The sequence below is a fragment of the Vidua macroura genome, chromosome 6 (genome assembly GCF_024509145.1).
Source record: "Vidua macroura isolate BioBank_ID:100142 chromosome 6, ASM2450914v1, whole genome shotgun sequence".
Lineage (NCBI taxonomy): Eukaryota > Metazoa > Chordata > Aves > Passeriformes > Viduidae > Vidua > Vidua macroura.
The window spans coordinates 8,824,355-8,895,818 of NC_071576.1; the positions used below are offsets into that span (position 1 = coordinate 8,824,355).

The window sequence follows — 71,464 nt, forward strand, 5'->3', positions numbered from 1 at the left end:
GGGTGATAAGAACCTTCTTTGTTTTGAGTTAGGTCTACACTCAAGTGCTTTGGAAGCAGCTTGGAGGAAATTTGGGACCATCCTTGAGTTTCTCTGTTGTTGGTTGTGTGGTGTTACAGTAGAAGAAGAGTAGATGGAGTGGGACTTCTCTGTCCATCTGGCAGCTAAGCTGTAAGTTACACTCTGAGGCAAAGAAGACTTCTTGACTCTTCCACCGTGAGGAAAAGATTAAGCTGAAATCACTGAGGAGGGGAACAAGGAAAACAGTCACCAAACCTGATCTTTTGGCCACTACAGCACTCCAGAAATCAAGAAAACCAACTGACTTTAGGATGAAGGTGCAGTTCCCTCTGTGCATCATCTATGCAAAACCAGGCCCTAAACAGCAAAAGAATTTACTGTAATCCCATCTTTGCCAATTAAGTGTCTTCTGCTTCTAAATAGAAAGAAACGTCAATGTTAATTTTAAAATATTGCTGGCATTTATCATAGTAATTACTTTAGCCATGTAAAACTCCAGACACCATAAATACTGTTGATACTATAGATTAAATGCTCCCAAGGCACATGTTACTGATGCTACAAAATGCACAAGGAGACAAGGATATTCTCCAAGCTCAGCATTTGTTGGGCTCATGCAAAGCCATTTGAGCCCACAGTTGCCTCATCAGATTTCTGAAAATGACTGATTTTCCTTGTCAAAAGCCATCTGTCTTTATCAGTGACTGTATTTTGGAGGAGCACACCTGGGCAAACAAACTCATGAGCTCTGATATGAACACATGCTTCACTGCAATTACATTTTCCAATCAGTAACTTTTAAAGATGGGAAAAGTTTATTTCAGGGACACTGAATTGCCATGATCTTCACTTTCCAAATTCTCAGACTCTAAAAATCAGATCTCTTTGATGTCTTATAGATATCGTGGGTATATAACCCATAAATGAATCATTCTGAATTACAAATCAGCTTGGAAAATGTCCATCCTAATCTACTGCTGTGGTCTTCTGCACCCAAAAGCAATGAATGGTGTCTGTGTAGGTAGGAAAAAACAGAGTCTTTATCAGACACTTTTCTCCAGTGGACAGGCTTGGAAAGCTGGAGAGGGTGAGAATTTAGGGATATCAGCAATCAGCTGGAATCTTGTACCAAATCAAACTGCAGGGTTCTTGAAACCAGATATTGGCCAAGTTTACCAGGTAAAGTGTGACCATTTTTGTAATAATCTGATGTGAATATTATTTATAACACTACTGATTATAGGCACACCTGACAGGGAAATATATGCTGCCTTTCTGTGAATTTTACTAAAGAGTAATGTCTCCAGAGAAGTGAAAGAGGTCTCTGATCATTTGGCTGTGGTCTCTCCTTGCAGAGAACCTGCCCCTTCACCTGCTGATGGCACTGACAAAGGGGTTTTGGGGTTATGCTTTCAGCAGGTTGTCCTGCTGACAGGAGGAGGCTGAGTAGAGCCTGCATGAAGCAGGAGCCCTTGGAAGCAGCAAGATACAGGCACAGTGATGTGCATTGAGTAAAGTACACATTTATCACTCCATTGCTTTTTATTAATAGGAGGAAAGATACTAAAAAATAACTCAACCCCAAGACACAGAATGGAGATAAAGCTGTTTTATAGCAGCTGAAAGCATGTGGAAAAATTGTTGCATAGCTGGAACTTATTTGGCACTAGGGAAAATATTTGTTGAGCTGCCAGTAAAACTGTAGAAGAGGAAATGCTTATAAGAAGACATCCAAACAAGCACTGAGCTTCCTTCCCGTGAAAATCAAGGTCAACTAGAGCATTTGAAATCATTAGATACATGTGAAAAAACAGCTCATATTGTCACTGGGAATGACTCAGACAACAGTTGGAAATACAATGTGTTTGTGAGGACCCGAAAAGCTTTCTGCCACCCATGGAACTGCCCAGGATTTATTTCTTGAGCATTCTGACTGGCATAGCTTGGGCAGAGTTCTCAAAATTCAGCTTGTGTCATCTGAAGGGCGAGCTCTGCCTGCAGTACTGTCACTCTTGCTCGTGTTTAGCCCAAGGGGAGATTTCCTTGCCCATCACCTTCCATCCAGGAGATGTGGCAGCATGCTCTGGCACAAACCTGGCCAGCTGCTGCAATGAAAGACTGTATGGCTAACCTGACTTCTTTAAAGGATTCATCTTCTGCTGAAGAAAACTGCATCCAATTTGCTTTCATATGGAAGCATTGGCTCAGCTTCAGTACTTGTGTCCTGTGGCTGCAGTGTTTTTTTCCTAAATATGACATACAAACCTAGCTGCTTATAACATTGATATAGAAAGTATTCAGTGGCAGTAAGAAATCCCAGGCATTCAGTGTAGGCTGCTTTTGATTTTCACTGGAGTTACATTGGGGTTTTTTCAGATGACAAGCTGGCTTCAGGAACAGAAAAAAAGCTCTGTATATTTTGGCATTATTTGAAACCTTCTTTTACTTTGTATTGCATTTCATACAAGGGAAACAGGGGGTTTCTTTGTTGTTTTTAAAGCAAAATATGCATTTTGCTCTGTTTCCATGGGCTCTAACTAAGAGTCTTCTGTGATCATCTTTTGCAGCCAGTGTGTTGCTGGTTTTTTAAGAACTTGTGGTCATTATGGAAGATAAATGACAGTCCTTGGAGCCCATGGCTGAAGCACACATTAGTCACTAGTAAATGATGTATAAAAAATATTCAGCTTGCAAAAAGATAATGGTGATTCCTATTTGAAAATGCAGAAAAATGCATATATCTGGAGCACAAAAGTGTCTCATCAATATCTCTGTGGGTAGAAAACTAACCTGTCAAGAAGAAAATGTTGAAGAGATGGGGATATTTATGCACTTGCAGCACTGATCATAATGATCTAAAGGACTATTAAAGCAAACTTAAAACATTAGATACTGTAAGCAGACCATATAATTGTTTTTTTTCCATGCAGCCTAGGAATGCTCTAAAAAATTTCAGTAAGGAATTGCTAATTCCACATCTTTGACCTCCAGTGATCCTGCCTCTCTCCATTTCATTGTTATCTGTAAATTTAATAGCCATTCCTGCTCTGACCTTTCACTAACAGCAAAGTCCTTCACCCCCTCCAGCACTGGAGCTAAGGGCTGGGACAGGGAGGGAGCCCAGATGTCAGAATCCTGTCTTGGTGACTCTGGCCCCTGGCCAGGGCTGTAGCAGCAGCCACAGTGAGGGCTGTGATGGCCTCATGGCTGCACGGTTCTCTGGCCCTCTTCCCCCAGATGGCAACTCCCAGATGAGACATCAGCCCTGCATTACACAGAAAATCTCATTGCCTTCCCAGAAGAGGGCAATTCTGCCTTTTCCCCTGGTGGGGAAATTTGGTGCAGTTGTCCCACTGCAGGGCTCCAGCCCCCAGGCTGGGCTTGGCACCAGGCTTTGTTGAGTGAGTCACATCACAGGGCCAGGGTGTGGTGTGTGGTGGAAGAGGGAGCTGCCTTCCAAGAGGGAGGAATCCACTTTTAGCCAGTGGCTTAAATCCTTGTGGACCTGTTTTCCTCCCCTTCCACTCCTGTCTCTGTAATCCAACCTAAGGGAGAACCTTTTCTGTGTGGGCTGAACTGGCTTGCTGTTGTTGTTGCTGCTGGCTGACCCAGAGGCTACTTGATCCACTCATCTAGAAACCCCCAAATATTGATGTATATCTATAAATTAACCAGCTTGATAATCTGCTGGTCGTGTGAGATCCTTCCTGGAGCAGGGCAGTTCAGGCAGCAGGAGAATGGGAGGAAAGGAGTCATGGTGTGGATACTGCAGGACCCCCCACTTCCCAAGTCAGTGAACCACTGAAGCAGCCCATCTGTGCTTTTGAACTATTGTTTACCCACTTGGAGGGCTCAGACCTAGATGGAAAAGTCAATAAATCAGCTTAATTTTAATTTTCTTTTTTATTAGTAACTACAGAATCTGCAGAAAAGGAGAAAAATGGCAATATAAACTCTTTCACAAGAGGCCTTTCTGCATGTGCAATGCTCTCTTGTCACTCTGTGCCTCTACTGACTGATCTCAGAGATAAATATTCATCTTTAGTTCCTTCCTGGCACTCTCTGCTGTGAAGGGGGTGATACAACAGCACAACCTGAAGGGTTATATATTCCTTCTTTTACAGGAAAAGCCTGTAAGGTGCAAAAGAGAAATCATTCTGTTGCTCTGGACAGCAGTAAATGATGTATGTCAGTCAGTTGGGCACTGCCCAGCTACTCAAAACAGGACCTGGGGTCTTCAGCTGCTCTCAGCTATGCTTGAAGAGCCTGTCACAGCTGTCCTGTTGCAGCAGAGATAACACTGACTCTGAGTGCTTCTCTTCATCCTTTGCAGCTGTAAAGGCTCCTAGAGGCTCCTACATGTTTTGATCTTCAGTCCTTTTTTCCAACTTTTCTAACCCATGGGAATGAGGAGCTATTTTGTGTGAAGGGAGGCTTGGAGAATTCATCTGCCTCCTGCCAAAGCTGGCACGTGTGGTCTGCACTCGTGGAGGCTGAAGGTTTAACTCTCAGCAGAGCAGGAAGAAGCTTTTTGGCATCACACAGCAAAACAACAAATTGAACCTGCCCACCCTCTGACCTGTTCAGCTCTGCTGTAATGAGAAGCAGTCAAATCCAGCATGCTGCAACTTTATTATCAGAAAATAGAAAAAAATCTCTTTAGCAACACGTTATTTACTTCAGAAATAACCTTGAGTTGTCAGCTGGAGAGAAATATGCTCCTTTTCTGTATCCACTTCACATTTCTCTGGCTTCCAAGGTTCAAATATGAAGCAGTTTCTGCTGCTGTGGGAGAAACAATAGTCTGTGCTGAGTGCCTGGTAAAGGTATTTATAGGTGTACATTTAGAGTCAAAGAAAGTGCTGTAGCATTATGTTTTCTAGACACAAAGAACAGCTCCATGTTTTCAGCTAAAATGTTTTTTATTTGAAATGAAGACAGCATCATAAAAAGTCCAAAATCCAACTCACACTGAGGAAGCTTGCTGAGCATTTTTCTTGTGAACTCTGCTGCAGGAACAATGACAGCAAGATTGGTTTTTTTGCCAGGAGTACAGGAAGATACTTTGGGAACTCAGTCCCCAACTAGCAAAGGTAGTTACCTCATGGCTGCTTATTAGAGCAGGTTGGAAAAGAGTGCTTTCTTTCATTCATGACATTTCTGTTCTGAAACAGTGGCTAAGCAAACACCCTGAAGTTTTCACTGAAATGGGGAAGGTGGGAGGGATTCTGGAAGTGCCATCCTCTTGTTCATATCTCTTCCCCTCCTGTGTCTCCCTACTGCCACACTGCTGGGGTATCTGGGGTGGAAACAACCTTCCAGGCTGTCTTACTTTGCATGAAAGGTTTTATATTTGTGCCCTGCATCCTATAGAGTAAGGAAGATTTATACAGAGAAAAGGAGAGTTGAAAAACAACTAAATAGACTGGAACCTGCCTGGATTGCCTTATATCAAACAAACAAAACCCTCATTGGAGTCAACTGGGAATATTTATATTTAATACATCCTTGTGGTTTGAGTAAAGGCAACACAAGGAGTTGACTGTGGAGATTAAAAAACTTATAAAACACAAACAGCCAGCAGAAATCATCACAAAATTATTTTAAATGCTTTGTATGTGGGGCTGAAGTGCAGCCATGTACTGTTATGGGGAAAATAAAAACACAGTGAGGCAGGAGGCTAAGGGAAGTCTAGTACAGTTTTATAGCTTCTCTCTATGGCCAATATGATTTTATGAGGCAAATTTTCTATTGCACATCTCAACAAGTTGCCCCTTAGTGACTGACAGTCCTTGTAACTTAAATATTTTTCTCTTGTTCCACTTTCTTTCCCTCTAAGGAAGATAAAAAGTGACTTCTGAACAGTTTAGTTGAGAACACAGCATTTGGGATACTGGGAGACAGCTTTGTGGTGGAGTTGTTTTGATGGGAGAAGATACTTTACTGAGGCTTTGGCCCTTTCCAGTCGTGGTGAATCTCTCCTGGAAGTGCTTGGAAGAGAAGAACAAACTGTGCCCTAAAGGAACTGTATGGGACCCTGCCCAGTCTTTACTAGATACACTGGGGGAAGTCAAAGTCTCTGAGCTTAGGCAAATGGCTTCTAGCCTATGATCATTGCCTGGAAATTAAAAGGTTAAAAGACAGACAGTGGCTTTTGGAAAATAATGTCTTGTTAAATACTAAAAATTTGGGCTAATTAAAGCTACGCCATCCTTTGGGAATGGGTCATTTGTATGTTTGTTCCAAGACTAAATTTGGATTTTGGTGGATGTTTGCCAGCAGTGATGAGTAGGGTATATATTTGGTTTAAAACATCTCCAGGATTCCAGCTTATAAATGGAAATGGAGAAAAGAGGCAGACTTTACTGGAATAAATAAAACCCTGTGGTCTAATGTGTCATTTGAATAAATTATATTAATTACACAATATCTTGGCAATTTTTTGTGCTGGGTTTTGACAGGGTTGGCCTCCAAATTATAAACTACACTGGAGAAGTTGTCACTAGATTGAAGACCCTGAGTCACATCAGCAAAGCAGCACTAGCAGCATCACATTTTTGTTAATTTCTGGTGCAAAGTCAAACAAAGCAGTAAAATTGCAGCATGGCAGGGGAAAGAAAGGCAATGGGAACAGTCTCTGCAGTACTCACAGTGTCCATTTAGAAAAATGCCTTCGGGGAGGTGGGAGGTGTTTACCATGCCAGGTAATTCTTCTCCCAGTGGTCAGGAATTGACACAAGAGCAATGAAGTGCAGAGTGTTTTCATTCAGTCAAACACCTTCTCACTCAATGTTCTCAGCTTTTAGGCATCCCATTCCTCCCTCCTCAGAGGCAGCACAGACCCTCCCATGGAGCAGGTAATCCCACTGCTGGCTGGGCACCCAACACCTCCCTCACAATGCCTGGATCACTGGAACATTGCTTCTTTAGGCCCCTCTCTTGATTTCTTAAAAAAAAAAAAAAAAAAAAAAAAATCCACAACCTGAAATCCTGAATCGCTTTAGCAAAACAAGAAGGAAGGTGAGGCTGCTTTGGTTTGAAGCTGCTCTCCTGGTGCACTGTGGGGAGCAGATGGCAGTTCATGCAGAGAGAGCATCTTACCCACGTAGCTCCCAGAGAGCAGAGAGACTGAATTAGAGAAGCCTAATTGCAAAGTGTCAGCAAATATCCACTCAGGTGGACCTGTTTTATGCTTGCCATCTCTTCAGACTTTCCTGCCTCCATCCTGGCAGCAGAGGGGTGATGCTGAGAGCTGGCATGTGCTGGGAGACTGACAGCCAGCTCTGGGAGAGGAGCATTCCCCGTGCTCCAGGGTGATGAGACTGGAAGCCTTGTCATGGGATAAATAAAATATTCACGTATTTGAGAGACCTGTATTTCCCTCACACTTGGGCACTGCGGGTCAGAGCTTGTTCTCAGTGGTGAGGCACAAATCCCAAATAGCTGCTTTGCCTGTGAATGTGTGTGAGATTATTTTTGCATCAGTGTGAGAGATATCAGGGAATCTGATGCCTTCTACAAACTATTTGGAAGCTGTTGGTTCAGGAGGAGACTATCATTGCCAGGCTTTAGGGATTGCTATTTATACATGTATTTTAAACAGCAGTTGTTCTTGGAAAATCTGATTTAAAAATAGCATTATGCCTTTGTATTCCTCTGATTGCCAGATGAGATGCTCTGTGTTCCAAAGGATTTGTTTGGATTTATTCCTCTCCATGTGCCAACACTAGAAATTCAATCTCAGTTCTGAGAGCAAACTACATCCTTGTCTTCTCACATATCCTCACCAGTAATAAAAACCTAAAGATCAAAGCATGCCCTTGGTGACACCTCTACAACCTCTTTATTTGCCAGTGATCAGCTCCCAGTTGGAATTCTGTCAGCATTTCTGTCCTGGGTGCCTGGGGAAGGGCTGGACCCAGATTGCTCCTTGTATTTTGTCTTCCTCGACAGCAAAAGAAAACCAAGTGCAAGAGAATTTCAAAACTACAGGGGTGGGGATGTGATTACATGTGCTGTTACCTCACTGTTACTGGGTGTAATATTATGTCAGTGTTGTTCACCTGCTGAGAAAGTGCTGATTTTGTCTTTAGGGAAAAATTTTACATTTCAGTGCACCTGGACTGACAAGTGCCAAAGTTGTTATTCCCAACAATTGTGTTTTAAGCCCAGGGAGCAGAGGAAAATAACTCTGAAGCCTCTAATCCACGGCTTCAAACCTGAGGAATTCAAACTCCAGTGACACTCCCTCAGGCTGCAGCTCATTCTCTCCCCTCACACCACTTTCTCTCCCCTCACACCACTTTCCTGACCCCAAAAGGACACCCCACAGAAAACAGGTTGAGACACCCCATTACACAGACTGCTCAAGCAGTTCATGAGCATTTGAGACATGACATGCTCAAATTTAATAACTTATTAAAAGTTAAAGGTCCTACAGGTATCCAGGTTGTGCTTTCTGCCCTGGAGGTGGCAGGGAGGGCTTGCAGTGCCCTGTGGCTCTGACCCATGCTTGGAGAACCTCACAGGGATGCCCATGCTGTGCTGGCTGCAGGTTCCAGCCCTCATCTTGCTGGCACCAAAGCTGTGCCCAGCCTTGGATGTAAATTGGATCTTGTTGGGAGCTAATGGAGTGAGGAATTTGACACACCTTTTCCTTCTCCCTAGATGGGAGCCATATGGCTCCTGACTCTTACAGCGTTCCTCAGACTGAAGATGAATGAGTATTAACATATGTTCCCTGGAGTAATTAAAAATGTGATCACAAACAGTCTGACTCACTGAAGGCAGAATGTTGTTATCAGGGAGAAAGTGAAGTCAAGGCAGTGCTTAAGAGGTGAGCACCTACCTGGGGTCCCAGGTGCAGGAGTTTGCATTCAGCATTGGTAATGAGGACACTGGGAAAAAGGGGGGAGATGTGTTTGATATAAAACATATTAGCTTAAAGCACTCTCGAGGAAATTTGAATTAAAGCATTTCAAGGGTTTGGACAGACGTGGCTGCTGCAGCTTAGCTTGTTGAGGCAACTCACTGAGCCAGAGGAATTTAGTTTTGTGCCCAAGCCCTAAGAAATTCCAGTTGCTGAATAGGGCTAAATTTGAGGGATGTTTGAGAATTTCCCTGGAATGCACCTGAGGACTGCACAGCTCTGGAGACAGAGAAGCAATCTCTAAGGCTGGGGGAAGAGGTTTTATGTGTCTCAGAAAAGAGCTGTATTCCACAGCCTCACTCTACCAGCAATAGAGACACGGTATTCCAGGGAAATTCAAGTAACCCACCATGGAAAGCTCTCTGAAAAAGAAGTTTCCTGTTTCCCATCTCTCCTGAGGGTAAATGTGACTCTGTGTGTGTGAGAAATCAGAATGGTTAATGGCTTAAACATTGTTAAGATTACTAGAGGACTTTAGAACAGAGGACAAATTTTAGGAAACTAAACTACGAAAGGCTAATCTGAACCCAAGGAGAGGTTTGGCAGTGCTGGGTTAATGGTTGGACTTCATGAATTTAGAGATCTTTCCCAACCTAAACTGTTCTATGGTCCTATGGATGTGGTGGGAAAACTAATAATATCAAATGTCGGAGAATTTCATCTCAGGAAATACAATATTAATAAGGGTATAGGGTATTTTAAAGGTTTCAAAGTGAAAATTTTCAGTTGGTGTTCATGAATATTACCAAACAGATGTTCTTCAACTGATTCAAGGTTCTTCTTGCTTATGACTGGGAAATTATAGACAAGGTGTGTTGACTTATCCAAATTAATGAGATATATTGAGAGGAAAAAAAAACCAGAAAGAAACAGGCTATTAAAACCAAGTTAACATCAATAACCCCCCTATGATCAAATATATCTCTTTGAATGCAATATTTGATCTGATGGTATCAGCTACTTTATTTCCTGTTTTAAAGAGCAGACATTTTTATTTATATTACTTTTGTAGAGAATTGCCAAATGTATCATAGGTCAAAAGGCAAGCAGAATAAAAGGCAAATTTGATATAAATAATTTATTGCAAATACTTTGCTTAGTGAATGATAAACCAGAATAACAGAACAGATTTAGATCTTCTGCCCCTCTAGGTCATGATATATTACTGCCTGCAGGTCCTTTCCCATTCTTCACCCATTCATGTCTCCATAAAATATCTTGAAAAAAAAGGGAGTTATATGCCAAGTCTTGTTGTCCAGGGACTGTCAAATGGGCGGAGAAAAAAAATGCATCAAATGTAAATGTAAACTCCACTCTGCAAAGTAATGGTAGGGCATGATTTGCATAAATATTGTTTGCAAAGAGCAATTAGCACTTCATTTACATTCAGTGAAGTAGCAATTTGCACATTTTCAGGAAACAATTTCTTTACCCATATGTGCAAATTTTGTGCACTGCAATTGACACGCTAATAAAAAGATTTTAATAGACCAATTTTTTTTTTATTTTACATCACAGTGTTCTGAAATATTGATTCACTCTCCTGAAATATTGATTCAGTGGGCTATTTGTAAAAACAGAAAAATGCAGATTTGAATTTTTAAAACTTGCTTTCTAGAAAAAAAAATCAGAATTAATTTCAGATGCCTGCAATCTTCATGCTCTTTAAGTGGTATTTTAATGGGAATTTTTGTCAGAGAAATATAATAAGCATTATTAAAAAGCATTAGCAAATTCAGTCTCCTAATCTGCAATAACAATGAGTATATTTGCATATTGCAGTATGGAAATAATACAGTCCATTTCCTAGTGTCAATATCACGCTCGATTCTCCATTAAAGGTTAATAAAAATATTTCATATTTATATGGCATTTTCTCAAGAATAAAGAAACTTTCTAATTAAGAGACAAATTTCATACTTACAGTAAATACAGAGAATTTTTATAAACAACAAAAATTTACTTGGGAGTTGGACAGGAAAAAAGCAGCCCAGTAAGTTCATCCAGTTGTTGTCAGTGGATATTTCTGGCCTTTGCAGCAGGAGAAATTGATGTTAAGGGATTCATTTAGACCTCCTGCAGCTCTGTCACTAACAGTTGCTCTGTTTGTTTCGTTTCCTTCACTGTTTTGTCACTTCTCCTATGACATGCACATCTGGGGAGAGGTAGGTATTGGAGCTCCCACAGAAGTTGGGTTGTACTGTGCTTGGCAGCTTTTGAAGGAGAGAATCTTTTGGGTGAAGATTGCTGATATTTGGAACATTGCATTTTTCTGTTCTCAGTCTGAGTTTCCTAGAAGGGGTTATTTTTGGAGGTTGTTCAGTTGCCTGTTCTGGAAGGGTAAGCATTAGGGCACAGCAGCAGAGGATGCAGATGTTCATGAATCTCCCCGCCAAGCAGGCTGGACACAGGCTGCCTGTGCTCTGCAAGCCTTGTAACAACATGTCCTGGATAGCAGGTCCCAGCAGGAGACCCTCAAATGGAAATATTTTCCAAATTGGCCCTGGTTATGAGTTCAGACAGTCAAATGCTCAAAATTCTGCCTGTTACTCTTCAGAGGCAGTGCAAGTGAAACATCTAAACATCACAGGGTACCTTTGAAAACCTTCCTCATACTGTGCATTTTAATAAAAGGCATTCTTTATCAATCTTTGAACAATCACAAGGAAAAGGAATAGCAAATATGACAACAAACAGCAAAGCCCCCACTAAATCCCAGTTTTACGTGCTTATTAAAGTAATTGTTACAATAATGATCTTGTATTCTTCGCCTTTTCATCTCTGTCAAAGAGAAGGAATCATTATGGTTGCACCCAGGAGTGTGACATTCAGGTCTATTTTGAGGTCTCATTATTGTTGGTGTTGTCTTTTTACTTCACAAATCACATATTTATATTTCATCTCCTGTGTCAGGTATTCAAAGCTCTGCTTTGTTCAGTGTAAATTGCATGTGCCCCTCACATAAGGCGGGACCTCTGTTTGAACCTACAAAGTAGTTAATTTTGAGATCTCATGTGAATGTCTGAGTTACTCATCATCGGTTTATTCTATTTTTATTTAGCCCCTTTTTTCTTCTTTTTCTGTTTTCTCCAATTTTTCTTCTTCTTCCTCTTCTTCTTCGTTGTCTTATTTTTATTTCTAGCATCCTACAGAACCTCTGAGGCCTTTGGCAATATTAACCCTAATACAGCTGTGTCCCAGCCATGCAGTAACTGCTGGGGTGCTCAGGATTTATCCAAGCAGTGGGTGCTTTATTCCCTGTACAGACCTTTAAACTAAAAGTCCACTACATCATTTTGTACATTACAGACAAAAAATACCCTAATGAGAAGGGGACTAGATACCTGAACCTTTTATGTTTCTATAGCCTCAGTGGACCACATTTTGCAAATGCCTTGTAACACTACAAGAGAGGCTAATGATAAGAAAGCAGTGATGACACGAGAAATTTAGGAGTCCTCTGACCTTCAGAGAGCCCATGGGTTTATTGTTTGCAAAACAAATAGATTTCTCCAATTTTCTGTTAACTAACAATAACTAAATCCAGTGACAGAAACAGATCATGTGCAGCATCCATGAGCAGGAACAGCTGTGGCCAGCCTGTGCAGGTAGCTGGCAGGTACTTGGGGCTTGGGCTGAAAGATGGAAACTGATCTCTGCAAAACCACCTGGATTATGTGGTTTCATCTGCTGAGTTTCACACTGCACCAAGCCAGGAATATGATGATTTGGTGCTCTCTTCTTTTTTTTTTTTTTTTTTTTTTTTTTTTTTTTTTTTTTTTTTAACATTTCCCCTTCTTTCTCAGTAGCCTTGAGAGATGATGTACCAGGTCAAACCTCCTGCTGGCTGTTTTTAGGTTGGTTCCAGCACCTTCAGCTGAGAAGCTGAGCTGAGGAACATCTGTCTCTATCTCACATATGATCAATGTGACTAGTGAAGCCACAATACAAGACAGAGCTATCTGAGGGCCACACTCATCTGATTTCCCACTAAGTCTTTGTATCTTGTGTTTTACTGGGGCTAGCTCTCAGCTTCCACGGCTGCCTGCCCAATGTGCATTTTGGTGGTGGGACTGAAGTTGACAGTCTTTATGATGCTGAGTGTGGGCTGTGACATGATTGGGTGATAAAGAAGCCACAAGACCCTTGTACTTTACCTTTGGCTCCAGAATCAGTTTAAATCTAGTTTTCCCCATTACAGCTGCATTGTCCCATCTACAACCAGTAGCAAAGCCACATCTTAATGTTTTGGGTTTTTTCTTGCCGTCTCATCAGAAGTAAACAAGTCACCATGAAGTTCCTCCTGTCTCCAGGAATTAAGGGTGTGCTTCTGTCCTGATTTATTCACTTTTGAGACAGAGTTTAATTTTGCAAAACGTCTCTCTCCTCAGTCTTTGCATTTATTTTTGGCAGGAGCAGTTGCCTGCGGCGCGAGCACTGAAGACTGGCTCAGTGTTAATAGTTGTCAGGGAAAATGAAGAGGCTATTTCTCACAGCAGACTTTCACCCTGCATGACAAATGCTAGTATGAGCAGATTAAAAATCAGTGCATGGTACAATATGTCACACATAAAGCAACTCCATGTTATTAATTGGCATGCTACCCATTAGCTGCCCTCCGTACGTGCCTCTGTGAGTGGAACAGGAGCTGGCGAAATCAGGTGGGTCAGAACCTCCTCTGGTACAAAGCTGTGCAGCAGTGATGGAACTAATTGAGGTATTCTGATTCATAGCATCCAGTTGCTTGGATAAGGGTTTGAGATGCTTCCCCCCCCCCCCCCCAAAATGTGATTCAACCTGCATTTTATTAGAATGAGCAGCAGAGATGCTCCATGAGATGTCTTCCCCTGAACCTTAAATCCTTTTTAATCACAATAGGTCATTTAAAACCATGATGTGATTTAGAAAGGGTTTTTTTTTCCCTTCTTTTCTGCTGTGTTTGTGACAGATCCTTAATTATTGACATTGAAAATTTCCTAAGGAAATGACTCAGTCTTAGGGTACAAATTAGTTGTTGCACACAAAAATGGGTTTACAAAGCAAACCAAATCAGAAAAGGCTGAAATTCATTTTCCAAGTCATACTAGGGCTGGGAATGGTTTCAGTAATCTTCAGGAAAAAACCAAAAGCTAGAATATAATTTTCAACAGTTTCAGAGCTGGAGTAGCAGTGTTGCAAGTGCTGGGCATCCCCTACACCAGACTCTGGAGCCAGCCTCCCTTCTGCAAAGTTTCCATCACAAATAAAGGCCTCAGGATAAAACAGCTTGGAGGTCTTCCTGAAAATTGTTCCTAGACTTCTGCATGCTGTGAGAGTTACTCTGCTTAAACACGCTTTTCTGAGAGGGGTGTGAGAGGGGATCAGGGACAGCCCAAGGGACTTTGTTGCTGTGTGGCTGGTGAGGCACAGCCTCGCCTGTCCATTCTGCTCAGCGCCTCTCATGCCTCAGAGCAGGCAGGGACATTGGAAAGAGGCACAGCCCAGCCCTTTTAGCAGGGGAAGTAGTGCCTTCCAGTGATTGCACAGGTAGAAAAGAGCAGCTCAAATAGAGCAGAACCCTGTAACAAACTTCGGTGCAGCTCACAAGGGGCTTTTAGGTGTGAACGCCTGCAGGTGCAGGAGGCACAAGCTCTGAAGAGTTTTAAGCAGACACAGGGCTGCTCAGATACACAAGACCTCAGTGACTGCTTGACTTGTGGTTATGGTGATATTGCACTCTTTGGCAGTCACAGGTTAAGCTGCAGATGTAAGATGTTGATGTCATATGTAATGACCCCATTTAATCTGAAGTGGGGCAGAGTTTTATTTACCCTCAGGCTGGGTTTTATTGCTTGGACACTGTGGGGTCCTAATTTCCTGATCTCTCTTCTGCCATTTTTTTTACCTCCCGTTCATTCCTTTTATTCTTCTAAGCAGTCTCCAGCTCTCCCATGCTTTTCTAACATCTCCTTGGTGCCAGAAGAAAATTCACGTTCACTCCTGAAGCCTGTTTTTCTGATGCACTCTTCACCTGTGCAGAACCTGGGATCAGAACCTTACAAGAGCTTGTCCTACCCTTGTCATTACCTCTATCATCCTCAAGACAGGACAGCAGAGGCAGTTGACCAACTCATGTGCCCTTCTGGGGCCACGTTCCTGCCAGCTGTCACAGCTCTCACAGGCTGTAGGGTGCTGTGGAGTCTGACATGCACCAGTCACTCAGAGATTTGCTTTAATAATGCTCTGAAAATCTCAAGTACCCTTTTTTATTATTATTACTATTATTTTATTTAATTTTTAAAATTTATGTCTTAGCCACAGCCTGTGCTTGTTCAGGTCAGAATGTGAATATGTTTGTTTTTCCTTGGCTATCAGAATAGAGAGGTTATTCTATCTGGACATATTAATGATATTCAGTTGTTTCCTGATAACTGCTCCATTAACATCTGTCACCATGGCACCCTCTCTGCTCATAACCTCCTCACAGACCAGACAGCTTTCCTAGCAGAAGGGACATACTTATAAGAAAATAAAAGGCATAATGTCAGCATGTTCCCAAATGAGATGCCCTGGGAGATTCATGACACAGTGGTAACTGTGAAGAAATGCAGATATGACAGGTGGCTGACAGTTTGGTACTTTGTCTATAATCCTTCTGAACTAGTGGCAGAGACTTTCTTAAATACAGTGATTACCATGAGAAACCTCTCCCTAAAAGTGTTGTTTGCATCAACAATCAGAAGATGATAAGTGACAGGCTTGGGTCCTTTCCATTTGTTTCAGAGGACAAATACCATAGGTCAAGACTTTTGGAATAACAATAATAATTACAACAACAACAATGGATTAATATAATAATAAAACAGACCAGCGAGCCTGAATAAAACAGAACAGAGTCTGAATAAAATAGGCTCCAAAGCCTGGGGCAAACTGCATTTGTTAAACCATTTGGTAAAATGGGCTGAGGCAGATATTTGAGCTAAAGTAAATCAGGGAGAAGTTGCCTTTGAGTGACTGATGGACTGGCTCAAAAGCAGCCATTTGGACTGCCCAGAATATAGACATATTGCTCCCTGGGCATCCTTCTGCAGAGGTACTGCTGCAGCTCTGTGCTTCTCTCCAGAAATAAGCAGTGCATTATTGGTAGCAAGGTGGTAGCCACCTTCTAGACATGCTGCTGCTATTTTTCTTGGACCACAGAAATGATATATCCAAGGTAGAGTAAATATAAAAACAAATAAAACTGCTCTCAAAAATGTTTTTGTCTGAATAATTAATTCCTCAGCAAATTTTCTTGTAATAAAACATGTCCTAATGAGCTATCAGGAGGAGAGGAAATTCATCACTTACCTCACAAATATCAACTTGAGAGCAGTGCTCACGTCAGATGGCATAATTAATGACTTGAGAGGGAGCATGGGGCAGCACAGCCAAAAACACCATCTCCATCAGTCATTCCACATCAGCCCAACTCATCCATGTTACTTGATCTACAGAGGATTAGCCAGGCAGCTAGAAGGAGATATGGGGCTAAAGGGAATACAGGCAAATATGGTATATCTAATCCTGATTTATCCTGGTTGGTTTTCTGCTTATCACTGAGGTGCCATGGCAGTTGGTCGTGCATCGTGTTTTATTTTTGCGGCTTTTCTTTTTTTTCCCAGACAAATAAAATTTACAAGCTTTGAACTTCACCCTCCCTGATGCTGAGCAAGTCATCTTCAGCCCCATGTCAGAACATGGTCCTCTTGGGGGTTCAATTCCTGTGCAGCGGGCCTGGGCGGGTGCCCTGGAGCAGTGAGACCTCTCTGTGCAGTGGTGACAGGGGATGTTGTGGTCAAGGTGATGTTCATGGGGGGGCTGCAGGAGGAACATATCTGAAACTGTTCTTCCTGTGGTGGCACCACCACCAGAGCTGGGGCAATGTGCAGCCTCCTCTTGTCACATGTTCATGTCTTCTCTCAGTGCTCTGCAGCTGCAAGAACTGCCCCACTGGCTTCCTCCACGTGTCTGCTCTGGGAACAAGTCCCTCCTAAGGACATTCACAGGAGCCAAGGCATGGGGGATGCTCTGGAGAGACAGCTCTCCCCACTTGAATGGGAAAGCTGAGACACCAGGCTGGTGCTGGTAACTGTTCTAATGAGAACCTGAAATGGCCAAAGGGGGTCAGACCAGAGGGTGATCTCCCTGGGGATCCCATCTCCAAGGCCTGCCGGGAGCAGGTGCTTGCTTTAGGGAAGAACAGAGGATTCTGGAGATGCAGAGGGATAATTTTGTGACTCCACCTTCCCAGCAACACACTCTGAGGGACTTCCTGAGCTGCAGATTACTCCCCCAGCTCTGCATTTCTCAGGTCCTTATGGAACTCTTTTTACCATTAATTTATCTAATATATTTTGGCACCAGCACTCCTCAGTGTCCTGTGATGTCAAAGAACAATTGTGATTGCCACAGAACCATTATGTGAAGTGAGAAAAATGTGCATTTTTTCCTGTGTTTCTGCCTGGCCTCTATATCTAATGTCCTCCATTCCCTGTGATAAGAGAAGGAATGAATTGTCATTCACCTTGCCTTTTCCCCTTGTTGTTTCACCACTATGAGAAAAGCAAGCCTATCAAATATACTCCACTGAAATAACTCCATGTTTATGAAACCAATTCCAGCCTAGCAGGATTTTTTTAGGATTTACATGAGAGAAGAGTATGAGAAATCCAGGCAGCTGCCAAAGTGATGGCTGACAGGTTTTATTTCCATCCCTTTGCTCACTCCAGTGTGTGCTCACTGCTTAAGAGCAAGCCCTGTGCTCCAGTAGCTGTCAGCCTGCTAAGTGCAGCTGTTTTACATGTCTGCTCACATTTGTAAATGCCTGGCTGTGTTTTCAGAAACTCTCCAATAAATGCTTGCTTGAGTTAGTTCATCAGCAAAGACAACTTTATCTGCTCTACCCCCACAGTCACCTGTGCAAACACCCTCGTGCAGCAGAGCCCTGTGGCTGCTGCTGGCAAGATCTGAGCACTGGGCTTGCCCGAGGCAAAGTGCCCTGGGCATCTGCTGGTCCCCTCTGTGGGCTCCAGTGTAAGCAATAACTGGCCTTTTATGTTGGTGCTGACCTCCCAGGTTAAGTTCAGAAAACATTATCTGGCAAATCTGATGTGTCACATTTCAAAGAAAAGAGTTTTCCACCTCAATCCAGGTCTGATTTCTTTACAGGTAAAGGATAAAACCCTTTGGGAACCCAGCACTTCTTGGAAGCAAGGTTAAGAGCAATAAACTTTCCTCCTTACCAATAGACTGAAATATCAGCAACATATTTTCTGTTAGGAGCACACATCTATCCCCACAGGGTCAGGTCAGTGCTCTATAACTCATCTTACAAAACTGAAATACAGTTTTTGATGATCAGAGCTGGGTAAGGATCAGAAAACTGGCCCGACACATTTCATTTATACTGACAAAAGTTTTTATTCAAGAAATGCTTTCCCTGCACAGATAGAGTGAGATTTCAAGAAAATATGCATTACAAATGATTTGTAATGAAGTTGTGAATGAATGTCTTCTCTGAGAATCCCCCCAGTGACCTCCTCAGGACTGTATCTGTAACCTCCTACCAGCACACAGAAATAATTGTTTGGTTATCCAATGGAAACACCAGCCTGAATGCCCATGTGCACTATGTTTGGGGTCTCTGTCCCTCATCTGCTTCTCTAAACACTGCCTGGGAAGTGGCACAGTGATAAAATGAGTGTAAACAGCCCTGGGATTAAGAAGTGATTTGGGACCTGCAGCTGATCTCAGACTGGATGTGGCTAGGAAATTAGATTAGGAAATTACTTTACCTGGAACTGGACATTAATTGTGGTGTCTTGTGCTGGAGAGAGGATTCGTGCTGAGATGGAAAAATGAAATTGGGATTGTAGGGAAACTATAACTTGAGGTTAGTTTAATTTGGATTTTTGTGTCAGCATGATCTGAGCACAACTCACATCTCCCTTTTTGATGCCTTTTGCTTTCTGGCATCCTGGCCTTGCAGTTTTGGGCCCTACAGCAGAGGGGCTGCTCTGGTGTCTTCCTGAGCATGGTGTGGAGCAGGGAGCTGCTCACCCCCGGGAATAAAATGCCATCTGTTCCTGCCATGTGTGTCCCATTGCTGAGCTGGTCTGTTCTCAGTTTGATGTCCAGCAGGACATTGCTTAAGGTTATTTTCTTTCAGCCCTGCTCCACCTGCCAGCCAGGGACAACAGAGCTGATCCTAACCCCAGGCAGCCCCTAAATGACACCAAGCCTCAGGAAAAGTTATTCCAATTCTGGTGAGCCTTTGCTCCCCTTGCAGTACCTTAGTAGAGGGGTGACCACCTGGGCTAGGAACAGAACCACTGGGTCTGTAGGCGCCGGGGTGGCTGTGCACCCTGTCTATTATTGCCACTGTCTGAGGCTGGTGGCCAGATTTTTAAAAATTGGGCCAAAATTTCCTGGCATCCAGCAGGTAGGATGAGGCCAGTCAGCTGGTTTTGGGTATCTGTGTGTGTGTGTGTGTGTGTGTGATGGCAATCAACAGGGGTGACATCAGTGTCCTGTGTCATTAGGGGCATCCCCCACCGACGGTCCCCAGCCCTGCTGGAGACGCACGGAGTGATTTAACCCCCTGGGCGCCAGAGGGTACTGGCAGCCAGATCTTCCCGAAGAGGGATACCCCACAACAGCTCTTCCTCTCTCCGCTCCCCTCTTCCCCTACAAGCCCTGAAGTCGTTCACAGGGGCAGCTCGGGCTGCGGGAGAGGGAGCAGCCGTGTCCGGAGGAGGCATCGGACCGCACTGCATGGCATTGCATTGCACTGCGCATCCTCCCTCCCTCCTTCCCTCCCCACCGCCTACTGCTGCAGCCTGCCTTCCTCCCTCCATCCCTCCATCCTCCCCGCGTCCCACCTCGCATCGCTCCCTTGCGTCTCCCACTCCTGCATCCCTCTCTTCTACATCCCTCTTCCTGCATCCCTCCCTCCCGCATCCCTCTCTCCCGCATCCCTCCCTCCCGCATCCCTCCCTCCACCCCTCCCTCCTTCCCTCCCTCCCTCTGCCTGCGCAGAGCCGCGGACATGGCGCTCAGCAATTTCCTCTTCGCTCAGTGCATCTGCTATTTCCTGGCCTTTCTCTTCAGCTTCATCGTGGTGGTGCCACTCTCCGAGAATGGCAACGACTTCCACGGCCGGTGCCTGCTCTTCACCGAGGGCATGTGGCTCAACGCCAACCTGACGGTGGAGCGGCAGCGCTTCACGGTGCAGGAGTGGGGGCCTGAGGCCGCTTGCCGCTTTAGCATCTTCACCGGGCTCCTCTCCCTGCTGCTGGCCACAGTGCAGGCCTGGAGGACCCTCTTCTTCCTCTGCAAAGGGCACGAGGAGTAAGTATCCCTGGGGATAAGCCCATCCCTCCCACAGGCTGGGGCACGTGGGAGCAGTCTGGGGGTGCAGCGCTGGGCTTTGCACCATCCAGGTCATCGGGCTCCCCAGAGGGGTTTGGGGACAGGTGGTGTATGGCCCGTGTCTGTCTGCACACACACCAGGCACTCCCCCAGAGCTCCAGGGCCCTCTCCAGGGGATGCTCCTGTGGGGTGGGGGGTCAGATTGGTGCAGCATGTGGCCACTCAGCTGCAGTTGCCATGGAAGGATCTGGGGGCCGTGGGGTGATGCTAGAGGCTGGGGCTCGCAGGTGCCTCTTGACCACAGTCCCACTACACATCCGTGCCAAAGAAGGCCCTCCCCAGGTGTGCACTGGGTGTGTGAAAAACCTTGAAACAACATGGTTGTGTGTGGGGGGCCAGAAGGGAGAAGTTGGTGACCCCCTCTATTTTTTGTGCTGCTTTTGCTGTGTATGTAGCAGCTATTGCAGACAACAGCTATTGCTTGGTTACGACGTGAGAGCAACGCTGAATGCTCCTGCAGCAGCTCAGGGCGGATGACTGCTGGTTCCTGTGCTCAGACAGGCCAAGGGGCATCCTGGAGCAGCGTGGGGAAGGATTCCACAGCATCCCACCCCAGCAGGTGTAGTGGGAGGCTTGGTGGCCAGGCAGCAGCTCAGGAGCACTGTGATGTTCTGTGCTTGCCTCTCTGGTGGCCTGAGAGAACAGACAGCCCGGTGCAGGTAACCCAGGTGCTGCAGGGCCAGGGCTGGACAATGCACTGGTGCCTGTCTAAACTAGGAAGATATTTTTGCCATGGTTTAGGAACCATGCCAAGGGTTAATCACTCCTGTCCAGGTCTATTTGGACTAGAGGTTTCTTGGGTAAGGAGCTGTTACATCTGGGCTTGGTAACCCTGGAGATTGGGTAGCAGTGTTTTCTTTTTGGCTCTTTCCAACCACTCTCAACCTGCTTGAGAGTGGTCTCAAACCTACTCAAACATGCTGTAGTAAGTGTGGACCAGAAACTTACTCCATATTAAAAGTGTGTGCCTTACACTAAGTACAACCACATACTTCTCAATATCTTTGAATCCAGCCTCCTTAGGTGATCCAATATCTGTAGAGTGTTAATTGAATCTCAATGCTTTGCAGGTCAGAGCTAGCTAATTTTTAGAAGAAACCAGCAGTAATAATCCTGTAATGGTGACATTTGGAATAGATGTTTGGCCTGCTTTCAAAAGTAGATGTTAACTTCAAAACTGTTGGGCAGATCGCTGAAAAGTGTCCCTTTAGGAGCTCCTTCAGGCTCCTTCAGGAGTTGTATAACATTGTTCAGAGTTGCTCCAGGCAAGAAAGGCAGAAGGCTGTAGGATGATGGGGAGCAAAGATGGAGCAAGTTGGGATGATAACCACAGAAGACCACAGGAGGGTACAACATGGCAAGATGCTTGGGAAGAGCAGTTTCTTGGTAAGAAGGAAGGTCTGTCCCGTTCCACATCAGCCACCATATGAAAAGCAGGCAGGGCTCACGCTGTCCTGATTTTAGACAGCCATTTATTAACAGTTCAAATGGGTGCCAAAACATTTCTGTTTGGATGGAGAGATAAATGTGAGCTCCTCACCGTACATGATAATTGTCTGTTCTGATTAGAGGTAGCTGAGGAAGAACCAGAATGTGATAACTGATGATCCTATCGAGGAGAATCGCTACTACTGGGCCAGCTCCAGGGTGAGCCAGCTGAGGCAGTCAGGGTTAGTTAGCACCCTTTGCATCTTTCATGTGCAACGATTTGAATGACTGCTGACAGATACTTATAACTGCTAAAAAAACCTTAAAAGGGTCTCAGCACCACTTGCCTCAGCAGCCTGGGGCTCTTCAGCTCAGCTGAAGGGTAGAGGTATAACTCAGATACTTCGTTGCTAGGATTGCAAAGAAACTTTAAGCGCAAACACTCATTATTAAAGGACTTTCACTCAATCTGCAATGCATAGCTTGAAGTTCTAATCTAAGGAAGAAAAATCAGGTGATCTAGAGAGCCAAATAAGCAGTTTTCTGCGAGGACGCCCTGGCATCAGTGGTGGTTTCTCTTGTCAGATGCAAATCAAGTGCAAGGCTGAGCCCTGTTTTGTCAGTGGAAGGTCAGATCCTGGACCATGGAACCTCTCTTGCTGCAGGGTAGGAAATAGAGAGAGAACTGGAGATCCTGGGCTGTGGTGGCCCACTGAATAGTCCTGGTAACTGCTCCTTTTCTAGAGCTGTTACTAATTCTGGTTCCAGGTCTGTTCTGTTCTGTGAACAGCTCAAGTCTTTTCTGCCTCTTGGGCCAGCATACCATGCTAAGGTGCACATAGAGGATATGATCTGACTTTAGCAACATTTGGGATGAAATCCATGCTAGGTGTGAAGTCAGGGCGAAGAACATGCAAAAATCTGGTATCTCATAGCAGCTCTCACTGTATGGGTGACCCCAGCTCACAGCAGAGGTAAGCTGATCTACTTCACCAAGCCCAGCTAAGCCAGAGCAGGATTCAGCTTAGTGTTCATCCAGAAATCAGGTGTCCTGGCATCCAGCACCCACTGCAGTCTATAGGGGCACTTCTTGAAGGTGGTGTATTTCACTTTTCTATCAGTCTTGGGGTGGGACAACTGTCAGTTTGGAGAGAACCTAGACAGTCTCTCTAAAGCAACATCAACCCAGGAGCAAACATCCTAACTCTGCTGATAACTGCTTCCTCATCTCATTTTAAAGAAGTTTTCCTGAGGTCACAAATTTATCATGTATAAGCCATAGAAACTAGGATTGTCCAGCCCAGAACCTTCCAGGACTCAAACACTCTAAAAAAAACTCTTGGCTTTTCATTTAATGAGAAACCAGGGAAAATAAGTGACTGAGGGTTTTTTCCCATCTCTGGGGTGAGTAGATTCATTCTATCACCAGCACATTGAGTGGCACTGGTGAGAAATTTGTCGTATTCATCTTTACCACACACTCTGAATAGGATGACTCTTCTTGGAGTCTTTCTCCAACCTGGAGCAGATGTCCAGTTTTTACATAATATGACATCCCAAGGTATCCTATTCTAAACAGCCACTTAGAGCAGTTTCAGGTAGAGAAGGGCTTTGTCAGATGAGCGGGATTAGAAACTTTTCACAGCTAAAATTCAAGTGAGGACTTAAAGAGTGAAAATGAGTGAGTGATTCCATGGCTTATGGGAAATCTGTAAGCATCCCACCCATCCCACTCCAAACACTGCACGTGCTGAGGGCAGGCCCTGGTGGGGCAGATTTAATGGAGCTGAGGTAAATTGATATTCAGCTGGCAGACATAGCATACTGACACCAAAACCAGAGAAATCCCGGGAGAAGCTGGCCTGCTCTGCAAATTGCCCATAAAACTGAGATTCGTGTCCTGTGATGGCAGTGCCTTGTGTTACATTGCTTATAATGATTATAGCTATCAGTTCTGTGTTTTTTTATTTTTAGTTTCCCTCTTCTAAGCAATTTTTGTTCCAATTATCACTTAAGTCATGAAATAATTTTAGCTGCAGTTACTACATAATTTGAGCAAATAACATTTTTTTTAAACAACGGTGATTTTCATCATTACAGCTAATGAAAGCCACATTGTATATGAACAATCACCACTTATTATATATAGCCACATATTCTTATGGTTAAAAAAGAAATCAAAATCAAAAGCATTTGTAAGCGAAGGTACTGTGACTCAAAAACAAGTGCATAGTGTTTCAATGTATTAGGTGTTCTTAATTAAAGATGTGTTTTAAATGGAAACTGATATCTTTGTGCCCACTCTGTGCTGCTTACAGAGACTGCTGATGTTGTGTTTCAGCTGTTTATGAGTTACATTTTTCTTCCCTTTTATTACAGCTCTTTCTTTTACGCCTTCCTGAATCTGCTGATCAGCGCCTTTGTGGTGTTCATCACATTTATTGCCAGCACTATAGTGAGTGTAGGATTTAACATGTGGTGTGATGCAATTACTGAAAAAGGAAGCATGCCAAATAGGTTAGTATTGAAGAATACATTTTATTTATTTTATTTTTTTTCATATAGGAACAATTGAACTGTGGTGTTACAAAGTGTAGTTATTACACACAAGGTGAGAAAGGGGGAGAAGGCATCTGTAATATGAAAATCCAGAGTTTTTTCATGTGTAACAAAACAAAGCAAATCAAACTTTTTTCTTTATTTAGAAGCCCACAAAGAAAAGTGTGTTTCCATCCTATTTTGTGGTCATGATCACATGGAAAGCAAATCCATTATGTTAAAATTTTTATTTCCAAAGGAAAGCTAGATTTAGAGATTGTCTAAGAATGTGGGGAGTGTGGTCTTGTGAGTAGGGCAGGGGGCTGGGGGCCAGGGCTCCTGGCTTGCAATCCTGGTTCTGCCCTCAACCCACTGTGTGACACCAGGCAAGTCACTTATCCTGCCTGTGCCACAACTCATCATCAGACAAAACATTTGGGGTAGAGTTCCTTGCCTTGTACTGATGCTGTGGATGCCCTGAGAGCCACAGAATGGAAAGCACTTTGTAAGTGCAAAGTACAGATGGCTGATGCTTTGTTACAGACACAAAATGTAGAGCTCCTAAAATGGTCCACTGTATCCCACGATGCTTATGCTCCTTATAGGAAACATGAAAAGTCGAGGAAGATTTTCTCCTATCAAACAAATAATGATGAAGAGAGAGGAAAATGTGACATTTTATGTCATATGATATTGAATAAATGTACTATTTAAAGCATACATTTATGTTGCACATTGTCATATGTTGTAAAATGCCATAGTGAATGTTCTGTTTAGGGCTGCAACGATTAATCGAATTACTCGAATATTCGGTTAAAAATTCAATTACAAAAAGCATCTAATCGAATATTCGGGTAAGAACCCAAGATGACCGACAGCACTGAAAAGGAGAGAGAAGAGGCTGCAGAAATCAACCAAGAGGTAGAATGACAACCTCAAAATCCTGGGATATTTTTCACACCAATAATGGTCCAAGTTATTTGTAAAATTTGTAGGCAGCCCCTATCTTACCATCAGAGTATCGTCTCCTTGCTGGAGCATCTGAAACAAAAACACAATTCCTTCTTCTGAGGCTTTTCCTGATGAAGTCAAAAGGTAACAGAGGATCATACACTTTGTTTCATTGAGGGGTGAAACAGCCAACCTGGGGTGATGCCAGGGGCAAATCTGTGGGAGGCGAAGGGGCAGTGGGAAAGAGGGGTTTAAGGATGCTGTGTTCATAATAACTCTTAAAATTCCACTTATGAAAGATTTGTGCTATCATATAATTTTTTTTCTTGTAAAAGAAAGTAATTTTTATCTTAGTTTATCATAGAGAAGATCAGCAAACAACCTGATGATTGTAATAACTTAATTATCCCTTGATAGAATGTGCCATTGTGACTGTTCAAAATACATTTAATATATTGTTTCATTTTATATTTGGTTTACCTAGAATCTCTTAAATTTTCTTCTTTTGTTTTTCCCTTCCAAATGCCTTTCTGGGTAGCTGTGAAGAATTGCAGGATATAGATCTTGAGCTGAACTTGGAAAACTCTGCTTTCTACGACCAATTTGCTATTGCACAGGTAGGTCAGACTAAGTCATGGTTCTATTCCAGTTAATTTGCCATTTGCTTATTGACCTGGGATTGCTGGAGCTGAGCTACCATTCTCAGAAATCAATGGGAATGTTTCCACTGACTTCAGTAAGTGCTGAATCAGAATGATAGTGATGGGCACATTTGCCTTTTAAATTCAAAACAGACAGTTTTGAATGCAGATATGTCAAAGCCTCACCTTACCAGTGATCTTGTTAATCATGATAGAAAACTTATTGTTCATCCAAAGGATGAGAGCTGCAAAAGTTGCAGTACTCTGGTATCCTGGATCTCTTCATTACTGTTCAAAATAATTTCTGACCTGTACCACGTTGTGGGGTTCCTAGTTTTGCTTCCTTGACTTCAACTGAGATCACCTAAGCTATGTAAATATCAGACCATTGAAAAGAATCAAAGATTAATTCATTCAGATAGGGCTGTTTTCTGATGAATCCATGAGAATTAGACCTCTAAGGCTGTCAATCTTTCTATTGAACATTCTAGCTCTAAGTCAATGATCAGAGTCAGTGAACACTGGGACATGAGCACGTACTAATTTTGCAGGGATGACAGGTCCATCCCTGCAGGGCTGCAGCCTTACAAAGTCTTATGCTTTCCCCACATGGAAAGAGGCATTAGCCTGCCTGGAACATTTCTTGAAAGTAATCCTGCTTCTTGGGCACAAGCCAATTTTTTGTCTTTGTTGCCAACACTGGCATCTAGATGCCCAGCTCAGGCATAACTGCATTTAGGAAAGAAATATGCCATAAAAGTGAAGAAGCCAGCACCACCTTGGATTAGGCTTGGTGTGACTCCATGGGTTGTGGTCCAGCTGAGGTTTGCATAACCACCTGGACAGCTGACTTTGTTTTTACAATACTGTACTGACCTCTTTATGATTTCTTTCCTTCTCCAGTTTGGTCTCTGGGCTGCCTGGCTGACTTGGCTGGCAATTACCATTCTGGCTTTCCTGAAGGTCTATCACAACTACAGACAGGAGGATCTGCTAGACAGCCTGATCCATGAGAAGGAGCTGTTGCTAGGAAGATCCCCTTCACGATCCTCTTTGCAAGATGACAAAAGTGGCATGATCTAAAGTGTAAGCCAATTTCCAGGGCAGGATTTAGATTTTATTATTCAGTAATGTGAGCTCAAGCTGAGTCAGGGTATCGAGTGTGTGAAATCTTTTCTTTTCCTGAAATGAAATGCAATTGAGAATCACTCACTTCCCCCATGAGAAATTGTTGATATTAGGATAAAGAGAATGAACTGCCCCATGTGCCTATGGCACAGCAAATTTTCTGTCCTGTGCAGGCAAAATTTGTAACCTGCCCTTGTCAGCAGAGCTCCCACGTGCCATCACTGGCTTTTGCGACAGGGGCCATTTCTGAGGACTGAGCTGGCAAGACCAGGCTACAGCATCCAGGCTATTTCTTCAAACTATTCTTCAGAATAGTTGTAACTGGAGCTGCATTCAGTCCTTCTCCTCCCTTTTGCCAGTGCTGCCCCTGTTCTGTCTTTATCCTGGGAAGCTGCAGCTCTGGTTCAGGTGCAGGCTCTCGCTGTCTCTGCTTTCGCTGTGTATGGATGCAGTGCTGACAAACATGTTGCTCCTGCTCTGATTTTATTTAAAACATAGAGACCTGTGTTCCAGACTTGATATTTGATATTGGACAGTGTTAATGAATTCCATGAAACCCGTGTATTATTATAGCACCTGCCAAATACTGTGTATAATATGGAAGGATGACAGAGAACATTTGTGGTTTTGTTTCTTCTTAGATTTTGGCATGAGCAGTATTTATTATGACTCCTGAAGTGAAGTGTAGCTAGAAATTGCTGAAACTTGCATACTAAGAAATTAAGCCGAATAGATAGTATTAATGCTTGTGCATTTATAAATGTAACTTGGTCCCTAACATTGTATACTATTCTGTTTTGAATATTAGAATTTATTTGTGATATTTATTTCATATAGGATATGCAAAATTACTGTAAGCATTTGCATTGTAGGTTTCTATATATAAACATAGCAAGGGGTTCAAACAGCTGAGTTATTTTATAGATAGTTCAGTGCTGAATGGGTCCATTCTCCTCACTCATGGGCAGGAGTTCCAGGGCAGATGAATTTTGATGTGAAACGGAAGAATTGCTATTTACACAAAGCTCACTGGTGACTGTGTTGTTGCTTTCAGTTTTGCTTGGCCAGTGCTTCAACAAATCAGGTGGATTGTTGAGATCAGAGGGAGCTCTGATAATTAAGAAGAGTCACTCAGAGGAGTGTGGGATTTGCATGGCAGAGAAGTAAAGCTGTACTAGGATTAAGCATTTATCCCCAGGTACACATTACACAGAAGACCCCAGATCAGCAGAAGACTTAAGCAAACAACTAAGTTTGGACTGAAGATTTTTTTGGGAGTATGCTGACACTGCCTTTGGTACCTGTGTTTGAGTTGAGACTGAATTTATTGCAACAGAAGTGCAAACCACACAGGATTATATGACCTGGTAAATCAGAATGAGGGGAGAGAGGACAGCAGGCTTCTACCACATCAGAGCTCAAGCCTGGGGTTAGCACAACCATGCAGATTTACTGTTGTCTTCTAGGGACTCTCTGATGCTTAGTTAAGTACCAGCTTAAGCATTTCATTGAAACAGAATTTGGTGTCATGAAAAATCCCTCAGTTATTAAGCATTTTAGGGCATAAAATCTGACATTGTATTTAACTGCCAAAATGTTCTCATAGGTTTAGAGAAAAAGCCCTCCATGGGCCCTAAGCAGTAAGCCAGCCCTGTGAACATTGCTTATAACCCCAGCTGGCCACACTTCTCTGTAGAGAGGCCTTGTTCTTCAGCATGATTTCTGCCCACAAGAGAATGCAATTCCTTTGAAAGCTTTGCAGCTGTGGCTTTTTTTGTAGTTGAGAGATGACATCTGAGGAGGACTCCTGGAGAGGGAATCAGAGATCAAGTTAATTAATGCCTTTTTAAAATTCAGATATCAGGATTGTCAGAGTGACTTTTTTTAAAATTTATTTGGTCTAATAGTTTGGATATTAAGAAAAGTCTCTTCACTGAAAGGATTGTCAAGCACTGGAACAGGCTGCCCAGGGAAGTGGTGGAGACACCATCCCTGGGTGTATTTAAAAGAAAGGTAGATGTGGCACTGAGGGACATGGTTTAGTGGTGGCCTTTGCAGTGCCAGGTTAATGGTTTGACTGGATGATCCTAGAGGTCTTTTTCAACCTAAATTACTCTACCCCTAGTAGGAGATATACCCTTGCAAGTACCTGATTCCACTGCCAGGGAATGACCTTCTACATACCAAGTAGAGTTTGGGTCTTGTAAGTTAGCCTGTTTCCCCAGTTTCTCCAGCTGTAAAAGGCAGTCTCACTTTCACTCAGCAGTGATGTCTCTTCCCACAAATTACTTCAGTGCATGCCTTACTCCTTGTGTGGAACCATGATGCTGCTTTGTATAATAAATATATTTTATGTATATGCCAAATCAGGCTTAGGCTGAAGTGACATGTGGGTTGGGACCACTGTTCCTGGTGTTGCCTGAGGGTTTGAAGAACTATGAAGCAGAGGATAACAAGTGTCTTCTTGTGGTTCTTGCTCTGAGGTACCAGGGCCCAAGCCTTGTTTCTGGTTCTGAAAGAGAGGATGCTGCTTGTGGGCAAGGCTGTCTGGAGCTCATGCTGTCTTCTACCTCTCCTGTCTCAAGATCTTTTTCCTCCTTTCCACTTCCATGAGAAGCAGCAAACACTGGTCCTGGGTTTGGAGTTGCCATGCAAAATGAAAAAAGGCTGAAGCTCTTCTGTGAGTCCCATGTGAATGGGACTGTTTTTCACAGCTTCCCTGCCTTGACCAGGTGGGGTGAGGCTGGTACCCCCTTGCAAGCTTCAGCAGTACTTAATAGCAAAACTGTATTTGATGGAAGCCCCTGTGTGAGTCAGAAGGCAGAGCATGGAGTGAGAAGCTCTCTGACCCAAGGGGAGGAAGGGTATCCTGTGACTCCCAGTTATTGGACACTCTTGGTGTTTTTTATTTGCACTAAGTTTTCTGCAACCTCTTCTCCTAAAGCTTAGGCACTCAGGCCAAGCTGGTGATGCCAAGCTGGAAATGTGTTAGAATTGTGGTATAATTTATGCACACATACATACCTACCTGTGCTCTCTCTCATGCACTCCTCTGTTTTGCACATTTCTGATGTCTGATTTTAGTCACCCATTGCCAACCAGCACATGGTGGGGCTGAGTCAAATTTTGCATTTCTGTGACAATTCAATACCTTTAATTTTCCATGTCCAAAGAATACAACTCCAGCAAGAGTTGTATTCAAAGAACTAGAACACTGTGTGGTACTTGTATTTATTTATTTATTGTCACATGGTGCAAGGGGGGAAAGCTTTGTGGCCTTTCCAAGGCACTGGGCTGGTGCCACACTATTATTCTGTTGTACCAAATATATTCTCTGGCTACCATCTGTGGCTGAATTCCCCACCAATTCCTCATTGGGCTAGAAGAATCTAAGCTAACAAGTGTCATCTGAGCTTTTAGATCAATGCTGTTAATTATTATTTTTTATAATGGAGAAATAATTGCAGCCATCTTTTGGAACAGAACTTCCTCATGAGTGCATTCATGCTCAAAGCATCTTATACCACTAACTCATGAGGCATCTTTCAGCTAGGAAATTTCAGGGAGAATCACAAAAATAATAGCATGATGATTTACTGTAAAAACTGAAGGACACATTTGTACTATAGCAGCTATTCTTTGGTCCCTTAAAAAAGGAAGTGTTGTAATAACCAGTGATGGATGATTGAGTGTACAGACCTTGTCATGAAAGCATTCTCTGTGTATGTACAACACACACAGACAAATGCCAGCTCCACTGCTCTTCTGTGTTGTGGATATAGGCTCTTTGCTGCTTGTCCAAACAAGCAGCTTCTGCTGGAGTAACTGTTAGAATGCCTTAAATTTCTACACTTCCTTTTACTTAGCACTGGGACTCATGCAATGACAAAGGTTATGATACCCAGAGGTGGAATTAATGTGGGCAGAGTAGGAAAGCACTGGCCAATGCATAACCTACCAAAAGCTGAGATGAGTTTCCAATGTGGGTTTGCAGGTGTTTTAATCCCTCCCCTTTATCTGAGTAACGTCCTGCTGCTAGCCTAAATTAATCCAGTTAGGAGCAGAGTCAGATTTCCCTTCAAGGCCTTCACTCCCCAGTATGGAACTGGGGAGGGATTTAACTGCTGATTTAACCTAGGTAGTGTTCAGGGTGGAAGCAGAGTTGCAAGGAAGAGGAGCTCACACTTCACAGTCACGTTGCACACAAACCTGCTATTGGGTGTATGTGGGTTTTGTCATCTCCCTTTTCCAAAGCCTTCTCAGACATATTGCATGCAAAATCACTTTTACCATTTAAATTCTAACTTTAGCAAAAATCCAGACAGTAATTTATACTGGAAAGACTGACAATATTTTCTGAAAAACCAATCTGGATTATGACAAAACTTTTGGGTTTTTTTCTTTATCAATGGCCCAAGTATCCTTGAGCAAATGAGCATCCTGGCTGTGAGCATCCTAAATCTGTGCTTCAGACCATTTCCTTTGCTGATGGAAACAGCCCATTTTTATCTCTTGGAATGTTTGCTTTGGAGACCACAAATGTCCTTTCCTTCTGGTTAGGGAATCCGGTAAAAGAGGAAGGCTTTACCTGTAGTGACAAAATGCTCATGTAACTTCATAAGCACAGAAATTGTTTAAAAACTATTTCTGTTCATGGCACTAGTGCCTTGAAGTACATGTTTCTATTTTTGTCCTCCATAAGGAAGAAAACTATCCTGAGTTGTACTTTAGTACTCACATATATGCATTAAATATTTTTTTAATGGATTTTTTTTAAATTACAAAATTCAACTCAGTGATCTATGAAGTTAAGAACTGCATAGAAAACAGCATTTTGATGCTCTCTTGATGTAGAGGGGAACTGCACTCTCTCAAAAAAAACTATTATTTGTTTCTGAACAAACAGAATGTTAGAACAAAATTTACTTAAGATACAGCAAGTACTGCTTCATTTCAGTGCAGGCACTTTATGAATAATGTTTTTCCATCCTGTTGTTGGGAAGAGCATTAGCATAGCCATGCTTTTTCTTTACTTTTTTTGTCTGTGCCAAAGAGTGCAATTGAACTGCTATTGCAAACATAGATTAATGTGAATGTATTCACCCGAGTGCTTAAAGATCTCTACCTCTCACAGCTACTGTAACTGCTTGAACTGTTATTGCATACAGTAGAGAAAAAAAACTGAATCCATCTGAGAGTCTAAATCCTATTTCCATAGACAGCTAAAGGATTTAATGCTTATTAGCTCGCTATAAAATCCTCATTGCTAAAAAACGGGCATAAGTACCTGAGAAGTGCTGTGTGAATAGCACTTTACATTGGTCAAATAATGATATAAGTTTGGTTTAGGATTTTTTAATTTATTTTTTTCTCACCAAAATAAAAAGACAACAACAGCAATTTGTTAGACATGAAAGGTTATCCTTGATCCCCCTTGAATCCTTCTGCTGGAGCTCTTCTACTTGGCTTGAAATTCCTAAATAACAATTATTTAGCATGCTGGCTCTGGTGTTTATCAAGGAGATAAACTACTTGGAATCAAGAGCTGCTCACTGAAGTAGAATTAATTTTTTGTATGTGGTGGAAACCCAATGTGAGAAGGTTTTGTTCCCCCTTGCCACTCAACTGTGTTGTAAAGTGAGGGTTGAACCAACCTGCCAAGAGGTGAGAATGATGATTTGTAAGCACTGTTGGTATCTTGGATGATTTCTCACACAAGTGAGTAAACTGTCCTGAGACTAAACTACTCTTCATCTCCTCCTTATTTTCTCCTTGTTTCCCCCTAGAATTGGGCAAATTTGACTCCACTTGGATACAGACTCTGAAGTGTATTTATGAATGTGAGAAAAATTGCAGTCTCTATGGAAAGTGTTGTCAAGAAATTAAGAATAGCAGTCAAGAATTTTCCCTGTTCTCATTCAGCCTCTCTGGATCGTGACACTGAACCCTTCCCTTTACATAAGCCAGGCCTGATTTGGGTGATGTGCTGCTCTGGGAGGTTTCCAAGGCTGGTGCCACCAGTCTCTCCAGGAGCCTGGTGGAGGTAAACGAGTGCTATGTTAAACCATAAAAAACTGTTTGAAAACTGTCATGGTATCCCACATTACACAGTCCAGAACTCTTCACTCCACCTCTCCTGCAGCAGAGAGAACTATTTCTCCCAATTAACAATGTGAAGTCCAACAGTCTGTGTCTGAAACACAGCACATCTTGCTGGAACACACGGGATCTGGGTTGCATCAGTTAATCCATTCCACTTTCTAGGCTGCTGCAACACTTTTAATCATGGTTGTTGAAACAGGGCCCAGCATTTCACTTCATAAGCTGCTGGCAGCCTTTTTATTGAACCACATTCTTTGAGAGCAGCAGGCAGTCCCTTTGCTCAGTGGTGCTGAGAAGCTCTGTACTCAACAGAATCCTTCCTTGGGGGGACCACTCTACTGGGGTCCACAGCCAGTACAGGCTGCTGGTATTAGAGCAATTCTGGTCAAATACACTCTAATTAAAACAGCCCAAGCTACACTATTGAGAAATCAATATATTGTGATCTGAAGTACACTCCAGAGAGGTTTTTGAATGTTTATAAACAAAACAAAAATAACAAAACACCCCAACAGTTCCACTGAAGTTTCCCTCCTCTGCATCCTTTAATCTTCAAAAACATTCCTGCAAACTTCAGAGAGGATTTTATTGCTATCAAGCTGATTAGGTCTTATTTCTCACATCCCTTCCTAACAGAGACAAGGACAGCTGAGGTGTGCAGCACAGTGGCATCAGTCTGAACAGAAATAGGTAATGAGGAGTCAGTACATTTCCCATGAGGGATTTCAGCTTTTGGGCTGTGAAATGAGGGAGTGGTATTGACACCAATTTCAGCCTCTGCTTGGCCTGCTCAGCCCCCACCTACTCATGTGGCCTCACAAATTGCAGAGCATCTTCTTGAAGCATGTGCTGATCTAAAGTCAGCGTCTGGAGAGAGCCACCTGTGCCAGCTGTGCAGGTATCTGGTGTAAAGGTGCTGACATTGCCACCAGATTTGGAGGAAAGCAGATCCAGATATCTGGCCCTAAGTCCAGTGCAGCTCTTGACTTGCCTGGGGAAGGAAAGACTGTTCCCAAATCTCTGTAGAGTTGGCATTTGTGAGGGTAGCTCATTAGCACTCGTAGTTTTAAAAGGTTTAGTGGTTTTGTGTGGTACCACCTGCAAAGATCTGAAGAAGATCTTTCTTGCTTGTAAGTCAGTGCAGAGCCTGAAAGCATTTCAGCCTCTCTGAAATATGTGTCCTCTGATGTATGTATTCATTCATACTGTCTCTTAAGGCCATCTGGGAAAAGCTTTAAAGGGTATAAGAGCCTAGATGATCTACTTTTTTTTTTTTTTTTTTTAATGCTTCCTAAGATGTTCCTACAGTGGGTATTTGGGGAGAAAACAGAACACTTTTTCAAAATTTGTTTAACCACTGAAAGCAGTTGAGGAGCAGATCCCTCACCAGTGTACATAGATTACCCTGTGAGCAGCCACGCCAGTCCACACAAGCTGAGGGTAGAGCCTGGCCTGTTTTGAATATTATCTCTGTTTATTTGTATGGTCTTTTGCAGTGTAATGACTGCTTTAATTGCATGTGTTTGACAAAACCAGAAAGGGAGTGAGGTTTATTATTGTTTTGATACAGTCTTAAAAGGGAAGCTTTTTACTAGCATTTTAATATAGCCCTTTGTAAACACTCAGCAAAGAAAAATGCTGAATCCAATCCTTCTGCTAGTGCAGTCACTGAGTTTCCTCTGGCTTTAGTAGGAGCTGGACTGGGTTCAGTGTATGTGGCACACTCCAGCATTACTGATAACGAGTTAATGTGTTTTATATATTGATGCTTTTTGCTGAACAGTGCATCGGCTTTTTATGATTTGGTGAAATATAAAAATAAATTATTTGAAAAGTCAATGTTTCTGTGCTTGATCTTTGAAGGTGAGTTTAAATTGTTACAATATAAGATAAAAAAAAATGTTCTCAAAGTTAGTGGTAAAGTCTTTGTACTATTCCCCAGCTTCCCCATGCCACAACTTGTGTAGTTAAGGGTATGCCCAACCATCCTCCGCTGCCTGAGCCCTTTTGGTATCCTCTTCCAGCAGTTCACCCTAATGCCATTGGAGACAAGGAGAAAATGGTCCTGTGTCCACACACAGCTGGTTTGTTATCAAATGTAGGGGGAGACCACAGGCTGCACGGACAGGCCATTTTTCTAAATGCCAGCTGGTTAATTTTCTTCATGTAACATCAGTCTTTCTCTTCAGAAGTGAACATAAAGGTTCCCAACAGCTATCTTGGAGCAAAGAATTAATAAGAAACACTATTATCTTATAGGTTCCTGTGTTATTCCTTGGGGGCAGCTGGTAACACCCTTTTTATAGTCACAAGCTGCCAGCTCTTCTGCTTGCTTCTAAGTGGCAAAAGGCAGAAATGACAATTACAATTGCTGCTATGGGCTCATTTCCAGACTATCAGGGTTGGAGACATGAAGGGAAGGACGGGGACTTGAGGCAGTCTTTGGGACTGCCTTTCACTGGTGCTAATGCTGAGTGCATTCAAAGGTTAATGCAAAACCATCCAGTGTCATCTCTCTATGTCTTTTTCTATCTCCTCTAATCATATGGGCATGGATACTCCTGCTGCTGCAATCAGGTGCTGTCCATGTGCCTGAAGAGGGTGTTGGCAGCTGCCCTCCATCCGTTCACACTGCAGGAATGTGCTGAACACTGTCAAAACAACACTTACCCTTCTGTTGTGGTCTGCTTATTTCTGCTGTGTGTTAGTTACATACTCACTGCATCAGGGAATTTAGGCAGCACTTCTACCCTCAGGGGCTGCCATTGTCATGCACAGACCTGCTGCTCTCCCCTGGCCCTTTGCCTCCTGCCACCCCAGACACTGCTCCTGGGAATGCCTCCTACCCACTGTCTGCTTCAAAAACTGCACCACGAGTCCTGCCCTACATCACTCCCTCTTTCTGACCTTTATATCTAAAACACAGCCATTTCCAAGCTTCATTGTACAATTGCCCAGAGCTGGTTGGCTGCAGCACTTCTGACTGCTGAAGCAATTCACCAAGTGGCCTCCAGTGTGAATTCAGGTGAGCATCTCCACTTTTTGCAATAAATTATGTACTCTCTCTCCTTTTTACCTCTCTTGGGAAATTCTCAGGAGTTGTACTGAAGGCAAATATTGCCCAGCATGGCCAGCAAGGGAATTATTACCCAACACAGATGATTTTATGTAACTTTAGAGATCCCAACTCATAAAGGTGTCACACCCAGGAGAAACACTGTTGAACAAGAATAAGGAGAAATCACATCCAGCTCATGGTGGTGAGGATAAAATGTGATGGCTAAAGAATGAAGGGGCAGAGAGGGAGAAGTGGTTGTGTGTGTTTAAGCAGTATGGATGAATGGAAAAAGCACTTCAGTGTGAGAGGGAAATAAAAGAAGTAAGTCCACAGTTGTGCAGCAGAAAAGAAATGCAGGCCCAGAAGCTGGAATTTTTTCTCCTATTTTCAGTCATGTTATTGACCCACTTCATTCACTCCCATATGCAATGGCTTTCTTAGCTTCAGTTTCTTCATCTACAAGATGACACTGCTCTGCCAGAAATAGGTTTTAGCCTTCATTTATTTCAAACCTTCTGGCTTGGAGGCAATTTTGATTTGCCTTCCTGCTGCCTGCCAAGTATCTGACTGACCACAGTAAACAATTCTGACCCAGGAGACCTTGTAAAGCCATGGTGAGACCTCAAGAGTGGTCTCAAGATAATTGGAGTGCTGCCTTTTCCCATGCCCAAACAGTCCCAAACACAGCCAGCACAAAGGCCAAAAATAGCTGTTCCTCTGCTAAATATCCCTAACAGCCCAGATGTGATAGCAGTTCTCACTCACACCAATAAATTGTGCCCCAAGAAGAGGAATGTGGACATTTTCCTTTCATAGCAGGCTCAGTGTAAAGGTGGTCCTCTGTCCATCCCCTGGGAGCTGTGCAGGAAGCTGAGCACATGTCTGGTCTTCACACCACCTCCACATTTTCCCTCACAGTCCTAAGAGGAGTCAGCCCAGAGACCAAAAAGAAACACCACCGATTTGCCAAAGAGTCTCAACCTGGACATTAAAAATATCACAAACATTCCAAAAATGCAAACAGAAGTTGAAATTACCCCCTTGCCCCATGCAGGTACCAGTCTAAACCTTTTCCCCAGAGATTCACCAGCACACAGGTTTCAAACCTTTCTTCTTTATTACCTAAACAGCAGGGCTGAGACAGGGGAGAAGGGAGGGAAGCAGTGGTGGGACTCACCCTCTGAGCTGGGGTGCCTGAGTGATCTGCACACAGCCCCCTGAGCCAAACCCTGCTCCTGCTGCACCCTCTGCTTCCCTGGTCAGCTCGTGTCCAGTGCCCGCCTGTGGCTTTCACAGCTTAGGAGAGGCAGGAGAGGAGCCACTGAAGGCACTTCTCTCTGTCTTGGGCTGCAATTTTTCTAAGTTGTTCTCAATCAAGCTGCTGCCTCCTCTTCTCCTGAGAGAAGATTTCACGTTATGTTCCTATTTATCCTCTCCTGGTTAAAGTTCTTGAGCTGCTTGGGAGAAGGTTGCTGGGGCAGATGTATGGCCTTCTTTAAAAAAAAAATAGCTAGAAATAAAGCACCATTTTTTCTTTTTGATGGTTGCAATGACAGGGGAAATATAAACCAAGGTCTTGCAGACATCTCTTCATCTTCTCTGCAGTGTTTTTTCCCCCTCTTTTTTTTCCCCTTTTCTTTTACTTACAGGTTCTGATGTCAATCTTACCATACAAAATAGTCCCAAGCACACATCAGGTGCTAGCTGAGCAGATTCTAATATCTAAAAACCTGGTTGTGCTGGTTCTTTGAAGCTCATGAACTTGCAGTCATTTGTTCTCCTCTCAGAAACCCAGAGCATCGTTTCAGATGATCTCTGTTAAAAGGATTCCTTTCAGAGAAATGCATAGTATGGTGGGATAATGATAAAGGAACTATGCATCCAACACCTTCATAAGCAGTCCATATTATCATGATATAAGGCCTGGAATACTCAGGCATAGCCTCTGTCTGAATACAAGCACTATCATAAATCTTGCATGTCAGCCTGTGGGGTTTATGGACTGAATCAAACCCAGGTGATTAAACTGCTGTTTTGATGATTAACCTGGGTTTCAATGACGCTATTTATTATGTTAGGCAAATAAACTATTTTCTGTTTAAATGAGTTTCCATGTTCTTTTCCACACTTGGGAGTCAAGAGAAGCATTAAGAACCAGCTTTTGCCCATGGATGAAAGAAATGCGTGAAAGGAAACAAAAAAGCCATTTGCTGGGATTTTACTAGTAATCATTTCAGGTGTATAAATATAGCAGCTTGCCGAGCATTTGGCCACCAGAGCAGTGTCTGTGCAATAGCTCAGCTTTATTTTAGCCTTTGCAGAATAATTCTTAGGAGACTTGAGGAGAAAGATGGTTTGGTATCTAAAGCCTTGAGCCGAGACTCACAAGACTTTTCTTCCAAGTTTGTTGCTGCCTGCACAGATCAATGCATTTCCCTCTCTGCTTTTGCTCCTCATGTCAGCAGCTTATAAATTCTGGGTAATCAAATCTACATACTTGTTTGCTGTTTAGGGTGATGCAGCATGAGTTTGGTGGGACTTCAAGGCGTTAGTATGAATGTTCATTGATGTGAAACAAAGGAAAACAACAAAGAAGGGAAAAGGAAAACAAGTGTTTGCTGGATGGTGCACAGCAGGGGTGATTTTCTTGCTCTTTGAGGTGGATGCTCAAAGGTTGCTCAAAGATGAGGTTCCTTGCATGTGGCTGCAGTAGGCTGGGAGCTTTGTACTGATGTTTCTTAGCAGTGTCAGGCTGGAGGCCACTGCTACTGCCTCAGAAACCAAGTCCAGCACCTCTGAGCAACGTGTCTTATATGAAGAAAGAAGATGACAAGTCGGGATTGAAATTCCTCCAGGACTGTGACATCTTGCTTCATGCTGGTATAGTAGAGACTCACAGCAAGGATCAGCACTGCACAAAACAAGAGCCACAGGAACACAGGCAATCCAGATGATGTCCTGTCATCTGCTGAACGGTGATGAGAAGAAAAAAAAGAAAGCAGCATTATTTTAGTGCCATCTTAAATGCTTCCCAAATTTGATCCCCTGCTGACGCCTTTGTCCCAGTTTTCTGGCAGCAGCAGGGAACAGAGGGCTCTGATGGTGAGCACTTCTGTAGGGATCAGTTAAATGATAGTGAGTCACATCTCCTGATGGAAGGTGGTGAGTATAAAAGATATCATCTAATGGAGCATTGAAAGAGTTTAATTATATACAATAAGAACAGGATTAGCATAGCTAATGCATGATCTCAACTTCCCCTACAGCAATTATTTTTTATACCTTTACACTAAATGTTAAGTTGAATGCTAAGAGAATATGAAGCTACTTGGTCTAATTATTTAATGTTCACAAATGCTCCATAAAAGAGAGAAGCTGTAGATTTCTGTCCTTTTCCCTGGTAAGTCAGCTTGTTTGGGACTCCTGCTAATTATGGGAAGAACCCAAACATGGCTCCATTAACCAAGAGACATGTTCAGAAAGCTCTGGCAGTTTGAACCACTCTCAGAGTGCTATGTGTGCTAATTACACCAGAACATCCTCTGCACTTGCTCTTCAGCAAGAGGATACTGTAAAGGTTTTTCTTGCCTTCAAAATATTTTTCAAACATGTTTAAAGTGCCGCAGGTCGGGCACAGCACACATGTGGAAATCAGAGGGCTGCATTCAGCTTGCTGACAGCTGTGTCCCAGTCCTTGCCTGTGTGTATCCATCCAGGGCCCTTGGGGATCCAGTTTGATTCAGGTCTGGCTGCTCTGTCTGACTGCATGGCCATTGCACAGTCGGCACTATTTCACAAAGCACTTAGAGTATTACACATGCAGTATAAAGCCAAATTCATGCCTGAATAAAACCCATAGTGTGCAGCTATTTTCCTGCCATATGCACATAATCAATAAGAAGATAAAAATGTGGAGTGTATTATTATGGGTAAAGGGCCAACATTAGCTGTAACATATTTAAATTAGCTTCTACTCCGAGCCCTGGAATACACACCAGTCAATTAAACTGTCATACAGATGTACAGAGAGGAAGGTAAAAGTCATAAAACCAAGCCAGAAACACATAATAATGTATCAAAAAGTGTATGGGGAAAAGGTAAAATGTTAATAGGCAGTCATTTTATAGCTAACCAGAAACCAAATCAATGTCCCATAATAGATCTGAGTGAATTATTTGCAGCAAGTAATTTATTCATTTGAATTTAGCCCTTCTTTCTGTTTTCAAATTATCCATGTGCAGACTTCAGATTTTATAAATTTGTTTATTTGTCATTATTCTATGAAGGGTTGATATGAAGGTGTTTAGCCAGGGAACTGCTTACCACTTTCTGGTTTTGCAGAGATTTGTGAGTTGGGAGTTGGTGTTTCCCTTGTGAGATTTCCTACACCATAGGCTACAGCTCCTGACTGGGTGCCCCACCTGCCTTTTCCAACGTGGGGCTCGGCTGATGAGCACACATGGGAGCAGGGAAACCTTCCTGTGGAAGCCGAGCAGCTTTTCACATCAATCATTTCATATGAAGTGCTTGTAACCTGTTCCAACTTTTAAAAAGCTACTTTCCATGTGAAATTTCTGGGTGATCTCAAATGTAAAAATGGGCTTTCCTTATATCCTCTCAGTTATGAAATACGTTCTATCCATGAACAGAAAAAAATAATGCAGATGAGTAATTCCACCTGCAGAATTGTGGTGAGCTGTGCTCACAACAGCTTCAGCCCATTACTACATTTAGGTGTTGAAAATCAAATTTGCTTTTTTAGATTACAATTAGAAACTTAATGCTTAAATTTATTAGTTAAATTGCTTGTTGGAAGAGCACAGACCTGTGCCCAGTCTCACGACAACTCATCTGAGAAGAGCACTGGACCTGAATACAGGAGATTTTGTCTCAGTTCCTGCCTTGGGAACACATTTCCACCGTGCCCTGAAGAATATTTGATCTTTGCTTTTCCACCGAGCCCTTTTCTGGCTGTAGTACCCTGTTTCTAGCCCAATAACAGCCCTAGATGATGGTTGCATTGTCATGAGCATACAGCCCCTCTTCCTGGACAAGAGCAATAGCTGAGGGCTATGGGGACATCTGCCTGAGAGGCTCTTTGGCCTCCCAAAACTACAGCTCTGTGTGTGTATATACACGTGTATAGTACCCCTCTCCCCTTCACTGCACTGCCTACAGCAGGGGCTGCATGTTGCCCAGGGTCTCTAGAAATGATCACCATCATCAGAATATCTAGATACACTCATTTTCTTGGGGGTCTGTGAGGCTGCCAGGCCTCAAACAAAAACAAAACAAAAAAACCCAAAAAAACCAAACAAACAAAAAAAACTGATTATTTTTATTATTTCTACCCTGCTGTCAGCATGTAAATGAATTGCCTCTTCCCCTCATACAAAACTCAGCAGGGAGAACTATTGTTTAGCTTGGGGTGCTTTCCTTGCATATCTTAGTGAGAAACCTCTACCTATTCTAATGCCATAAAATATATTCATTATATTTAAATTAAAAATAGCTTCAGGGATTTAATTCTTGTTTCCACTATTTGTCTTACTAGATGTCTTGTTTAAAATTGCGCCAGACCTCATCAGCACCTTGTGCTGCTTATGCTGAGAAGAAAAAGCAACAACCACTGACATCACAAACTGCTGTGTATATGGAGAGTATATTTGCACAGTGCATCCCACCAGCTGCAAAAGCAAACTCAGGTTAATGCTATCGATGGCTCACAGTTATAATGTGAAAAATTCTACTTACCCACTATGTAGTCACAGCAGGAAATTACTAGAAAACAAAATGAAAATGTTCTTACTTGCCTGGAAAGGTCTCTTGGCAGCGGGTGAACAAGAAAAGCCAGAACCAAGCAGTGTCTCTGAAATTGCCTGTCACCTTGGAGATGCTGGGCAACCTCTTACACCACTTTTGGCTCTGGATGAGGACCTACTCAATTCATGCAAACATGCAGATGCAGGTGCATTTCAGGAAAATGAGGAAAAATTATTGTGTGCCAGAATGCAGAGGCAGGATTGCTGCTGTTGCAGGGAGGTCAGGAAACAGCTCTGCTAAAACCCCTCCCTATTCCACATATTTCCTAGAAAGGAAAGGATTTAGACCAGCAGGCTGAAAGAATGAAAGTTAAGAAAGCACTGTCAGACTAACTTTCATTTCAACAATATCCTGGAAATGAGTCTGCTTGGCAGCCAGGGCCTAGACAAAATCCAGGATGAAAAATCCTGGATTGGAAATGGAAAAATTTCAGTGGTGCCAGAAACCTTCATTTTACCAGCCTTAATGTGAGTAATATTGTGTGGACAAACAGCAAATAACCTAAATCACAGACTGTTTGCAACACAGAATACTAATAATGGATTGGAACATTCCTGATGTCTCCATGAAAAAGAGTCAGAGTCTTCTCCATGCTTGCAGCTCCCTGCATGAGTTCCAGCACGGCTTTGCTGAAGTCAGAGCCAGCGGGTGACCAGCCTGGTCCCCTGGGCTGGACTGACTGCAGGATTCCCAGTGCTGATGTGGGGCATGGACTCCAGCAGAGAGCTGAGGGAATTATTAATTCCCATCAGAATCCTGCTCTTGAGCAGTCAGATGAGCTTTGAGGAATTTAAGTCTGACTCACTGAGTCTTTCCAGGAGTTCAGTTTTGGTGGGAAAGCCCAGGCCATGTCAACAAGCTTATCAAGAAACAGCTTCCCCTTCATGCATCAGGAGGCATCCCAAACAATGTATTGCCAAACAAATGAGAGTTCTGTTTATAGACACAGCAGATGCCAAGCCTTATTTTCAGAAGCTGTAGCAGTCCAAACAGGTGGCTGACATAGAAATTTTACCATTCTGCCACCTGTGTTTTGACCAGCTGACATATCAAACCCATATAATTTTAGTTCTCTACCAATAAATACAATTTTGTTGGTTGGATGGGTTTGGGAAAGTCAGAAGGTAATACCAGTTATTATTTGGTGTGGCATACAGTCCGTACAGAAGTGCAAACTGGATCCTTGTGCCAGACCTCTGCTGAAGGTCACTCCCAGTTGACCTACTTGCAATATTTTGGCTCATGAATAAAAAGACCAGAGGTTTTGTTAACTGTGTCAGTCCTTGGGTGCCTTTGTTGACATAAGTTATTACATCCTGGCTGCTAGGCTCAGACCTCTGCTGTTGTATTCTGTGGCATCTGAGTTACCCACAGTGACATAATTATGTTTAAATGTGGTCTGAGTGGAAACATTGCTCTGGGGAAGCCCTGGGGCCCAGCCAGGCCCATGGTGTACAATGACCCCTGTGGGGGCTGACTCAGGAGCTGTGACAGCAACTGAGGGTGAGGCAGGAGTCTGTCCATCCCAGGGCAGGCAGGCAAATGGACCAGATGCAGCTCTGCAGAGCACAGAGCAAAAATCATCCACCCTCTGCTCTGTGCTGAGCTGAAAATCACAAATTATCTGAGGGGGAAGCTGATGTGGGCAGACAGAGTGGATGTTAAAAGCTAGAAAGATCATGCCAAAATTCCTGATAACTTGGGCATACCATGTTCAATGACTTCTTCTGGCTCACGAAATCGAACCCTTCTCTCTGCTCTCCGCTTTTCCCCCACAGCTTGCTCCACAGGTGGCCTTTTCCTCAGTATGGAAGGAGGATAGCTGCTGTCATCTGTCTAAAGGGTTGATCAAAACACAAAACACGTGAAGTTCAAACAGGGTGAAGTATCTGGGTGAACTTTTGATCTTTGGTGGATGTGTCCCTTGAAGGACATGACACGTAACACATCTGCTTGGACATAGCCAGACCACTGTAATATTTACAGCCAGACAAAAGGGATATTCCTACATTGCCACAGATCTGCAGTACTCTAAAGGTGCATTCTCAGGGAAAAGGATAGGTAGAGCAATGGACAGCAAAATGTTCAGAAAGGATTTCTCTAAATTGTAACAAATATTTGCTGAAGGTGGCTGCTCAACAGCCTTGGGCTGTTCTTGGAAGAACATAAATGTGATATGAAATATATGAACCGTATCATTTGGAGCACCTTTGAAATGTTCTGAGCTAAGCAGTTCCATTCAGAATGCAGCATTACCATTTCAAAAACTGGGACTGTGCAGCTGACTTGGGTTTGGACACTCCTGATGGGTACAAGAAGGTAATTGATTTGCATTTCAATATGACAATTATGCTGTTGCTCTGGTTTTTGCTTGGAAACCACATTTAGTCTTTGACAACAGAATCATAATGCTGTGGATTCTTTGAAATTACAAGAAACAGAGCTGCAATAACAGTAATAACTCACTGTTCTACATAGGAATGCTCGCACTGCCCAAAGTAATCCAAAGAACCTTGATTCAGACACCCAGTGTCCCCTGGCAGCAGAGAGCAGATGGTAAATTTTCTGTTTTCAAAGTGAAGGATAGAGATTCTTAACGTTTTATTTTTAAGACTGAAGTAATCTTCCTCTAGCTCTTTCCATCTCTCTCCTCTGTTTCTCTACTAGATAAAGGTTATTATTTCTTCTGGATTTGTCTCTGCTCCCTTTTCCCCTCCTTGTTTGTTATTCCCCCACTCAGTGATTGTGTGCTCCTTACTTCAATTCTTTTCCTTGCTTTAATCTTTCTACTCCTTAATTATCTACTTTTGTCCTTTTTTAGACCCAAATGCCATTGCCTTGACTTTTCTCGTTGGATGCTTTCCCCATGCTCACCATTTCACACACCCACTCCTTGGACTGCAGAAACAGGATTAGATCCCATTGACTGCAATGTGGGGGTGTCAGACCCCAGAGTAAAGGGGATAAATAGGTTTTCTTACACATCACATTCTGGATAACCCCAAAAGACATATTACATAGCCAGCAGGAACTGCTGTGGGGTGAGGAATGTCTTCAGCTTTGATCCTTTCTCCTGAGAGATTCATAAAACCAATCTCAGCACTGATAAGGATGCTTTCTCTGATCCTGGGGTCATATGACCTCTGTCTTCTGACTGGGGACAGTGTGTGTTAGAGCTCTGTGTTTTTCATTCAGCAGCTACAAAGCTGGAAGCCCCATTCAGGTTATGGAAAACCTGGATTTCACTTCTTTCTGAATCCAAAGAAATACAAAGCTACATCTTATATACACACTCTCATCATCAGGGTTAAGGTGCATACAGGGGAGCAGGGAATCTCAGTGTCTGCCACTGGAGCTGTCTTGTTTGGCCTTGAATAATTAAATATTCATTGAGCTAAAGAAAGAAAGAAAGAATGACTTTACAGCCTCATGTTTGGGCGCTCCCTTGGGGGTGGCAGAAGTCTGCTCCTATCCTTGCTCCAATGAATACTTAATATGTAATACTTAAATATTCATTGGAGTGGTCACTGGGAACAGGGTCTCTCATCTACCAGGTGAATACCCCAATCCCTCTGCAACAGCCACACACACACTTACTCACATAATGAATATTTGATTATTCTGTGTAAAATGAAACAGGTTTAGGGAGACACAGCCTAGCTCAGGCTAGGGGTGGTTATAGCTATAAGGGCTTCTCCTGTGGCACAACCAAGGAAACTGAACCTTATCTTTGAAGAGATTTATAACTCCAAGTGCAGCTGTTGCCCATATGAGCTTTTTCAAGCACTTAGCTGTTACCCTGTTCTTTTAAAAGTTTTAAAGTTATTTTTAAAGTTTTCTATGCCTTCTGATTACATATTTCTACTAGAGTTTCTCACACACTGTCATATAAATAATAATTGTTTTACATTCATCTTTGTAAGAGGAAATAATTGACAGACTGTTAGTTTAACCAGTGTAGTTGGAGAAGTGGCAATTTCATCCTCCAATTCCCTGCCACTTTTGGAATTCTATATATTACAAGGTCAGAAATAAAGTTCCCTCCCTTTGCTTCCTTTTACTCTTTCTATCTTAGTGTGCGTGCGTGAGTTATTTCATGTCGTAGTGCGACACTAGCAGCGACATCACATAAGAAGAGAAAAACATTAAACTGCCTGGCTGGATAACATCTAGCCAAAGAAGACCTTAAAAAGGAAGTGATTTCATGATATTCACTAGACTTTATTAACTTACAGAAATCAAAGCTCCACAGTGTCAGAATGAACAAAGCACTGTCCCCTCAGACAGAAATCTGGTGTTAATATACTGTGACAAGAGCTGGAAACCTACCAAGGTGATAGCTGTGAAATTGTATGACCCTAAAAACAACCCATTTGTAACAAGCTCCAGGCACTGGACACAGGGACTTCATCACCCATGAGAAGATTACTTACCTGCAGCTCTTTGGCACTAGGATCAGAAAGTGAGGCTGGACATATTTGGGACATGTACTCTGGATGCCAACATGAAGCCTCCCACATGAAGCTTTGGATGGAAAGCCTCTTGCCCAGAAAATGAGAAGGAGCAGGGAAAAGCGTCCGGAGACCCCTGAGCAGCGGGGACGGAGCCGGCAGCGGAGGACAAGGAGTGGAAAGAAGAGTTTGTGCCCTTCGTACCAGGCTGGCGTGGGAAGGATGAGATGTACTCAGGAGCCAAAAATAGCACCCAGTGATAATACTGGCTGTGCAGCTGGAAGCAGGGCTGTTCTGGCAGCAGAAGAGGGCCTGAATGGAGCAAGTCACAGATAAACACCTACATATTTGTTCTGCGTAAATGTGAAGTTGGGGGTGTTTTTTTTAACAGCAATTGCTGCATTTCTGTGATCATGTTGGTTTCCTTTCTGGAATCCATTCCCAGTCACAAAAATCTTGCAGGTGGGATTGCTTTTAATGCTTCTTCCATTCAAAATATGTGGGTAAAGTCATCAGCAAATTATATAAATATAGTGGGATGACAGATATCTCCCTCCAGAACAGTTATGGCCGCACTTTATATGTTTTACAAATTAAATCCATTATTATAGTAATAAAGTGGGATTTAAATATTTGACATTTCTACTCATATTATAATAAGATTATTGATAGAAAGAGAGGTGATTTAATGTTCAAGAGACTTTAACAGCCCCTTGTCAAATGCTGAAGGCTGGGCATCATCAAATATACAATTTCTAGTTAGAAATATACCTGCCATGATTGCTGAAATATACTGGTTTGTTGTCCCTGCAAGCACAAGCTTGTGCTTTTTTTTTATTTTTTTTTTCGTTCTTTTCCTGGAGCAATTTATTTACAGTGCCATGTGTAATGTACATGGTTTGGTTTTATTGCAGGTGGTTGGATGGATATTTTCATGTCATGTTCAGGCTGGCCCTTGTTCTGCAGTGTAGAGAGGGTGGCAAGATGCTCATACAGGCACTGGGAACCAGAGGGCACAGCTGCTCTGTGGGCTTCACTACTTATTCACTTCCTTTCAGGGATATGGGGAATGGGAGAGTAGATGGAAAGGATTGGGATCCTCCCCCAGAGAAAACTGGGCCAGAGCAACAGAGGAGGCTTCTGTGGCTGATGTGGGGTCAGCAAACCCTTCAGGATTTGCTGCCCTCCTGCAGCTCAGCCTCTGCATGGGTGTACTGTCCTCAAGCCTGCCCTTAGAGACATCAGCATCCACGTGGAGAGGAATAGATTTTGCTGGTCTAGGGCTCTCCACTGAAGGCACCATACTTGAAAGCTCTCTGAAAAGTTTCCTTACCTTCTGTTTCCTATGCATTGGGGTGATGGAGGGTTTTTCCTCATGCTGAAACCAGCTCACAGCTGCAGGCCTTGTGAAATGCTTCCAAAATCCCCTCTCTGCTGTGTCCTGCAAGTGTTCCACAGAGGTTATTTCAGGAAATCTAGGGTGGCTTTTGGTGGGGAAAAGACAGTCTTTAAAATTTTGTTCATAGTAGATCCTAGACAGAAAGGTGACAAAACCTGTCAAACCATGGTCCCTGGCTTCTCTGGCTCCTCCTTCCTCCTGTTGTGATAATCACTTACTATTAATTCATGTAAAAGGAATTTACCTGCCTGCTTTGGCCAGCAAAATTGATGAAGGTGGGATTAGGGAACTCAGACTCTAGTCCTTATCTAGCTTTGACTTTGTCCATGTGAATTGTCTCATTTATTTTTATTAGTGTCACCCAGCAAGGCACATAAGAAGGTCTTGTGGAGCTTCTTATTTCTGCAGAGTGGGGCAATGCACTTTTAGATCTGAATGAAAAACCTTGTTCATGTCTTTTTCACTGAACCTGGCCTTGTTCAAAGGAAGATTTTACAGTTTTCTAAGTATTTGGTCAAAGATATTTTGGTAATTAAAAAACAAAAACAAAAACAAATAAAAAAAACCCAAAAAAAAAAACCACCAAAAAAAAAAAAAAAAAAAAAAAAAAAAAAACCAACCAAAAACCACCAATGCAGAAGTTGATGGGATTTGTTGTATTCAAGAAATGGACATATGGAGACAACAGTTATAATTTTTCATGCCAGCTTATAAATGTTTTCATGAAAGATTGCTATCTAAATGCCAGGGATGATAATTTCATAGTGGCATTCTCACTTTTATCTCAAGATGTGCTAATTATATTGATAGTAATGGCTGTAAATGCTTGAATAATTAGTAGTTACCTGGGCACTCAAGTTTCAGTGGATAAAGATGTCAGGAGTTCAAATCTCATGACAGGGACAGTTCCATTCGTACTAAGTGCTTTTGATTGTAGTTTAACAGCCTAAAATTGGATATATGTTAGGAATAAAACACAGCCCAATGCTTAAAGTAAAAGAATCCAGGAAAATAACTTCTCTAGCCTCTGAAATCACTGGTAATAAATAAGAGTGGAATGATTTCTACATTAGAAGCTGTAAGAATTTCCTTTAATATTGCCATTCCTTTTAAAGTAATTTTTCATCTAAGCTTTGATCTAATTTCATGCAAAGTATGTCAGAAACAAAGCTGGACAAATAATTCATAAATGAATTATTTAGCTTGTGAGTGTCACCTCTATTTCTTTCAGCTAATTGTTCACAAATAGATAGTGACTTTTGTCAATGCATTCATTATTCAGATTTATTCAGTGGATAATTGCTGGGAGTAATTTTTTGTCTGTAGATTGCTTGGAATCATTTTGCTGTGAACATTTGATAGTAAAAATCAATCCAGGCTTTCAATAAAAGGCAAACTAAAATTATCTATAACTACTGATGTAGCCCTTAAACATGAACAATATAATGCAGTCTTAAAGAGCAACACCAACATTTTTATCAATTGCTCCACTACTTTCCATGCTACATAGGAGAAAAAGCAAAAACATTTCAACTCTCTGTGTAGCACTGACATTGAATGGTGCACATTGTATATGCAAATAAGTTTTTACAAGAAAAGGGTTGCTTAAGTGTTTGCTCAGCAGAAAAACAAAACATGCCTAAACAAAACATGATTGACTTCCCAGAGAATAAATATGAACAGTCCACACAAAGGAATTAACTGCACAGCCAGTATTTTTTCTGCAATACCTCAGTGGAAGATGTCTAGGAAATAAACATAACATGATAAAACAATTTTACACTCAGAGGATAGCTGTGTAACCATATGAACTCTTTTCCCATTTCCTTTTGTGGGAATAAATATTTTAGACAAGCAAAGTACTTTGTAAATGATGCCTTTGTGGGGATTCATCAGGCCTGGTTCAATTATTCTGAAACCTAGCAATTTTCTCATATCATTGAATCTGCTTTTATTGCAAATAGGGTCATAGAAATAGTCACTCATTGCAATAATGGACTTCGTTTATCTTAACTATTAACACTTCCAGTAGGTTTACACACACACACACGTCTATATTCAATATTTATGGATATGCACAGTGCATATATATTAATAATGAAGTAACTTTATCTCCAACAATCTGAAAACAAAATCACGTAATACCATACAGTGTGGGGTGCAGTGGTAACTGGAAGCAGCAGATCAGGATAACAGAACAGAAAAGGAATAAATAAATTAGAGGGGAGTCTTCCATATCTTCCTCAACTTCCAGAGTGTCAATTGAGCCTTTGTTCAGTATTCCACCTTTCGCGGTTCTGTGTACTCTTGATTAATAATTTAGAGATGCACCTTTTGGAAGCAGGGTAAGTTTTGTGTTTGCCAAGAGTGATTTTCCACTAGTCAGGGAGTACATCAGGAAATAAACCAGCAAATTGCCCCACAGAGTAAAATTGGCTGTTGCCTTCTTCCTTTTTCTGCCTCTGGAGAAACAGATTTACTGCTGGAAGTTATGGGACACCCATGAGATGTCATACAGCACCATTTCTTCTCCTCAACCTTGCAGTAAAGAAAGCACTGTGTAAATCCCAGCCTCAAGACAAAAATCAGCTCTTTGGATTGCATGTTTCCGTTCCATATCCAGAAAGATCATGATTAATCTGTTGTCCATTGGTCAATCTAAAATGCGGCTTTTTCGTGAAGTTGGTGAAAAAAAAAAAAAGAAAGAGCAACAACAAAGCATAATGGAAACAGAGCACTGAATGGGAAGATGATCTGGTACCACTTGGTGTGTGTAGCCAGCCAGGATGAAAGCAATCAGTTTTACTTCCTGTATAGCTGTTAGTTCCTGTGATGGCCAGAGAGCTGTGTATCCAGTGTGTTTTCCCCCAAGGAAGTGCAGTTGTGATCAGTGCAAAGTGCAGCATCAACAGTCCCTGTGGTGCTCCATGAAGGACCGCAGGATTACTCTCCCAGTGGGATCTCTTTGCCCTTCAGTTATTACTACTCTGTGCTGGGAGTTTTCATGGTCACACAGATCTCTAAATATCCCTTTGGTGCAGGTGGGCAGACCTGGGCCATTCACCCAGGACCTGTGGGCCTGGATTGCTAACCTTTGTAAGAATTGGATTGGGGTGGTGGTACTGCATGTGGGCATCAGATCCATCACAACAGAACTCACTTCTGAAGGCAGAGTCATGGCCCTATTTGCAGGTACAGTATGTCAGAATTGTTTTGGTTGGAAAAGATCTTTAAGGTCAGTGAGTCCAACTGTTAACCCAGCAGTGCCAAGGCCACCGCTAAACCATGTCCCCAGGTGCCACATCTGAATGTCTTTAAATACCTCCAGGGACAGTGACCTAATGGCTTCCCTGGGCAGTCTGTTCCAGTGCTTGACAACCCTTTTGGTGAAGAGATTTTTCCTTATATCCAATCTAAACCTCCCCTGGTGCAATCTGAGGCCTTTTCCTCTTATTCTATTTCTTGTTAACTGGGAGAAGAGGCCAACACCCTGAATCTACAATCTTTTTCCAGGTAGTTGTAGGGAGTGAGACGGTTTCCCCTGAGCCTAATTTTCTCCAGTCAAAACTGGAGCTGCTTCCTCAGCTGCTTCTCATAAGTCTTGTGCTCCAGACCCTTCCTCAGCTCCATTGCCCTCCTCTGGACCTGTTCCAGCACCTCAATATCTTTCTTGTAGTGAGTGGCCTAAAACTGAAAACAGGATTCAAGGTGCAGCCTCAGCAGTGCTGAATACAGGGGGACCATGTAGCAAGTCCTTCAAAGTGGTGATCATGTTCCTGGAGCTGTGGCACCAGTTTAAAATCCACATCGTGCACAGGCTTTTCCTGGTTTTGAACTGGGCTCTTTCCTAAGGCAATGATAGAAGGACTGAGCAGAAGTGTTGCAGGGTTTTGCATTATGGTGAGAACATCCTTGCTGCAGGGCAGAGCAAGCTCTGCTCTACTTGGACTGACTGGAAGAGATTTAACTCTGTTGAGGAATTTGGTCTCAGTTTATTCCTGGCATGAGTTCATTGACTTATAAAAGTCTCCATTTCTTAAAATTGCCTCTCTTATTCATGTGTCTTTCCAGGTAGATGTTACAAATAACCACAGGGGACTTGTGATGATATATAGTAAACACAGAGAGAATTTCTGGCTGCTGAAATGAACTTTCTAAATAATTACAGAACGATTCCACATCCATTTCATAATTAGACTCCTGAGATTGCAGCCAAGCTATTATTTGTGATTCAACATGCATTTTTATTTTAGAAATGTCCCACAGCCATTAGGTTTATTCCACCTGAGATTTTCTAATTTGTTCTGATCATCCTGTCACTGGGGCCTAAAATGTAAAACATGTATTGATCGAATAAGAGTCACCAAGGAACCAAATTCTAATTTCTGCTGTTGGCTCACTGATTCTAAATCAGTCAGTCTTGTTGATGTGGGATGTGGGAGATGGACAGGGCTGAGCGAGTGAGGTCATTCTGAGTCAGCTTTTGTTACACACTCATTGTATTTTAGGAACAAAAACTAGTGGAGCTGTAACTTCTGCCCAAAGCATTTGGGCTGCTGTTGATGGCAGGGCTGCCATCAGCCATGAGATGAATTAGGAGAAGCCCACTGCCAGCAGGAGGACATCTGAGCTGGCATAAAAGAGAAAAGGTATGCAAAGAAAACCCTTTAGAAATAGGGAAAGTGGAACTATCTTCAGGAGTTCTGTTTTAGCAGTAATCACCCTGTGCTTGATGTTGTGTTCGCTGGGGCTTCCCGCCCACATTCCTTGGTGAGCTTTGACCTGAGGAGAAATCCACCTAGGATGACTGCAGGATACAGCCTCAAAAGGGGATTAGTGGTCTTATCTTAATCTCAGGTTATGAAAAATCGCCAATTGACTTCTGTGAGCCACTGTCTCTCCCCTAAAAAGGATTTTAGAAAGCTGGCAGCCATTAATGCCAAACTGGTCCTCAGAGGGGCAACAAGCAGGGCAGGGCTGACAGCAATGGGAAGGGAAGGAGCCAAAGGAATCACAAAGCACCAAGACACAGACAACTACATAACATGATTTGAGGGCACGATGAAAATGCACTTAAGCTCCATTTGTAGTGTCACCTTGGAAGAGGATTAGATTAGATTAATGACATGAAACAAGAACATCAAAAATGGAGAAAAGAGCAGATTGAAGTGTAAAAAAAGCCCAAATGAGTAAAAAACCCCCATGAATTGGAAAGCATTTGGGTGATGATATTGGATGATAAAGATTATAAAAATAAAGTGGCAAATCCCTCTGTCATCGGCAGCTGCTTTACATTTATGTTAAGTCTATTAATGATGATATTTGTTTTTCTAATTAGTATGTAAGTCTCTCTCCTCCACCTCTCCAAGCCCTGGAGACTGGTGATTTCAGAGGAAAACAAATAGGTTTAACAAAAAGTAATTGGTACAATTTTCAAAACTGGCCGAGAGCTTCTGGAGCTTATATTCAATTTCATCTCAGTTTAAGCTGAGGCAAAGAAAATAAGCAAGGGAAAATTCAGGCAGAACATCAAAGTACACTTGTTGGTATCAGGCTATACAGATAAGTCAGGTTGAAAGCCAGTTATGTTTTGCAGAGGCAAGCTGAATATTTAAGTTGTGCTTTCATCCCAAACCAGAGCATCCTTTGGCATTCCTGCAAGAGATTGTAAGATCCTGCTCACACCAAGACAATTTGTGTCTTACAATGGGGTAGCTGAGAGCAGGATGTGCTTTGAGAGTAGAGTGGGAAAACAGGGTCTGGCTTTGACCCCTGGCACGTTTGAATCAGAACCTTCAAGTGCAATGCCCCTAACATGCAGCTTCTTATTAGCTGCCTTCTACCAGCTCAGCTGTCTCTCTTTCTGCCCCATTCTCTCCTTCATTCTTATCAGAAATTTGGTCCAGGACCAGGAAACCTCTTGGCTTAAATTAATATGTTGGTCAGAATCACCTCTGCCTCAACAAATGCATTTTTTTTCTCATGTGGAGCGTTTTCATCAGTATATTTTTCATCATCTCAAATGTATGAGCCTTTCAATCAGTCTCCTCAATGAAACAATTACTTTGCCTTTTCTTTTAAAGGCAGAGAAATGCAAAGTCAAGGAATGAAGCTTCATGGGAGGGCTATGGAGATGCTGAAATAATAGTGTCTGAAGGGAGAAGCATGGAAGCTGAGCTCTTGGTCTCTTATGTGATTCTGACTACATGGTTGTTCCCTGACAAAGACTTTTGGGTACACTGAGGTGGTGCAGTGTCTTGCATTCTCTCTTTCATGCATTATACCCACCCGAGCAAGTGTTTCTGGGAGAAGTTTTGAGGCTGGAGTGTTCCTATAGTTAGCATTTCTTCCTATGTCTGGAAATCTGGGAAAATATTAGATTCTTTTGGAGCATACAGGGCCAAAAGGCTCTTTGCAACTCTAAAGTGAAGATGATGGAAAAGTGACACCACCACTTCTCCTTCCCAGAAGTTCTCTCCTGCCTTTGTGACAGGGCAGGACATCTACTCTGTAGATCTGAAACATATTTTCCTGACACTCCTGCTTTTGGCAAGGTCTGTTACTTGCTGTGTGGATAATGCCAGAACTGGGAAATAGTGTGAGCTTCTTCAATGGTACATCTGACAGTCCAAATCAAAAGGTTATTAGCAAGGGATGCTCCAGGAGCCACCACTCTGTCATGTCTTTCAGGAGGATCCACTGTGAGCCAGCATCAGTGTCAGAGATTTAGACTAAGTGCCAGGCTAATCAAAGCTGGAGGGTTTGCTCTATTCTGTTCTCTCCATTGTCAGTTCAAAAAGGACACCTTCAGCTCCTTTGCCTTTACCAAACACAAATCAAATAGCTGGAAGGCAGTAAAATGACACTCCTTCCTTTTTCTTTCTTTTTTTTTCTAATTTTTTTTTTCCCTGGGAATATGCAACATAAATAAAAAATGCATAGGAGGAAAAAGGGAATTTGGAGAATTTAGAGCAGGTGGCATTGGTAGCTATCACCTTTACTTGTCAGTTCAGAGTTTGATTTTGGGGCAGCATGTGGTGGAAGTGGGCTGGCACTGGGGAGGAGAAGTTAGTGCTCCATGTATCAAACACTTCACAGAACTCCAAGCTATCTACTTATCTCTTTTACAAAGCCAAGGCTGAAGATGTCTTGGGGATGATTTCTCTTAAATCTTGGTACTACCCCAGCTCATGCAGTGGTAGTTCTGGCCTTTCTATCTGAAATCTTTATTTGTTCTCCAAAAATAAAGTAGCTGCTCCAGGATGAAGATATAGAACTTTGTAAATTCAGATACTTGTCAAAATCTTTTATTGCAAAACATACTCATCTGAATCATGATCCATTCATTCTAGGTACTTTATCTGTGTGAAACAGTTTAATTCCTGGGTTTTGGTATGTCATTAGGAAGGGAACATGGAACTTTCCTGATCCACACCATGTTAAGCAGATCAGACCTCCTTTCTGGAGGTAAAATGGGTTGTTTGGAATTTGAAATGTTGATAATCTTCTTTTCAACATTCATGAAAAAATGAGCTCTAGGGAAACAGATTACCATATTGCTTTTATACTGATTCAATTCTAAAAAGTCTGATGAGTTATTTTGTTGCAGCTCCAAATAAGGGTTACTATTGCTCATAAATAATGTGCTCAATTTCATCAGCCTTGTTTAAGACCAGAGCTGTACAAGAGCTGCAGACGCTGGCAAAGAGACTGTTCCTACCCTGCAGTCTGTATAAACTGAAGGAGCAATGCCACTTTATGCCAGCACAAAGATCTGGCCCACAGTTTTCAGAGAGGCTGAATATAGAACAAAAGGGAAAAGAAGCCAAGAAGCTGCAGTGTTTTGACAGGAACAGGTTAAGCAGTTTAACAACAGAGGCTCTCTCCACAATGGCCTGTGCAGCTTAGAACACACAACTTCTTTTAAACATACCTGTTGGTCACGATGAAAAATGTAGGCAGCATCTCACACTGACATGTCTGGCTTGGGAGGCCTGCTCAGAAAAATCCCTCATCAGGGCAGCAGCTGTCTTCTTCCCCAGGGCAAATTCCTTTAAAGCTGTCAAAGATGCTGTAATCAGACTAGGTCATCAAAACCGGTCCTCCTGAGGACTGGAAATAAGATCCAGAGATGAGCATTCAGCTACATGGGCAAGGTCTAAAACACTAAAGTTTCCATTGAAATTAAATGAAGAGACTGTAATTGCTGTGAAAGAAAAGCGAAGCAATCATTGGGAGAGCCCGAAAGCTTTCAGAGCACCTCCTGAAACGATGCTTGCTGGAAAGCAGGGATCTGTGTCCTGAATAACAGAATCTGATACAGAGCACAGCTTTTACAGGGAAACCAACTTCAATAAATGCTGGAGCATTTGGCTCTGTGGCTCCTGGAGAGGCAAATTTTAATTGAGATTTCACCACACAGCTGAGTAGTTTCATTACCAGGTTAAATAAAAAAGGTTAATATAGTAATAAAAATGGATTCTTTGCATTCTTGAGTTCAAAACACAGAGCTGTGGTCAATATGCTTAATAATTTCTAAATAAAATGAAACAAAGCACAAATAGCCATGGTGACCATGGAGAGGGGATTGCTGTGAGCTTGTACCCTCCCTTGCACTTTTGCCTGCATTAGCAGTATTTCAGTTTCCATAAATAAGATAAAGCATATGAACTGAGTTCCTCTCTGTCCAATGTTTACTGCTGTTACTAGAGTTACATCTGGGACAAATTTGACTTGGATTTGACTAAACCCTATCTTGCATAAAATAAAAGGTATCAGTGTACTTGATTTTAGCTGTATTTACTATAAATTATTTACAGTGTCTCTGATTTTAAGTGATTGATCCCTGCCTGAGGAATAGTATCAGAGTAAACAGATCAAAACTTGTCCTTTATGCTTCTCCAGTGCTCTGGCATTACACCAGATACTGTCTGCCAGTTCTTTCCTACTTTTTAAATAAAAAAAAAAACAAAAAAAAACCACCACTATACATGATATGTATGTTCACATAACTACAGAAAAAAAGGGAAATAAACTCTCTACTAAGCAGGAATAGCTGGGGGAAATCACTGACTGAGTGCCTCTCCCATGGGGGAGCAGGCAGCGCCTTGGCTGCTGTGGTGGGCGCGGGAGAGGGGATGGGGAGCTGCAGAAGCTGAAGTAATTTCTGATTGCTGTATTGGCCAAAGTGTCCAAGAATATGTTATGCCTCTGTACTGATTTTTCCATCTGTGTGAATGGGAAACAGAGGCACCAGGTTGCAAAGTGACTCACCCTCTCAAACACAAGAGCAGAGCTGAGTGGTGGGGTCAGCTTACTGCTCATCCCACCTCCTACAATTCCCCTGCTACCAGGGGCAGGTGACTGCTCTGAGACACTTCAAGCAAAGGCTTCTGCAGGCTGTGCAGCTCACAACTATCCAGGGAAAGCACCCTAAGAATAATAAGATCATAAAACCTGTGGGAAATGCTGCTATAAATTCTGTAACACTGAAGCCCTGCAAAAGTTTTGCAGTGAGGCAGAGCAGAGTGTGGAGCAGGTAGCAAAGAGGAGTAGTGCAATAGATATAAAGCCATGTACTTGCCTGAGCACCCACCAAAGGCTCTGTGTGTGAGAGAGCAGCAGGGCTTCCTCAGCTGTTTATGCTGCTGAAGGATATTTAACTACCCAGTCAACTGGCTAGAGCTCAGCTGGAAACACACAGTGCCAAAAGCACAGGAGATGGAGCCAGTGCAATAAACACAGGGCTGCCTTGATTTTTTTTTTTTCCTGTCTAATTATATATCTATGTTCAGTGTTCCTGGGACTGAATTATAATCTTAAATTTGCTTTTCCTTCCTCAAAGGCTTTGTCCCTGAGTTAAGTGACCAAGAACAAAACAACAAGTGTCTTTAGTCCGCAATCTCCTTGTCGCATTATTCCCATATCGAACCTGGCAGTTTCCAGCCTTCCCAGCACTATAATTAGAGCATCTCCAGCCATTGAAACAGCCCTGACCCTCACCACAGTGCTGACCTGCCTGCTTTGCAGCTCTCATCTGTCACACACGACAGCTCCTTCCCCATACAAAGCAAGTGTGTGGAGGGGACAGGGATTTTGCATTTTGGCTGTGCCTGGCCAGCACCCTGAGCACATCACCCCAGCTCCTGCACACCCCGCCCTGTGTTAGGAGAAGCTGACTGTGCCCCAGTTTGCCACTGAAATGTAGGAGCTGGAGGAATTATATTTGACATTTGACATCTCTTCAACCAGGCTGCTTCTTGAATTAGTGCATGAAATTCAGCTCTTCTGTCAACATTTCATTCTTGTTTGATATATAGGAACATGCAAGCAGGCTGTGGCTGGCTGTACAGACTGCTGATTTAGGGAGAGCTGAGACCCCAGGATAAATTAACACAGCCTGGTTTTCTTCAGTCTGTTCTGCTTGTTGGGCTTCCAGCTCCAGACTCCCCTCACTGTGAGGGGAGTGCCCCCATCACCTCCCAGACTCTTTGCAAGGTCTGGGATAAGAGGAAATAGCAGAGGGTTTCCCCATCAAGCAAGGATTGCCATCTTGTGCATGGATGGGCTAAATTTGCCCTCAATCTGCTTTCTACAGGGGGCATTCAAAGTGCTCTAAGTATTTTGCTGAGTTTCATTTAGAGACATTTATCCTCCTTAGCAAATGGGATAATCAGCCAGGAGGGGTGCAGGCAGTCACAGAGAGCACCACGCTCATCCCATTCCAAGAGCTCTAAAACAGATGAGCTGATAACCCCTTCCCTGGGCTAGGGGGGAGCTAATAGCTTTCTACAGGGAGGCGCAATGTCTACCTTAGGTCAAATATCTGAGTTTTATGTAGCTGAAAACACACATGGAGTGGGTTCCTCTCTGAGTGGGAATGGGCTAGAGCAGGAGCCAGTGTCAGTAGTTTCACTGCTGGGCACACACCGTGTTCAGCTGCCTTGGGAACTGCAGGCTGCGAAGGTTCAAGTGCTCTGTCTGAAATGGCCAGGACTTCTGCATATTTCCCAAAATTCTTATCCTAAATGAGCTCTCATGCCTTAAGCATAGCACCCCGTGCCTTTCTCTCCTGCCTCTTCCCATGCTTACCAGCATAAAGTGGAAGAGATGCAAAAAGAAAGTTCAGCTCCCCTTCCTATCAGCTGATTGGCAAATCCTTGCTCATCTGGATGGAGCAAAAGCATGAGTACTTGCACCCTGTGTAGGATTTCCTCCACCCCAGGAAACACTTTCTCTCAGTCTTCTGCAAAGTCAGGATTCAGCTGCTCAGATGTCGGCTGCCATGCAGGTGCCCACAGCTCAGAACATCAGCCCAGGCCCCCACTGCAGTCAAGGAGACAAACAAGTGCTTTTAGGGGCAATTCACCCACACTAATTAAAAACCCTAAAATAAATAATCTGTGGGTGAATCCTATCCTGCAGGTGCCTCTTCCTCTCTCCATAGGAGGGAGGGCTGGCTCTGATGCAGATGTCTCCACCCAGAATGGTGGATCAGACCTACCCTATACTAAGGCAGAGAAAATTGCTTTTTCTGAAGGCCAGAATGACATTTTAAAACATATTGCTTGAGGGAGGGGAAGATCTCTCCAGGGTGACCTTGCCCTGAATGTGAGTTCTCTGTGGTGAGTTTTCTGGGCTGCAAGGGGAAAGGCAAGGAGGGGTTACCAAAGGGAAAACTGACCCCACACTGAAGCCTCAGTGCAGAACTACCCAGGTGAGCTGCATGTGCCCTGCACCAGCACCTCTTTCTGTTTCAATCTCTCTGTTACTGTGTTTCAGAGAGTTAATTTTAAATGTAAACCAAGGCTTCCCCCCCATTCTGAAGTCTCTCTTTGTTTGTCAGAACATAATGTACATTTTCTTTTACTTTTATGGGAGGTTTGCATTTCCATGTATGTCAGCAGTGCATGGAACCGACATCTGAGTGGGTGAAGTGGAATTTTGATTTATTGGAGGAGAGTGCATTATGAGTAAATTCAAGAGACTAAATCTGCCATGGAGAGGACTTCTTTTGTTTCCATCACCAAGTCAGACATTATATCCTGTCAAACATCCCAGGGGGCACTTTTGCTCCAGGCACCAGAGGTAATAACTCAGCGCAGAAATGTATGCTGCATGCTGAACCCTTCATCTTACCAAGCATTCAACTCTTGTTCAAATGCAGGACACAAGTGAAAGAGAATAAAAACAGGAATTAATCCTTAGCCTTACCAGCCCAGTGATAGCTCTGCTTTTTTTCAGTGCAGACTGTGAAGTTCTTAATCTGAACTTCGTCTCCTGGTATGACCTGTGGCTGAGGGTGGTGTTGTGTGATGAAATTTTTAGGTTTGGATGCACTCTCATGGCATGGCAAATATCATCTGGCAGTGTCTTATTACTACTGGGATGACTTTATCACCTTCCAGGCCTCAGAGTAGCTACAATGCTTGTTATTAAAAGATGGATGGGTTCTCCTTCTTACTTTTATCCCCTTACCTGGTGGTTATGCAATGGAGAGATGGCCTCTTGCTCTTGGGCGCCCTGGCATTGCTCCTGGTCCATGGGCTCAGCAAGGTGCCCTTGCACCGAGGGAGGCCAGGGTCAGATGCCCTGTCCCAGTCTTTGTTTCACTGACACCACTGCTGACTGCAACACCAAAACCACGTGGGTCCCTTGTGCCGTGACAGAATGTTAGTTCTGTCCAATACTGTTCTGTATTGAACATTTATTCAACATGCTCAGCTCTGGTGGCATCTGTGGAGAGCCACCAGGTCATCTCTGCAACTCACCCTTCACCAGAATGTTCCTTTGCCAAAAGCATTTTTTTTTTTTTTTTTTAAAGAAGCCAATGGGACCTGTGGTGCAGGAAAATAACAACATTTTGCGGCATGCAATAAACACACTGGAGTTTTAACCCTTCTGCTTCTTCTAATGCCTCTGTGGAGCCCTTCTGCTCTTGACAGAGGTCTGGTGACCAGCAGAAAAATTTAGTGTCAGAATTTTGACCCTGTTTCGGGCTTCACAGGTCATTGAGTCATAGAAAGGCTTGGGTTGGAAGAGATCTTAAACCCCATATAATTTCTACCTCCCCATCATGGGTAGTGGTCCCTTCCACCAACCTTCCAGATTGTTCAAAGCCCCATCCAACCTGGCCTTACCCACTTCCAGAGCTTGGGCATTCACAGCTTCTCTGGGCAACCTGTTCAGCTGCCTCACCATCCTCTGAGTAAAGAGCTCCTTCCTAAAATCTAATCTAAATAGTGACCCACTGTTGACTCACTGAATGGAGCTCACAGCACCTCATACAGGGATTGTTTGGTGCAAATTGACTGAGGAAATATATGGTTTAGTGAGTTCCACAAAGCAGAGGGAGACTCACTAAACAGCCAGCTATTTATGAATAAATATATCTATTCAGAGGGGGAATCACATAAAACAATGGGCTGGCAGGGGCTGGTAATTTAAAATGCAGCAGGCAGACTGTTGCTCACATTAGTAACCTACAAGACACATAGCTTAAATAGCACAATCAGCTCCAACCAGCTCCTTGGGAATTACTGAACCATTTGTGCTTCTGTGCCTCTACTCATTCTTAGAGAAACTTGCTCTTCAGTCTCTGTTGCATCTGTTTTCTTTTTTTACATAAACTTGCCAACTTTATGTGACTATGGTTTCTTTTAAACCATATGCTATTTTTTTACAGAAAGCCACATATAGTCAACCCCCAGTATTACTTACTTTGGGTTCTTGGTAGAGTAATAATATTTAATAGTCCAGTACTATGCAATTTGTTTATTTTTGTAATTTATTTTCATCTCTGAAATGCATCATATTCTTCTCACCTCTAAATTTGCAGCTAAAGTCTGTGCATTTCCCATGTATTGATTGTTCCTTTTCCTAATAATTTTGTGCTTATAACATTCTCTTAATTTTTGCAAATACCATCTGCTGTAACGATGGGCTGTGCTTACCTGGTGGCTTTTTTTCTACCAAAGGGCTGTAAGGAAAATGGAGGTTAGGTCATGTGTTTGATGTAAGAGGTGGATTTTTGAGAAGCAGCTCTGTAGATCCTCACCTGGCCTCAACTCCAAATGGAATTAGTTCTGTTAAATGCAATGAAAGGTGCTGGTTTGGCCCAAGTTGTCCAAGCATGAACTTGAATAGGATCATAAAGCAGAATAATAATTTTTGGGATAACCATTGGTGATGTTCTGTTCAGCCTTTCCTTTCTTTCCACTAATTGTTCACTCACACTTTTTCCATCAACTATATCAGGCTGAGCTGAACTGAAAAATAGCAACAATAATAACAAGGCAGGAGTTCACCCAAGTGAAATAAAAAGAAGTACAAGCTTGTTTTAGTTCTGGTCCTCAAACATTTTAGTGACCTTTTTTCCCCTGGCATTGTTTGACCAGAGAAGATATTGACATCATTAATGGAGATTGTATTGTCTCAAAATGACAGTCCTTAAAATCAACAATGAAGAAATGAATTTGGAGACTTGCTAAATGCTGACTGAGAAGGAAAAAGGTGCAGTAGGCACTAAATCCAGTCCCCTATTACAGGCAATCATATCATACAATTCCATTTCTAATGTGGTAGACTTCACATAGTGTAGCAATTCTCAGTGCCCAGAATACTTCAGAATCCTTTTTCAGACTTTCCTGTGTTCTAATCATCATATTTAAAGTCATTGATGGCTAATTTATAGTAATTTATTCTCATGGCAACATCCTTTAGCTTCCACAAGTACTCCACAAAAAAAAAAAAAAAAAAAAAGACCAAAAACAAAAAACTGCAGCACCATTTTACTTTAATTTTTAATTATTCACATTAGAAATAATGCTGTTAAATGCTAAAGATCAGGATGAGACCTAATGTGTAATTGTGAAGGGGGAAATCATTCCCAGATATCCTGCTGAGCCCATATGGTAATTTCTGTGTTTGGGTATGCTTGTAAATGTCTGATTCAGCATCAAGGGGGAGTGGCAAAGTACTGAGGGAATAAGAGAAAAGACATTGCTGAAGACATTTGCCCTCCTTCCCTCCTCCTTGCCTCTCCTCCTCTGAGCAGTGAGCCTCTTGCACGCCATCCTTCAGAAGTAATATCTGGAACTGAGATTTTTATCCCCTGAGGCATCATTTCAGAAAGTCCCTCTGCTGCATTCTGGGCAGCCCCTGTGATGTGCCAGCAGACAATGATGCTGTGGCAACTCTTGCTCACGAGTACAGCTCCATCCCAGCCCATATCAGAAGCTGAGACAGAAGCTGATTTTACTGTTTCTTCCACATCCAATTTCATCTCACTCTTGTGAGTGACAGGGTTTAGGATATGTTCATTATGCAAAACTACATTTGTGCTCCAGCCTGCTTTTTGGAGTGGGCTTGGCCAATACAGTGTCTTTGTGGTCCAGGAATTTTCACACTGGCTCTCTTATTCCACACAAGGCTGCTGTAAATGACAATTCCTCAATTTCGCTTTCCTCAGTAAACGGATGCTTAGATATTTAATTAGGAAGCAAACCATATAATCAACCTTCTGCAGATAGAGCTGCACACTGTAATCAGTCCCGTTCAGCTTCTTTGCATGCTGCTGGAGTGCCAGCAACTCCTGAATTTATCAACACTGAGGCTTGAGTGGCAATTTGCCCAAGGATTTCTCAATTAATAAATATGAAGCAGCAGGGAGTTCGAGCACTACACAGACTATGCTGCACATCTAACATTGTGGTTTCACTCTATTTTTGCTGGGAAAAACAGCTCCAAAAAAAAAAAAAAATCAGGCAGAAACAGAAGTTACATAATAGCAAGCTGCATTTATCTTTTTGTGTTTATTTTTTTTGGGGACTATTTCATCTTCCAATTCCCCCAAAATGCTTGTCTCAGTGCTGTCTAAGTTATCCCAGCTGGCATTCAAGGTTATCACATTCTTGGTGAGTGGTTCAGAGCCTGCCTGCCAGGCAGGTAAAAATATGGAAAACAAGAGCAGGATGTGTGTCAGACACCAGATATGCAGCAGAGATACAGAGATGCCCATATCAACACAGCTCATGGTTCCACAGCTCTTAGACTAGGGAGTAAAAAGAGGTAAGTCTGGGTCAAAGCTGATGCTGGATGGAAGTAGAATTCTTGTGAGGGTGGTGAACTGGAGGGAGCAGGAATAGATGAGCATTATTGCATGCTCAGACTGGAAATTTCTTTTTCTGGTACTTCCCATGTAAGCATGGAAGGAAAGGGTTGAATTCAGAGGGTGAATTGAATTGAGGGTGTCTTCTGAATAAAACCTTCCTTCTCCTTCATCAGCTAAAGGAGTCAAAGAATACTGACCTCTAGCACGTGCCTGTGGTGGGTCTCTGTGAGCTCCCAGCAAAAGTGTCCAAACTTGCAGTCTGTGGCTGTCCAGATATATTCCAGCAAGAGTGCAGACACTCCAACCGTGGGATAGTCTGGATTCTCATGCTGAAGGCCACAGAATCACTGATACTCACCACACCTGGCTCCTGCTAAAGTCTAAAACTGCAAAAGATGTGTTCTGTGTTCATATGCTCAGCCCCATTCGTTTTGCTTGCAATGGTGCAGCAGCAGAAATGTCTCTGATCTGACCAAACCAGCTGTTTTTGAGTAAAATGCCTGCAGGATCCATCCCAAATCTCTTCCTTGTCCCAGGCCAGAGAGGTTGTTGCAGAGGAGCCTGCTCTCCACTGGTTGTTAGTGAGGAGCTGCACATCTGTCAAAGCCATGCATCAGGTGTGCCTTCAGAGACACTTTCTTGTTATTTTGGTTTGGCAGCCCTCAGTCCCTTCATGCCACAACCATTTTAACCACTGACACGCTAATCCTTTCTGACACTTCCACTTCTTTCTGCAGTCAAGCTCCAATGAAACATGAAGTGCCTCCCATGTTTCCACCTCAGCCTGCTCAGAAGCATTTGCTTAGTGTCCTGGAGGAGGCAGAGCTGCTACATCCCTGCAGGATAATTCTCTGATTCTGGGCTTTGTGCATCTGTGTAACACCAGCATAAGCAGCAGTGGGACAAACTTGGACAACCTCCTGTAGCTCCTAGCCACCCAAGAGATTTTTGGTGCAGGAAACTAAGGGCAGTAGATGATGCAAAGGGCTCAGACAAGCCATGCAGCTCTGGCTGTTGAGCAAGTGATTGCACATCACCAAGTCCAGAGTAAACTGGAGCTCACACTGATCATGGCAAATGGGTGGGATTCAATTTATCACAGAATCAAAGAATACTGTGGGTCGTAAGGGGCTTTAAAGACCCTCTGGTTCTAACCCCTTGCCATGGGCAGACCAGCTTGCTCAAAGCCCCACCCAGCCTGGCCTTGAACACATCCAAGGATGGAGCAGCCAAAACTTCTCAGGGCAACTTGTGCCATGGTCTCACCACCCTCACAGTAAAGACTTCTTTCTAACATCTAACCTAAATCTCTCCTCTTTTAGCTTAAAACTATCTCCCCTAGTCCTATCACTATCTACCTGTGTAAAATGTCCCTCTCCTATTGGATGCTGCTCTGAGAGATCCACACTAGGTCACACTATTGTCCTTTTTTTGCAAATGATGAACACTTATTTTAAGCTGCTACCAGAGTGCCTCTGATGTGCAGTAAGTTTTTTAGATGTGATTGAAGTGCACATATATCTGTGTAGCTCTGGAATACAGAAAGACTAATTAAGTTTACATGTTCTATGGAAGAAAGAGTTGGAGACTGGCCTTAAAAGCAGGCAAACTACACACTGAAAAGTGTGCATTGAATTGGATGTCCAGGGCTATGTCTGAACACTCACAACGACATGAGTTTTCCAGCCAGATGACGTTCAGGCTGTGTAATAAGCCAATGACATTTTTTTCTGGCTTTGACTCAGAAATGGAGGCTTAGAGATTGATAGACTTTTTAAGCCCAGAAAGATTCATATTATTTGATTACCTCCATAACACTGACTCACACTGAGCAAATATGTAGTGTTTGGCCAAAACATGATTTCCCAAAAGGTGCCTGTACATCATTTGCAACAGAAAATAATTGAAAAGTCCCAAGATCGAATTCCCCACTGCTATGTAATTACTGATGCCTATGTAATACACTATTGATTTGCCCATGTTTTCCTACACTCATTTTGCAGTTGCTAATGACTTACAAAACATAAAATGTTGGTGAAACAGCCCCAAAGTCTTAACAATAATAAATCACAGTTCAGAGGTCCTTAATTCCCTTATTTCCACATTTTTTTTGTGGTCTGCATCCCCCAGCAGTCACCTTGAGGTTAAAGTGACCTAAGCATGGTAATGTTCCCTGTTTGTGGCCTTTCACCTGTAAATGTAGCCCCACACCCTTCCTTGCTGCCTTGTGCACTACTTGCTGCCAGCAGTTTTTGTGGACCAAAAGCAACAAACAATGTCTGCTGCTCTGGAGATCAGGAATGCAGGGATTATTCACAACTTCACAGCCCCTTTAAGGATCCCAGTGGTCCTGGCAATCAATGTTTACTTTTAATGAGCCCAATTAGGTGCATCTCTCCAGTGCAGGATTATGAAGATTAGAAAAGGGTCAATTTGTAATTGTTCTCGTGGTGGTCACTGCTACTTGCCACATTAATGAAGATTTATTAAATTAACAACACATGTTTTTTCAGCAATTCAAAGTTCACACACACACACACACACACACTCTCACACAGAGTTAATTAGTGTTGGATTCTACACATGCACTGACTAGGTGAGCTGCTTGTATCTTATGTGTGCAGAATTTATTAGCTCTGGTCTTGAAAAATACATCCAGAACTTTGCTATACCTATTTATCATTTGTTTTGTTCCTCACAGAGTTATTAGAAACCCACTGGAGTGCTGTCTGTATTTTAACCAGAGGCTCCCACAAAATATTTTTTCCTCAGCATATTGTAGAGTCCTCAGACAGCAGGTAAGGTTGCTGCAGAAAGGCCTGGATAGGAAATTGATTTATTTTTTAACATTTCTTTTCCCCCCTCAAATTTCTAATTAATACATAAGACAATATTCAGCAACTTCAACAAAATCACTGAGGCATTAAGAGAAGAAATGTCACCATAATACTTCAGGGAGGAATATTCATGTAACCAACCAGCCCATTAATTTTTTGCTCACATTTTATCACCTTAAACAATATCACTCGGTCAAGGAGACCTAAGTATTTTTGTGACATTCAAGGTTAGCTTCAAGGGAAATGTTCAGGCCAGATATGTGATCTGGATGGGATATCTAGTAAATACTTAATCACTAAAAATCAGCCTTCATTCAGCAAGGAGAATTCAAAACATCTGATACAAGAGTTTTGGACTTCTCATCTCCAACTGGAAATGGATAGGAGTTTGTCTAGTTCTGCTGAGATGCAGGAGATGTCCAGGTGTTTTGGAAGCTTTGAGAACTATTCTCCAATTTATTGAAAATGTTACTTCTGTCCTGGGCAAGCCTTCTCCCTTCAGCCAGAGGTGGATTAGGGATGTGTAAATAGATTTAATCTGGTTTGGTGGCTGTAGCAGAATGGGCTGTAGTAATCACATGCCTGCTGGAAAGGAGACTCTTCCAACATCTATCCAACTAAGATATTTCCATGCTTCTCGCATTACTGGCATTACATCCAAGCATAAATCTTAATGTATTTTCCACCTGGAGTACTGGGTAGGTTTTCAGTAAATAAAATCCTCCACCCCTGAAATTATAGTTACAAGTATCTGATTTAGAAAATTCAAACTTTCTTGGGTGTTGAATTGGTTGCTGGGGACATGCTCTCAATATCTTTTATCCTTGGTGCTCCTTCCCATTAAACAGGGCATAATTAAACATCTGAACCTGGCTGATATATGGACAAATACATGAAAGATCATGAGGCTTCTCAGTTACTGTTACAATGGATGCCAGACAAATAATTGAGATGGACACCCAGCTACTCTGCCATGCCACTGTATGCAAACCATGACAGCAGCTCCTGCCTAGGGTTAAGGTAGCTCTGGTGTCCCATTAGATGGGCACTCTGCTGCCTTTCATTTATAGGAATGAGGAGCTGGACTCCTGTTTCAGGTTTGACCCACTGAACCTGCTCCCTGTCCCCTGTGCCCCCCTCCCCTGGCGCTCAGCCTGGGCATTGCTCCACATTTAAAACCAGATGGTCTCAGAAGAGTGGCAAGGTGGGAACATGGCAAGTGCAGAATGGCAGTGTATGGCTCTGGGAAGAATGGGAAGAGACTCTTTAAAATAATGGTGACAAATGCTGACAATCCTGAAATTTCCTGAGTTTCCCCAAAATTTCACACAAGCAAAAATGTTAACTGGGCAAAAATAGATCATCAGTCTTTGATTACAATCACTGGCAATATTTGTACTGCTCCAGTTCTGGGTGTCTCTAGAAGTAGAGTAAGTTCCATATCCCCTCTCCACACTGGAGCATTTTGCTAACCCTGCCTTCTGAAGATGGTTTGGTGGGCAAGACACTGACCTGGAGCCTGACATTGGGCTGAGTGTTGGCTCCCACAGAGACTTCATGCTGAGGCCTGGAGAAATTGTGTCCATCTACAACTAACTACACATTGCTCAGATCCCTGACTTCCACTTGAGAAAGTAAGTCCCACTGATGTCCCTTTGCTGATGGTGTTTTATTTGCCATCTCTGGGAATTAGCTGTCAGGGTTTTAATGGTTTTAAATGGCTTTGGTAAATAAAAAACTTTGTTTCTTGTGCTTGGTCTTCTAATTGGAATAATAATATTGTCACACCTCACTGCATATTGTAAGGCATGTTAAAGATTATGAGATGCTCACAAGCTGTTGTTATGAGACATCTGAAAGCACTGGGGGGAGATGAAGCGATACCATTGTGAAAAAGGGAAGAAAGATACAACATTGACTGATTGATTTTTCTTTTGTCTTGTAATAATGCACACAATCAGTGCTGATCAAACAATGAAGACTGTGGAAGTTGACCAGGAATTCAATATTTTTACAGTGCAACTCTGATATAAAGGATTGATCCAAAAATGGATCCTTTCATTAGTGCATAAAAGTTGAGGGTCTGTGTTAAAGAACTCATGCTGCTTCCAGCATCCTGTGTGGCTGTCCTCAAGGCATTCAAGCCCCTCTGTGGCCTGTGTGATATTATATGCAACCAGTGAAAGTGAAAATACTGAAGGACTTCATCATCTGTTTCAGAATAAACTCTACAGAAGGGTCACAATCCTGTTGTGCTTGTTCTGTGGTATCAGTTGGATGCCACGGAGCAGTGTGCATTGTGACTAGCTGAACCAGGGAGAGGTTCTGGCCTCTGTGCCTTCATGTCAGTCAGAAATGATGAGAAGATGCAGTAGTAGCAGGTGATGTCTTTTTTCACCTGGTTTGCTCAGCAGTGTGCAGCCACAGCACAGAGGGTGACATAGCTGGGTCACATCTTTGGTGGTGCTGGACCCAAGGAAGCCATTACAAGTTACAAAGGTTTCACAAGGCATTTCTTTGCCTGTGCTTATCTCTTTCACATACTCAGGTGCATGAGGGACTGGGCTTTGCACTGGTGAGGGCAGGGATCATGGACCTGCTGCTTTTCTCTGGCCAGGCTGTGGAGGTGTGGGGCCAGGGGCTGGGGCTGGGGCTGCTCTGTCCCCATGGGTGTCCAGTGGAGCTGCTTCTGTGGAAGGACAGTGGCACAGGGTGGCACAGCCCTGCACTGCTGTGTGTGGCTGTACACCTGCCCCAAGGCCCTGCATCATCTGGGGGGAAGGATTTGAGACATGTGAGCCACTGTCCCACTGTGTGCACTAGGAACATTCCCAGCATGCAGGAGTAACAGCAGCTCTCCTCTGTACATGCATGGGGTGCTGGGGATATCTGGGGAGGCATTATCTGAGTGTCACCCTCTCAGCATGAGCTTTCCATTTAGAGAGAGAATTGGGAACCCAGAAATACAGGAGACAAAACTTAACTCTCACTGTTTATTAGCTACAATTAAACTGTTGTCAAATGCCTGTGCAAGAATGAGTCTGTGTGCAAACCAGAGGTTTTCTTTTTGGAGAGGAAAACAAGCAAACAAACCCTGACCTTGTCAGTGGTTGGAAAGTGGTAGGAAAGTGCTTTGGAGCAGCCTCATCTCCCCTTGCTGGTGTTTGACAGCTACTGCAGCCTGGCTTTGTGTCTGTGTTCAGTGAGCACTGCTTCCAGCTGCAGGTTTGCAGGATTTTCCAAGTATTGCCTGAGAAAGAATTATCTTTTCTGTGTATTTGCTTATGAAGCTAAAACTGAGCTTGCTTCTTTTGATGAGGTTTAGCTAAATAAATAGGCTTTTTTTTTTTTTTTTCCCTTAAAGGCCTTCATTCATACTTAGCACCTGTATTCAGACTTGCTGTAGAGTCTGAATACTTCCAGAATACTTCAGACTTCCAGGAGACATGTATCTGCCAGGGGCAAAAAGGAAATATTTAATTTAAAAAAGAAAACTGAAGAAAACCACCAGCCAGCACTTGAATAAAAGGAGACCTGAAAAAATGTTGAATTAATTACAAACAAAAACTTTTGGCCTTTACGATCAAGGATTATTTGACAAATTATGATCATCACCTGGGAGGAACTAGCAGAAGTGGTGGCTCAGGAGCAAATGGTCTACAAATACACTTGACTTGGAAATAGCAGGAGGATTTCTTGCCATCAGAAAAATGGAACAGCTTGGTAATAAAAACAGAGTTGTACAGAGCCAAACTGGATTTGTACCAGCTGACAAGGGAGGGATCTTACATGATGCAGGAACCAGATGTGGTAATTCTGGAGGTAGTTTCCAGGACTGGGTTCCTAAGAGGGTGGTCAAACTTTGGAACAGAGAGGCTGCACAGTCTCCATCCTTGGAGGTTTTGAAGACCTCAGTGTAGATGGCCCTGAGCACCTTGCTGTCACTGACTGGGCTCTGATCAGGGGACTTGGACAGGATAATCTTCCAAGGTGGTTAAATACAAAATCCAGTGACAGGAAAGCAGCTATCCACCTCCTTTTCTTGTGTGTTTATTTTTACATTTGCTCTTTATGGGTAAACACTCTTTTATTCCTCTCTTGTATTTATCCCCAGGCTGTACATCATCTTGCAGGAGTAAGTGAAATGTGAATGGGAGCAAGGGTGAACTTTTGTCCTGAAATCTAAGATCAGCCAAGATTAATGGTCTTTTTTTAACAAAACGCAGCAGTGTTGTGCTGTATATGACAGGAAGGTGCAAATCCTCACACAAAAACCCAGAGAAAGAGCTAACTTAAAGCTTTGCCTACAGCAAAGGACTCAGGAATGTGTGTGGGTCAGCTATTCCAATGGGCTCCATTTTGTGTTACTCTTCTTTCTTCCTGTGATCTTCTTTTGCTCAGCTTAGAGGTTTTATTCAGAGAGGAAGGATCCCTGATGTTGCTAATCCACATACTTCAGCTCAGCACTGATTTGGGGATGGAAGCCATTTACTCTTTTAGGAATCCTCTCTCCCCGGGGCTGCCTGCCCGGGGCCATGCAGGTGTGTGGAGCAGAGCCATGCCAGGATGCTGTGCTGACTGATGGCCAGCGTGCTC

The 71,464-nt window shown here is 42.8% G+C and overlaps 2 protein-coding genes across 4 annotated transcripts; one reads left to right on the top strand and one right to left on the bottom strand.

The window, feature by feature from the left end:
* Positions 1-20,018: 20,018 nt before the first annotated feature.
* On the top strand, positions 20,019-27,105 carry TMEM179 (transmembrane protein 179). Its single transcript, XM_053981205.1, has 4 exons — positions 20,019-20,320; positions 24,209-24,346; positions 25,857-25,935; positions 26,863-27,105. Exons 1-4 carry the CDS (start codon positions 20,019-20,021, stop codon positions 27,040-27,042), a joined length of 699 nt encoding a protein of 232 aa, XP_053837180.1. The 3' UTR covers positions 27,043-27,105.
* Positions 27,106-37,294: 10,189 nt separating this feature from the next.
* On the bottom strand, positions 37,295-56,022 carry C6H14orf180 (chromosome 6 C14orf180 homolog). Of its 3 annotated transcripts, XM_053980562.1 has the most exons (6): positions 55,854-56,022; positions 48,766-48,866; positions 47,855-47,962; positions 43,780-43,906; positions 42,002-42,028; positions 37,295-39,215 (listed from the first exon to the last, which is right to left on the bottom strand). In XM_053980562.1, the coding sequence occupies exons 3-6, from the start codon at positions 47,870-47,872 to the stop codon at positions 39,013-39,015; spliced, it is 375 nt and encodes a 124-aa protein (XP_053836537.1). In that variant the 5' UTR covers positions 47,873-47,962; positions 48,766-48,866; positions 55,854-56,022; the 3' UTR covers positions 37,295-39,012. The 3 variants fall into 3 exon arrangements, with proteins under 3 accessions (XP_053836537.1, XP_053836538.1, XP_053836536.1); XM_053980563.1 differs by lacking the exons at positions 47,855-47,962; positions 48,766-48,866; positions 55,854-56,022 and adding an exon at positions 46,504-46,605; XM_053980561.1 differs by lacking the exons at positions 47,855-47,962; positions 48,766-48,866; positions 55,854-56,022 and adding an exon at positions 46,504-46,569 and having other exon boundaries at positions 37,295-39,212.
* Positions 56,023-71,464: the final 15,442 nt, after the last annotated feature.

Coding starts and splice junctions, on each gene's coding strand:
- TMEM179 (XM_053981205.1), top strand. CDS start 20,019: ATGGCGCTCAGCAATTTCCTCTTCGCTCAGTGCATCTGCTATTTCCTG. Junction 24,347..25,856: donor AAAGGAAGCATGCCAAATAG/GTTAGTATTGAA, acceptor CTTTCTGGGTAG/CTGTGAAGAATTGCAGGATA. Junction 25,936..26,862: donor ACCAATTTGCTATTGCACAG/GTAGGTCAGACT, acceptor TTCCTTCTCCAG/TTTGGTCTCTGGGCTGCCTG.
- C6H14orf180 (XM_053980563.1), bottom strand. CDS start 46,590: ATGTGGGAGGCTTCATGTTGGCATCCAGAGTACATGTCCCAAATATGT. Junction 42,029..43,779: donor AGAAGAAGTCATTGAACATG/GTATGCCCAAGT, acceptor TTTGTTTTCTAG/TAATTTCCTGCTGTGACTAC. Junction 39,216..42,001: donor CTGCTGTGACTACATAGTGG/GTAAGTAGAATT, acceptor ATCACCGTTCAG/CAGATGACAGGACATCATCT.